The sequence below is a fragment of the Bactrocera dorsalis genome, chromosome 1 (assembly GCF_023373825.1).
Source record: "Bactrocera dorsalis isolate Fly_Bdor chromosome 1, ASM2337382v1, whole genome shotgun sequence".
Classification (NCBI taxonomy): domain Eukaryota; kingdom Metazoa; phylum Arthropoda; class Insecta; order Diptera; family Tephritidae; genus Bactrocera; species Bactrocera dorsalis.
Window position 1 is genome coordinate 5,618,508 of NC_064303.1, and position 61,025 is coordinate 5,679,532.

Here is a 61,025-nt window from a genome sequence, read left to right on the forward strand (position 1 = left end):
AAAAAAATTACAGTTGTTCAAAAATGAGTGAAAATATTGAAGAACTTCGTTATATTTTGAAATTTTTGTATAAAAAAGGAAGAATGAAGGAGATTGAAGCAAGGAATCGAAAAAAACGGCCAGAACTGTTCAACAGAAAGAGCTTCGCCTTCCATCAGGACAACGCTAGACCACACACATCTTTGATGACTCGGCAAAAACTGGGAAAGCTTGGCTGAGAAGTTTTGATGCATTCACCATATAGCCCTGAGCTTGCACCATCGGACTACCATTTGCTTCGGTCAATGCAGAACTCCTTAATGGAGTAACATTGGCTTCAAGAGAAGCCTGCGAAAATTACTTGTCACAGTTTTTCGCCGAGAAACCAAAAAAATTTTACACTGCTGAAATAATTTCTCTAGCGGAAAAATGGCTAAAAGTGGTGGACCAAAATGCTATACATTTGGTTCTTTAAAGTTCATTATAAATATAAAAGTAATAAGTTGAAGTTTGATTAAAAATACGAAAAGACTTTTTCGACTACCCAATATACATAATCGGTTACGTTCAAATCGAAATATTTGTAAAGGGTACTTTTACTGTCCTATTTAATTTACATATGCGGCGCTACAGTCTACGTAAGATTCAAATATTTTCTATTATTCATAGGTATTTAGAAAAATTTCTTGTATGATACACTTACTAATACTTCTCATTATGTCAAATTCCATAATTCTAAACTGTCAGTAGTAAGCCGCTTAAGCCGTCATTTACATTCAAAATTTTTTAACAAACACAAATTGCAATATGTCAAATTCACCGACACTAAACTGACAGTAATATGATTTCACTGGCATATGTGTGTGCTCACTGCATGGCGAAAAATCACTCAAGCCATCACTCATATACAAACAAGATTTATGAGCACAAATGTAGCACCTTTCATTAGCATAATCGTTAGTTATTACAAACATGAAATGACAAGCATTTTAATTGCTTTGAAATTTCTGTCATTGAATTTGACGTAGTGGAAACCACCCATTATCGAAGAAATGCAGCAGTATACAAAAGTCGTGTTTTCGAAGGCATTTTATTTAATATACTTTATTTGTATTATAAGTAGGCATATAATAAACAAAACAATTCACAATGAAATGCATATATATATAAACAAATATAAATTTATTATTATATACACTTAATACTATTTATATTTTTATTTACAAAATTAGCAGCAAATAATTAAAATATTTCCCTGAGTATTTTTTAATAGTTTATTAGTTCTTCTTTATGAATAAATCGAAGGGTATTGCGGCGAAAAATGAGTTCATAACTTTCAAAAACATTGGCTCCCAAGTGCTGCGCGTCTGTGGCAACATGATTTTATAGACTTGACGCCAATATTGATTAACAAAGTCTAAAATAACGGCGTCTGAAAGAAAAATGGTGGAAAATTAAATAAATAATATGTGTTTTTTAAAAAACTTTATAAGAAAAAAAAAATATATAAATATTTTTAAAAAAGAATTAAAAAAAATATATTTTTTTAAATATTATTTGAAAATATTTTTTATACAAGATATTCAATTTTTATTTATTTTACACTATTATATGTATACACTGAAGAGAGTGTATTAAATTTTCTACGAATTTTCTAACAGCCCTAAAAAATAAAAAATTATCAGGGTTACGAGCTGAGTTGTTTTAGCAATGCTCTCCTGTCTATCGGTCTGTAAAAACGCGGTTTAGTATCTCAGTTTTCGAAATATAAATCTGCAATTTTGCACAAGTCTTTTTCAACCCAAAAAGCGACTAATTTGTTGGAACCGCCGATATCGGATCATTTAGCTGCCAGACAAACTGGCCTATCAAAACCAGATCTTTGTATGGAAAACTTTTTTATTTAACAATATATCTTTAGAAAAGTTTGCACAGATTGTTGTCCAAGATAGCGTTACAATCTCCGAAAAAATGGTTTAGATCGGACCATTAAAGCATATAGCTGCCATACAACTGGTCGATCAAACTCAAGTCCTTGTATGGAAATGTTTTTCATTTGAAGAGATATCTTCACGAAATTTGGCACAGATTATTGCCCAAGGTAGCGTTACAATCTCCTAATAAATTGTTCGGATCGTACCATTATAGCATATAGCTGTGATACAAACTAACCGAACAAAAAGTTTTTTATTTTTGAAAATTATTAATGCCTCAAATTTCATATAATTTTTCTCCCTTAATATCATATATATATATATAAATCCTTTAATATATATACATATGTATATGTGTATGTACTCACTTAATGCCGGATCGGGCACCAGATTGCTCGCATAAATTTGCATATCACCGATTTCCGGTTCAAAGTTGAATTTCGTCAAACGCAAGTATGTGTGACCGTCGCGCTCATAAAGTTCACCCTCCGATTGCGAGCTCAAGACAAGATCGGCTAAAAACGAAAAAATTACCACACAATTAATTGTCAGCCATTTTTAATGCCTTCCGCAACTACACACTTCTCCCCTCACTCTCTCACTTACTCATCGTCACATTGAAGTAGCCCTTCGGTGTCATTTTCACCTCGTTTATCATCATGTCCGCCTTGTAGTTGCCTTCCAGGTAGAGACGCGGCACTTGTGTAACCAATCCCATGCTCACTTTATCGCCATCCATACGATGGTCTACCGACTGCACTACGCTATCGCTGATGCCGAATATACGTACGTTACGTACCTGCACGCGTCCTGTGGCGAAACCGCTGCGCACTTCAATGTTGTTGCGTTCAATAATGAACGGATCCATAGGTGGTATATTCAGCTCCTTGATGCCATCTTTAAGGCGTGGCGTGATCTTTTGGAAGGCGCGTTTGATGCACTCATTGATATTGATGTCACTCTGCTCGCATGTTGGTATATCAGCGGCTAGAAAGGTATAGAAGACGCATTAGCATAAGCGCATAGAATGGTGAATGAAATGTGCCACAAGGAATGAAAACTAAAGCACACATTTATAATTCTTATATATATATATTCAATAATAGCTTAGCGCCAACCAGCTGCTCCTCGCTCCACTAAACACTTAGCACTTGTTTCACAAAAGACTTAAGCGACGAACTTGTTTTGTAAATGGAAACTTTTTCACTATAAAATAATAGCTGTCGTTACTCAATTTTATTACATATTAATTTCATAAATTATAACAATAACAACAACTAACTGAACGACGATTTGAAACCTGGTCACTGCGGCTAGTGGCACTTGTCCTTGGCACACATGCGAGTTTAATAGTGGCAGTGAGGCCTTAGCGCCGCCACAGTATCTGTGTGTTTGTTGTTGTTATAGACACAGATGGCTCACTACAAGCAGCTGCGCAGCTAAGTACGCTTTGAAATGTGGCGTTAAGAATCTAATTGCTCAATGCATGGAATCATTAAAAATCTGAAATTCTAATTTAATTGTTCAAGTGACTTTTGTGTTTGCTTTTGTTGTAACGCAATTAATTTGTTTAATTGACAATACGCCATAAATTGTGTAAACTTATATCAATTAGTTGATTTATGCTACTTTGAGCTAGCTACTTTTTAGTATTTTCGAAATTTTGAAAAAAAATACTTTGTTTCATGCAATGTAAGGTCAAGCCAAACGCAAAACAAAAATGAATTATATTTTGGAAAAAAGTTTTCAAAATCCTGTATTCAGCATATAGTTCAAAATTTTTTTTCGAAAATATTTCAAAAAATTTTGAAATACATTTTTTTTTAACATTTAGAAATAAATAATTTTTTAAATCTTATAAAAATATATTTCAAAATAAATTTTTATTTTTTATCTTTTATTTTTAAAAACTTTTAAATATTTTAAAGTATTTTCGAAAAAATTTAAAAAAACAATTTTCAATAAATTTATTCATTAAAAAGTTTTCTAAACTTTTTTTAACTTTTAAATATTTTAAATAAAGTATATTTTAATAATTTCTTAAATATTTTCGGAAAAAGTTTTTAAATAAATTTATTTTTTAAAATTTTAAATATTTTTTTTTTTATTAAATTTTAAAGATAATCTCTTGAAATATTACTTTACATGCAAATATTATAAATTTTTGAACAAAACATATTTTTTATTATAAATATTCTTTAAACCTCATTAATTCATTCACTTATCGATAATATTAATTTGTGTCACACTACATTTTGCTCGCATGCGATATTTGCACGCTACCACTGAAACTATGCATTGACATCGCTCAACTGAAAAACTACACTCATATGTTCCAACTTATGTATAACATTGCTATAAGCAGTGTAACTGTGTAAAGATTCTTGCGGTTCATTAGCGTGCAAAAACCATAAAATTTTCATCGCTCAGATAAATACCGGAAACTATTTAATAGCTTCAATTTAGTTCTGAGATCCGTTTTTATAGTTTTTAGAGCCAATAATTAATTATGTTGCCTGTTAAAGTCCGCTGTGTATTTTTATAGCATTTTTAGTAGTTCATTTTTCTACGTTTTTTAAGCCAGTGCTAATTTTTGGAGCAACTTTTTTTCTGCTTTAAGTTACTTTGTAGTTTTTGAAGCAGAAGACTTTTTGTATCAACCTTTTACCTCCGAATATATATTTTTCGCTAATTTTATAGCAATTTTTTACTTGTGAAATGAAATCAGCTCTGAATTTGTTTTTTTAAGACAACATCTTGTTTTTATAGCAACTTTTTTCGAATTTAAGTTACTTTGTATTTTTTTATGGCATAAGGTTTTTTATATCAGCCTTTTTCTTCCGAATATATTTTTTTCGCTGTTTTTATAGCATGCGATTGTTTTTATAGCTATTTTTTGCTTATGAATTGAAATCAACTTTGAATTTTTATGACATCGTTTTTTTTTACAACAAGTGTTTATTTTTATAGTCAGTTTTAGATTTTGTTATAGAATTTTCCTAAAGAAACCGCTTTTGTTGCTGTGATTGTTTTTATAGCAGCTTTTTACGTATAATTTCAAATTTGTTTTAAACTTGTATAGCACTTTTCTTTAGATTTATCGGATTTTTTTAAGCCAGTAACTATTTATATAGCAAATTTGTGTGTATGAATTTAAAATTTCTCTAAATTTTTATAGCAATGCTTTACATATCTATTAGCTTACATAACAAGTATTTGTTTTATAGCAAGTTTTTCTTCGAATTTAGATTTATTCACTTTTTTTGGAGCCAGTGACTATTTTTATACCAACATTTTCTTATGAATAGCGTTTTTCACAATTAGCATGGCAAGCATTTATTTTATAGCAACTTTTTACTTATGAAATGAAATATGCTTAAAATTATCACAGCGGTGCTTTTTTTCTTAGATTTTGTAGCAAATTTTTCAACGGGCTTAAGATGTTTTATAGCTCTTGTAACGAAATTACTTTTTATAGCAACCTATACTTCCAAATATAGTTTTGTCGTTATTTTTATGGCATGCGCTTGTTTTATAGTCACTTTAAACTTATAACTTTCAAACCGTTTTATATTTTTATAGCAACGTTTTTTCTTAGTTTTTATAGCAAGTATAAATTTTTATTATTATTTTTTATAGTTTTTGTAGTATAACAACAAATTTTAAGAATATACTTTTTTTTGTTATTTTTATAGTGTATGACTGTTTTTATAGCAAATGCAAAATGCAGCAAATTTTTATAGCAACTTTTTCCTTTCCTCCCTTACATGCTTTTATAAATTTTGTAACTTAATGATTTTTTATAGCAACATTATTTTTAAATCGTACTATTGATTTATGTAATCTTGCTATTCATGATTTTATTACCTTTATGTTTTTAAAGCAACGTTTTTTAATTGTTCTACATTTTTCTTAGTTTTTATAGCAACCAAAATTTTTTAAATTATTTTTTATTACAGTTTTTATAGAAAGACTTTTTATAGCAACTTTTTTCAGAATATATAGTTGTTTTGTTATTTTTATAGCGTGTAGTTTTTTTTATAGTAAATATTTACCTATGATTTAAAATACGCTCTGTATTTGTATAGCAATTTTTAGTAACGGTTTATTTGTTTTTTAGTTTTTATAGCAGGTTCTTATTTTTATAGCAACTTTTTCTTTTATTCATTAAGTTCGTTCATAGTTTTTGTAACTAGAGACTTTTTATATCAAACCTTTGTTCCGAATACTATTTTGTCGTTGTTTTTATAGCATGGGATTGTTTTATAACAACTTTATAGTTATTACTTTCAATCGGCTCTGTATTTGTATAGCAATTTTTAGTACTAATTTATTTGTTTCTTGGATTTTATAGCAAGTGCTTATTTTTACAGCACATTTTTCCTCGATTTAAATTCTTGCACGATTATTTTTATACCAACTTGTTCCTCGTTGTTATTGTGTCTCCATTAACTATCTAACTCATCGATCTGATTTTTTGTATAACTATATTATATAGTTATTACAGTTAACTACAGTATAATTATTTTATAATTTATTTTAATACACTATCATTCTATATACTATTATTTTGAGCAGTTGCGTGTTTGGAAGAAATAATGTTAAAACTCAAACAATTCATAAATAATAGAATGTGTAATTTTTTTATAAGCTTTCTCTATTGCTTATATGAGAACTTTTTTTAACTTATAATAATTAATATAATATAGCGGTTTCATGGTAAAAACTTAATTTTTATTATATTGTAATTCACTAACCAATATCATAATGGCATATAATAATTTTCTATATTCCCTACAAACCCAACAAAGTCTAAGACATAAAATTTACAGCAATATTTTGGATAATATCACGTCTCTCAAAAACATAATCCGCTCCAGAAATTATTATTACCTCCATATCGATCCCATTTTTTTAGCTCCACCCATTTAGTTTTTACTCTTCTCTTTTATTTATTTTTTTATTTTATTCTAATTTTTTAAAACTTTGTGTATGAGACTTCGATTCAAGTAAAATATCCAACCACCCTACTTTGTATAATATGTTCAAAGTTACCTACACTACCATACTACCGCTAAATAGGTAGAGATGACCCGTCATAGTTGATTGCTCAGCGACAAGCACACCACATATAAAGGCAATTGCGTTCAGCAATTATATTGATTAACTCAGCTGATTTTCAACTCAACAACATTGCAAAATCAAATACTTACAGATAAGCCTTGCTTTTCACCGGCCTACCTTGTAGGATTCGAGCTTTTTTGCAACATTTTTCTTCTATTAGGTCGGGGTGCAAAATACAAGCTACATAGTCTGTGAGAATGTTCTAAGTATTGATATTTAGGCATGTGACTTAAGTTCTGATAAAAACTATTAAATAATAGATAATGGTGGACACCGTTGACAACTCACTGAATTTAAATACTTAACTCAATCTCAAAAAGTCTCAATCCCTTATACTAAAAATATATAGCAAAAAATAAGAGAAGATCATGGCAGTATTTACCAAGCAACTTGATTAAGCTAGATTAAAATCATTTCAGAATAATTAAGACTTTCTCAAACTGGATGAGAAGTTTCAAAACCACTTTCGATATAGCGATAATGAAAAGGGTCGCAGTTAATAAATTAATGATCAAGCCAGAATAGATGGTGAGGAAAATTTTGAGAGTGATGTCTTTGGTGAAATTGGCTTAGAACCATTTATTATAAGCAGCTGTCTAACGGCCAAATTTTTAATTCGAATGTATGTTGTCAACAATTGGACCGTCTGAAGGATGCAACCGCCCAGAAGCGGTCAGCTACGTAGGAGATCTCCCGAACTACTCGTTCCGCAATCATAGGAGTTCTTTCTGGACAATGTGCAATAACCATTCATGCTTTAAGGCGACTTTTAGCACCATTCGGACGCAAAATGTCAGAGTTGTATGGAAGAAGGTGAGGTAAACACATTCAAACACTTTCTCCTCCATTGTCCAGTTTTTGTAAGACTGAAGTCGGTACAAAATGGACATTAACCGCCTCACCAAGGGCTTTCTCGATTTATGACTTCGATTCATTTATGAGATACTTTATGATTAATCTTTATAAATAAAAATTGCCCGTCACATTGTTTGTCCGCGATGGACTCCTAAACTACTAAACTGATTTTTAGTAAAATTTGGCACACTGTGTTCAGTTCGACCCAACTTAGAAAATAGGATAACAAAAACAATCCATAAATAAGAAATACAGTGAAAACTCTATTAAATGGATGAGAATATCTCTATTAACGGGACAGAAAGGCTGGTCACCAGACATTAAGAAAGCAGCCTTAAATTTGTTATTTTTTCCAATGAAATTTATTTGTATGAACATATTCAAAATTAAACCTCAAGTAAAATTCCTTGGATTCTTATACCTACAAAAACGCCTTTATTCGTAAATAAAATTTTCACTGTATTGAATAGTTTGTTATGTGAATTATAGTAAAAATAATAATAGCAACGCGTGGCCGGATCCACCAGTTTTAAGTCATAAGTTCCAAGTACTAAGTATAAGAGACCTGCAATAAGTTCCATGTTCGGGTTGACCTTTTATCCTAACCTAGTCTAACAAAAAAACCTCAATTGAATACAAAAATAATAGATTTAATTTAACTAGACTTTAATAGTCCAATAAACAATTGACCATTCTAGTTAAATTATATTGATTATGTTACTTCATGACCAATTTATTAATAAGTTTCTAAAACTTCAACAACTCAATTGTCTTCATTTCTTCGTTTTACACATTTCAAAATCACTTTCACTCTTTTGCAATTCACTCAGCGTTAACAGGACACTCACGCAATTCAGTGACTGGCTTGAAGTCGGGCAGTTGTGGCAACTCAGCGCTCAGTTCAATTTGCGCCGCACACCAGCCATTCAGGCAAACCAATAAAATAAGCAACAGCGAAGCACGCAACATTTTCATAAAATCTGCTCAAAGTCACTTTCGAAACGAAATAAAATTCACTTTCTTTACGCAAAACGTCACGCCAAAGGATGCCCGTCAAGTGTCTACAACTATTTGCCTGCGAATCGCTACTTCGTGCTGCTTGACTGCCGCAAGTAATTTTTCGTTTGCGTGTTAAATTCTATGGGAATCCGCGATCACCTCGAGACACGCGCAACAACACTGTAAATCGCTTCGAAAGCATCTAAAATTCTAAACGGCAGGCACAGTGGTTTTTATTGCGAAAATAACGATACGCTATCTGCGCTACTATGTACTAAGCGCGCACACCCACTTCACCTCAGCGCCGGCTTGCCGCCGAACTCGTCGTAAATGAAGTAAAAATAAAATCGAAAAAATAAAAATGTTTAAATAAAAAATCAAATTGAAATGCTCGTACTCAGTTAGAATAATGAATAACTATATTAATATTGGCTGGTCAGAGCAATAATTGGGATTGTTGAATACATTTATCAAGCAAGTGAAATACATTTGTATAGGTATATGCATGTGCGTATGTGTGAAGCTCAGCTTTACCTACTGACTTTATTGATTTGATGTTTGACTGGTTTTTGCAAAAACAATACCTCAAATATATAGGTATTTATGAACATATGTATATAATATACTTATTTATTTATTTTTTGGCTCAGCTATCTTTGTAGCTCCTAAAACATTTGCCGGTTTGTTTGTTTATGCAAAATCCGTACGCAGTGAGAGTGATTTTTTGAATTTATCAAAAGTTTGGTTATATATAAATATACATATATTTAGATACGTACAGGTGATTTGGATAGTGACTAGTGCTGTAATAACCCCATAAACCTTGATATCTTTTGCCGTTTCTTCACTTTTTTTTTGAAAATAAAATTTTAGTTTTTAGGTTCATCCAAGTTGCGAACCCATAACTTTCGAACACGGCTTGGTACAATGATAATAATTAAAAATAAGCGGAAATAGATCTGCCTGCCAAGTCAACTGGTAAAAACAGTCTCTAGATTTTTTATAATCGAATTTTGGCTCTCAAACATCTTATAAAATTGACCTTGGAATCTTTTCACTTTTCTTCACGTTTCATGGAAAATTTTAGTTTTTAAGTTCACCCAAGTTGAGAAACCATAATTTCGAACAAATTAAAAGTGGGCAGAAATGAAGCTAGCTGCTAAATCAAATGGTAGAAGAGAAGATATCTCTTTCTTTATAATCGAATTCTGGCTCTGGAACATCTTGAAAAATAATTAAGAAGGATATTATATGGTGCCATAAAAAATATATTATTTTTTCATTAAAATTGGTTTGATCGAATGTAGTTAAAATTATTGGTTGCCATTTTGGATTTAACACCACTCTCATAAAAAACCTGTTTTTGATGTTGTTGTAGCGGCAATATTTTGCCCAATTGAAAGTTTTTACCAAGTAAGGAATCTGGGATAGTACTGGTTAGAGAACCGGTTACCCGACTGTCGTGGGACGGACGGGAGCTCATAGAAACCTTCTTGCTGGCAAAAAACTGGTACAATCGATATTCACAAGCATCTTTGATGAATAAATTTTCACCAAAATTATTTTACATAGACATTAACGGATGGTAATCACTTTTTTCGAGGTCCCGACTATAAGGTGGATACATAAGAGCCTACTAACCAAACTTACAATGATTCTGATGAGCCACCAAGAAATAAATGCAATGATTTTTTTCTTTGCTGTCAGAATAAATTGTCAAAGTTATGGCTTTTTAGGCAACTGTACTGGCCTAATCCCTTAAGCAAGTCAAATTAAGATAGGAAAGTTTGGCTGTAGACTTCGTAGGACTAAGGAAAACTCAAGTAGATCCATCCATCTGACATTTCAAGCTACTTATAATATTTATTCAAGAATATTAGATTCAATTAGTAAGACAAGCAATTCCATATCTTATCCCTGCTTCTCATTAATATGAGTAATATGATTAGATTTTCACTTAAATCCTTATATATTCCCACTAGGCTTCAAATTTTGAAGACTCTGGAATTCTGGACAGACCATTCTATATTTGATCCCAGCTCCTCGTTAATACGGGCAATTTAACTAGATTATCACTTAAATCAGTGTACATTCTTATAAGGCTTCAAATTCTGAAGACTCTTTCTTTCATTATAACTCTCATTGCACTTTTCTACTTCATATGCTTATGGGGTTATACCGGCAAATTTTATTTTAACATAAAGCACGCATAACTGACGGAAGTTCCACACTTACATACACACACACTTTTAAGTACATGCAAACATTTAGTCGCAACTTTTATTTGCATATATGACCATAGATCTACATGTAGCCTGTAGGAAAATAGGCAAATCTAGAACTGTTTTAGTTTTAGAATATTTTTTATAATTTTAAAATTTTTGAAATACTTTTAGAATTTTTTTTTTGTAATTTTTGAAATATTTTCAGAATATGTTTTATAACTTTTAAACTAATTTTAGAATACTTTTTACAATTTTTAAAATATTCTTAGAATATTTTTTTATAATTTTTAGAATAGTTTTTTAATTTTTTTTATAATGTTTTTTATATTTTTTGAAATATTTTTGGAATATTTTTTTGTAATGTTTAAAATATTTTTAGAATATTTTTTTCTAATTTTTAGAATAGTTTTTTTAATTTTTTTTAGAATGTTTTTTATAATTTTTGAAATATTTTTATACAGTTTTTGAAATATTTTTAGAATATTTATTGATAAATTTGAAAGTATTTTTAAAATATCTTTTTTTTTATAAATTTTAAATATTATACGAATATTTTCTTAAATTTTCGAAGTATTTTTATAATAATTTGTATAGTTTTTGAAATATTTTTAGAATATTAGTTTATAACTTTTGAAATATTATATATTTCTAATTTTTGAAATATTTTTATAATTTTTGAAATATTTTTTTTTACAATTTTTTTAACATTTTTATAAAATATTTTTTTATGCTCAACTTTGGTTGGTACGAATTGTAATAATCAATTTTGCCAGTACCGTATTCACATCTTTATAAAACCACTTCACGTTTTCGTACTGGGTAGCTATACCCACAAACTGCTTATATAAATTTATGTTTGTATTTGCATGCTTACAACGTTCTTCCATTTGTATTGTTTGTGCTTCTCAGTTGACTTACGTTAAACAATGGTTACTAATAAATTAATTAGATAGTTTCATTATGTTGTATTGCTTTTGTTTTTGCCTTTGCATCGGACAATCGATTTAGCAATAGTTTTGTTTTTGCTTTTGTGTCTTTTGTTTCTGTCATTTCGTCACAGTTTGGCGTTCACTGACTAATTTAATTGCAGGCTAATTATGATTGCTGCATTCATTCAATTGACATGATTTATTCTTTATAAAACCATTTTTTCTTAATTTGCGCAATAGTTCTAATGATAGTCATTGTGTCAAGTATTTTTGGTAAGCTACTAATTGGCTTATTACATAATGGCGGTTTCGCAAATTTCCGTAATTTTTTGATTATATTGTTGTTGGAGATCTTAGAGGAAGTGCTAAAGTATACACGAATATATATATAATATATATAAGGTTCTATTTTAGAAGTATAGAGTTTTCTGGTGGGTTAGCTGTCAAATAAGCTCTCAATATGGGTTTGACACCACTCAAGAAATCTGAAGGAAAAATATGGAACTGATGTACCAAGAGATCTTCGAATTTAAGTTCAAAAATTTTCAGGCACATACAGCAATTTTAGTCATTTTAGTAAATGATGATGTTTTGACCACTACACCCCTTGCCTACAACACAACAATCCTACAACCCAAAATTAGCAAAAAACAGTCTCTAATATCATATGCCGCTTTATTGGTTTCCTTATAAAAAATATTTCGTTACAAATGCAGTTGAAATAAAATTCAAAATCAAGATTAAAATATTAAATATATATCGTTTGACCACTTGCCTACAACACAACAATCCTACAACCCAAAATTAGCAAAAAACAGTCTCTAATATCACAGTCGCAAAATGACTATAAACAAGTCCAATCATCATATGCCGCTTTATTGGTTTCCTTATAAAAAATATTTCGTTACAAATGCAGTTGAAATAAAATTCAAAATTAAGATTAAAATGTTAACCAAACGCATGCGTGAATCCCCACATTATATTGTAATTTATGCAAAAAATGCAGCTACCGCAGATTCACTAACAAGCCATAAAAGTCAATTAACATCTAAGAGCTTCAAATACTTACAGTCTTAAATCAGAAGTTTGAATGCAATTACTTACATTAGCGATAGCATCGAAAGTCGAAAGTACAGTGGACAATTAAAGAATATTATATTTATACAAAAATACCCAGTGCTTCTTAGCAAATAGCACGAGTGGCTGCGAACATGATGAAAAAACAAAACAAATGCTTACAGCGGCGAGTGATGCAAGCGCTTGAGCAAACGATTACATTGGAAAGATAATCATACAAATTATTAAGGAAAACCGGTAAATGTTATAAGGGATGCTATAAATCAGTGTAAATATGCCTAAGTTAATATTCATAAATCTATTATACTCTAATATTATATATATACATATATAGTATATGAACTCGTTTAAGCACAAGTCAAAGTCAATGGAAAAATGTTAGGCTTAAACGCTAACTCATAGCTTGTCATATAATATCATTTAATTGTATGTATTAGAACATTGTTATATTATAATATTGTTAAGTAGACGAGATATTTATCGAAATTGTAGTACAAAGTTCTAGTGCTTACGCATGCCTCCCAATATGTCCTTGACCTGTAACATTAGTATGTGTTGAACTAAAACATTTTCGAATTTTTATAGATAATTTTTAGAATGAAGTGATATATGATAGTATTGCAACCTAGAAAGCAGGTCTTATAAATTCCTGCCTAATAGAGCAAAAATGCAGAAACTCGAAAAGTCTGCTGTCAGGCATTCATGGTTATAAAATGGTTATATATTGGTTATCAAGCACTCATAATGAAACAAAATTTGAGTTTGGTTATATATTGGTTATCATACAGGTACTCTCATATTGAAACAAAATTTGAGTTTTGGTTATAAAATAGTTATAAATTGGTTATCATACAGGTATACACATATTGAAACAAAATTCAAGTTTTTATTATAAAATGGTTATAAATTGGTAATCTCATAATGAAACAAAATTTGAGTTTTGGTTATAAAATGGTTATATATTGGTTATCATACAGGTACTCTCATATTGAAACAAAATTTGAGTTTTGGTTATAAATGGTTATATATTGGTTATCATACAGGTACTCTCATATTGAACCTAAATTTGACTTTTGGTTATAAATGGTTATATATTGGTTATCATACACTTACATTGAAACAAAATTCGAGTTTTGGTTGTAAATTGGTTATCATACAGGTATACACATATTGAAACAAAATTCAAGTTTTTATTATAAAATGGTTATAAATTGGTAATCTCATAATGAAACAAAATTTGAGTTTTGGTTATAAAATGGTTCTACATATATTGGTTACTCATATTGAACATAAATTTGAGTTTTGGTTATAAATTGGTTATCATACAGGTACTCTCATATTGAAACAAAATTTGAGTTTTGAGTATAAAATGGTTATATATTGGTTATCATACACTCATAATGAAACAAAATTTGAGTTTGGTTATAAATTGGTTATTAATTGGTTATCATACAGGTACACACATATTGAAACAAAATTCGAGTTTTGGTTGTAAATTGGTTATCATACAGGTACTCTCATAATGAAACAAAATTCGAGTTTTGGTTATAAAATGGTTATATATCGGTTATTATAACTGACAGCGATTTCCGTTTTTTTTTTTTTATGAATCATTTTATTTCATTTTAGGTGACGAAATGTATCACTTCTACAGAAAAGTGCCTTATTACATCAAAATATCACTATATACTCCAACAGTGATATTTTTTGAGATTTTTGTGTAAAATTAAGCAAAAACATGTAGTAAATTTGTCAATAAGTCAAATTTTAATGACTTTTAATTATATATCAAAGGTCTGACATATTGTATAAAAAATAAAAGTTCTATAGTACGTTTTCTTAAAAACTAGTTTTTGTAACCTGCTGACTATTTCAAGTTCTACCGTTGTTAATTATTTTAGCTAATGATTTTGTTTTCAAACAGGTTTCCTTGCTTACGTTTTCATGGAGCTGTTGAAATCTAATTTTTCCACACATCGCAATTGACAGCCTACAATTATGACTCAGCACGTTTACTTTGATAATATTTGTTATTTTCACTTGGCAAACATTAATGAAATAATATTTACAATAATTGCAATGTGAGTGCAACTGTTAAATAAACAGAGTGTATCGGGAAAAACCATTGAAATGAATATTACATGTGTTTATTTTTAAACTAATAAAACGATATATTATATTATATAGGGACGAGCTTTCAATTACTTACATATGCTGACAGTGCTTTTATAGTGATCATATGCAGATGTAATAACTCATTGCCTCTGATGTAAATATATGTACATGATTATCCTCGAGCACTATTGTAGTAAAAATGATAAAATTCGACGCCGGAAGATTTTATAAATTGCAGGAAATCCTCAACAAAATAATAAATACTTGTCATGAAAATTCTTTGGATATGTGACTATCCACTTGTGGAGCACTTAATTTCTAAGACAAGCTGCAGTTCCAAACATCAAAAAACTCTTGAAGAGTAGTTCCCCTAAAAAGTATTATTAATTATTAAAAAATATTAAAGGTTCACTACTATGCATACGCATATAATTGTATGTATGCGGCTGCAAAAACTTCATTTTCTACCATTTTACCATTTTTCAAGGTGAAACGTGACTCGCATATTGAAAGTATAGATTGCAAAGTTTAAGAAAAAGTCACGCGAATATTGGCAGAAGTGCATGACCGTAAAATTCACGAATGGCTGCATATGAACACAGTGTATATACACCTATGTACCACACATATACTATAAAATTATGTATATAATCACAGAGGAAATATTATACTATTAAATTGTGGTTACGGCTAGTCCAAAGAATAATTTTTATTTTATTCGATTTCCTTAAAATTAATATACAAATATTGTAATTACGGCGAATTTTCAGATTATCTTTAAATTATTATCTTTAAACAATTTGTGCACAATCTAATTTTAATGTCCATACACAAAAAATAAAAAACACAAAAATCGTTATCTGCCCTCATAAAAAGCTAGTAAAATGTATAAATGAAAGTTTACAAGCAAAAAGTGAGGCAATATGTATACAGAATACGTAAATGATTTTGCATGCTTGATTGCTAATTAAATTTGAAGTAATTTCCGAAGCAATCAACGTACACATACGCGGACATTAAGTGCGCCCAGACAATTGTAATTGACAGCTGTCTAAGAACACTTGTAGTTACAAATGAATAAATAAGTGTATATTATAAGTAAATTTATATATATGAAATTGTTTGGATAGGAAAGCGTGAACCGAAGCTATACTACCCTTCACAGGTGCATTTCTTACAGCATGAAAAGGTATAAAACGATTTTTTCTTGATTTTGAGGGTTAAATTTGTATGGCAGCTATATGCTATAGTAGTCCGATCTGCACAATTTCTTCGGATCTTGTAGCGGTACCTTGGTTAATAATTTATGCGAAATTTCGTGAGAATATATTGTCAAATAAAAAAGTTTTTCATACAAGTACGCGATTTTGGTCAGTCGGTTCGTATGGCAGCTATAAGCTATAGTCGGACGATCTGAGCAATTTCTTCAGCAATTATAGCACTACTTTTAGTAAAACTTTATGCAAAATTTCGTTTCAATAACTAGTCAAATAAAAGAGTTTTCTATACAAGAACTTAAACTTGTTCGGTCAGTTTGCATGGCACCCATATGCTATAGTGGTACGATCTGAACAGTTTTTTCGGAAATTATGGAATTACTTTTAGTAATACTTTTTGTAAAATTTCGTGATAATATTTTGTCAAATAAAAAAGTTTTTCATACAAGTACTTGATTTTGGTCAGTCGGTTTGCTTGGCAGCTATAAGCTATAGTTGGACGATCTAAACAATTTCTTCAGCAATTGTAGCATTGCCTTTAATAAAACCTTATGCAAAATTTCGTTACAATAGCTAGTCAAATAAAAGAGTTTTCTGTACAAGAAATTAAACTTTATCGGTCAGTTTATATGGCACCCATATGCTATAGTAGTACGATCTGAACAGTTTTTTTGATAATTGTAGAATTACCTTTAGTAATACTTTTTGTAAAATTTCGTGATAATATCTTGTCAAATAAAAAAGTTTTTCCTACACGTACTTGATTTTGGTCAGTCGGTTTGTATGGCAGCTATAAGCTATAGTTGACCGATCTGAACAATTTCTTCGGAAATTATAGCGGTGCATTGAATAATACTTTCTGCAAAATATTGTGGAAATTCCTAGTCACTTAGAAGAGTTTTCCATACAAGAACCGGATTTGGATCGGTCAGCTTGTATCGCAGGTATAAGCTATAGTAGTTCGATCTGTACAATTTATGTTCGAAATTATAGTGTTGCTTTTAGTAATACTTTATGCAAAATTTCATGACAATGTCTAGTCAAATGAAAGAATTTCCCATACAAAAACCGGTTTTGTATCGATCAGTTTGTATGACAGCTATATCCTATATCCATGGTTCTTGCAAATAAACAGCTTCTTGGGCAGAAAATGATGTGTGCCAAATTTTAGGTCAATATCTCACAAATTGACGCTCTAATTCACGTACATACAGAATAACAACGGGCTAATTCGAATCGGCTCATATGCTTTACACATATATATTATATATACATACATACATATTTTTAATCATATTATCTACTCCTAAGCATGCATTTTGAATGAGTAGAAGTTTGTAATACCCCCTCGTGACAATGTTTCGTGTTTGTACACACGTGACTTCGATGATTTTTCCAATCTCAACAAAAACGCTTATCGTTTGAATTTCTTTTTTATAAAAAATTAAAAAAGTGCTATTTCATTACAATATCAAAGTCATTAAATTTACAATCATTTCATACTCCTCATATTTTATTCATATTGCACACATACTCAACCAAACACGGCTACCAGTGGAAATATTAACAAAAGACTTAAGCGCCAAACTTGCTCTGTTTCTTCGTAATTTACACAGCAACCGCAAAATAGAACTCAAAAATTGCCGTCTTAGTAAAAATATTAATCAACAACAAAAACATCGTATGGCACAACAGACATAACTTCATTGAGCTGTTGCAGCAGCAATGGTCCCCAGTATTGGCGTGTTTCGGGCAAGAAAACTTGAAAGATTTGACGCCAATATTGATTCACAATATTTACAGCGAGCTCATCTGCAAAAAAAAAGATTATATTTAACGTCACATTCCTAATTTAATAAATAATTTCACTCACTTAATGTTGGATCGGGAAACACACCAGTAGCCGACAGCTTAAAGTCGCCAACTTTCGGTTCAGCGTCGAATCTGCGCATGCGCACAAAACGATGACCATCCGCCTCGTAGAAAGTACCCTCATGTGTTTGGTCAATATTCACATCCACTACAAATAACAACAACAAAAAATTATTGCATTAAATTCGCATTCCTCAAATATATGCAACTCACCCAGCGACACATTGAAGACACCCTTGGGCCGCAATTGTATATTGTTAAGTATTAATTCTGCCTTGTAATTGCCCACGATGTTTATCACTGGGACATATGAGAGCGATTTCATTGTGACTTTATCGCCATTTATTTTCAAGTCGAGCGATTTGATTTCCGTTTTCGAGAACCCATATGTGAGTCCATCACGCATAATTATGCGTCCGCGTATGGTGCCACTGGTATACTGAAATGTCGTGCGATTTAGCTTGTACGGATCGATTATCGGTATATTCAAATCGCGATCGCCGTTTTTAAGACGTTGCAATGACTTTTGTACGAGATTTTTCACGCAGTCGTTGAATTCAGGGCTGCTTTGCTTGCAAACGGGTAGATCGCCAACTGGAAAATAAATAAAAGGGGAGAGTAATTATTAAAGTTTATAAAAATCAAATTTTAAGTTCCTTGATGAATTCAGCGTTATGCACCTATTTCTTTTTGTAATCATTTTAAGGTTTTGATCTGCAAATGAAGAGAACACGAAATATCTTCAGTCGTCAAACATACAGTCGTCACACTCGCGACTTTTCTCCTTGACAGTCATAACTTTGTTGTCGTAGATAAATTCGCTTCTCTTGGAACCCACATAAACACCAACAGCAATATCAGCCTTAGAAGCCAACACAGAATTACTCTTGATAACAGCTGCTACTTCGACCTGAGGAGGCAATTGAAAAGTAAAGTCTCCCACGACGAGCGGTACTATCTGAGGAATATTTTTTTAGATTATATTAAACCTTGACTTTTAGAGAGCCGCCTGGCTTCCAGAGCACCGTGTGGTCGCCTCAAGACTTTTAATTCACATCACATCTAGGCTCGAAAGCCACCTAAGCCCTGACCAGTCAAGGTGCTGCTTTAGTTAAAATTATATAGAGCTAATGTTTCATAAAATATTAATTTTAAAGGATAATAATCAGTGATAAGCAAACGTAGACGAGTTAAAATTATAAAAAAATAAAAAAAAATATGAAAATGCAAGAACCTCATGATATAGAAAAACGGTAACTAAAAAATGCATTTTTATTGTAAGGAAATGGTTACAAAGGAATTATTCGAAGTATTTCCCATCGCTAGTCACAACTTTTTTCCAATTTCTTGGCAAAGCTCGAATAACATGACAGTGAAACTATCCATCTTGTGAAGCTATCCAACAATGAAGCCATTTTCAATGTTATTTTATAAGTGGAACTGCTTTTGAGGCAGAGCATGTGCCATCGAACAGAACAAATAATAATCGGACAGTGTAATATCTGGGGAATACAGCAGATGGGGTAGAGGACTTCCCATTTAAATGTTTTTAGTTAATTTTTAACAGGTTTGACCACGTGCGGGCTAGTGTCGCCGTGTAGCAGGATCACTTTTTTGTGCTTCTGCTTGTAGTGATGTCAAAGGAAGTACCCAAAATTCCTATTGGCACTCCATAGAACACGGCCGCAAGATGAGGCTGACAAAGTGATAAGATCAAGGAAACAGTGAATCATATGTTGTGCACTTGTCCCGCAATGGCAAGACTACACTCTAAGAATGTGGGGTCCCCACGTTATGATACCCTGGAGGAGAAATCGAAAGTGAAGCCGCAGAGTCTGTTGAAATTGCCGTCAAGCGCAGGCATCCTAAACGAATCTAACCTAATCTAACCTTGCACCTACCAGATTAACCTAACCTAACCTAACACAAAAATGCTTAGTACGAAAAATACCTTATCTTCACAGAAAACATTTCGAGCTTATTCACTTTCATTATTTCACATTTTATCTAACAACTGCAATATAATACAATGTATATGAGTCATAAATTTTGTCTAAACTTATCAGTGCTACTTAGGTAAATATACATACTTGTATATGTATATGAAAGCTCCAACAATGTTAAGCGCATTATTTCAGCGCAAATTTAGCACAATAATATACAAGCATAAAGAAACAAATATATATATATATATATTGTAATTGCAACAATGAACTAGTATTCGCATTATTAACTTGCGCAGAACGAAAAGGCCTACACAATTTGCTCTGCGTCAATATCATAAATTAATCTGTGTACGAAGTGATCTTAGAATGGATAATTGTAAATTAGTAAGCACGTAATCAGCGCATATCAAAGGTCACACAATTGTGCGCTTGAAATGCTGCCTTCGAAGCGGCTGACCTTCATTTAAATGGCTGCTGCGATTATGACGCGCTACAATTGTTAGTGCTGTTGTTGTTTTCGCGCGGCTTAGTGTGTACACAAGTAAATAAGTAACCAGCAATAGACACACGCAGTTGGCTGAGTAGAAATAAGTGGTGGTAAATGTTACAGCTGAGCATATATGTAATAAATATATACATACACATACATACTTGCACAGAGAACACTACAACGCGCATGAAATTAAGAACTTTTGCGTTAAAAGCTGAAATCAATTATCGCATTTGATTTTGAATTGTGTGGAGGTCGAATTATTGTTTCGCAATATGTAAATAAATTGAATCTGATTGTTTTTTTTATTAACAAAGCCGTCAATATTTTTTTAATATTTTTTTTTTTAATATTTTTCTTTTCAATATTTTTTTCTAATATTTTTTAAATATTTTTTGTAATATTTTTTTTTGTATTTTTTTTATTACAGTCTTGCTTTAGCCAAAATAATTTCAATATTTCATGCTCTGCAATAATCAAAGTCAGTAAACATAGCATTAAGCATCTGTTGTATTGAAGCAGGCCATGTAAAGTTAGCAGCAAGGAAGGTTACTTATACGACACGGTGTGCGGCGAATTACTAATTAGATAATTTAGTGCTTGTAACTAGTTTATAAGTAATTTTGTTAAGCATATATGGTCGAATCTAGTCTAAGCCCGTCTTGCTATATTATAAGTGATGATAGTGGTTATTTGTAGGGTTATACATATATACTTATATGGCAATCGCACTGTTTGTCTATTAAACCGTGGATTTGAATTTAGAAAAGTCTACTAAATTGCAGATTTGAATTAAAAAGGAAATTAAAAACGTCAACTTCGGCTTCACCAATTCTATAATACCCTACACAGGTGCATTTATTATAGACTAAAACAAAAGATCTTTCTTTCGATTTTGGTCGGTCAATGTGTATGACAGGTATATGCTATAGTAGTCCGATCCTAACAATACTTTCAGATTTTATAGCCTTACTTTGAACAATAATCTATGTCAAATTTAGTTAACATATCTTATCAAATAAAAAAGTTTTCCATACAAAGTCTTGATTTTAATTGGTCAGTTTCTATGACAGCTATTTGCTACATTATGCCAATCAGATCAATATATTCAGAGATTATAGCTGTGATTTGGACAATAATCTATGTAAAATTTTGTGAAGATATTTTATCAAATAAACAACTTTTCTATACAAGAGCCTGATTTTGATCGGTCAGTTTGTATGGGAGCTATATGCTATAGTGCACCGATCTGAACGAATTGTTCAGAAATTATAGCATTGCTTTAAACAGTAATGTATGCTAAATTTCGTCAATATATCTTGTCAAACAAAGAAGTGTTCCATACAAGTAGTTGATTTTTATCGGTCAGTTTATATGACAGCTATATGCTATAGTGATCACATATCGGTGACTCCGACAAAAAAGTAGCTTCTTAGGGAGAGAAGCAAGTATGCAAAATTTTGTATTGATATCTTGAAAACTGAAGGACTAGATCACATTTATACAGGCAGGCACATTAACAGGCGGTCTCCGACGTTTCCTTCCAGGTGTTACACACTTCGCGCCAAACTATTAAGTTTATTGTTTACGATACATTGTTTAGGGTATAAAAAACAATTTTTAATTCAAAGTGTAGTAAATTTTTAATATTGAGGATTAGGTTAGGTTAATCTGGTAGACCATCAAGCCACGCATAGACCAATTTGGTTCTTTGTGAGACCAGATGGAGTACACTTGGTAAGTCCAAAAGGAGTAGTCAGCGTTTACGATGCCTGCACTTGACGCGAATTTCAACAGACTAAGTTTGAGAATTAACTATCACCCTTTTTTATGAATATATTATTTTTGATGCCGCCTATTTGAAATGCGTTTAGTCATTTTAAATTTATTATTTTCTGCTAGACAATATACTTTTCAAACTTTTTCTCCAATTTCATAAAATAATTTTAATCCCTTTATATGCTAATAATAATCAACGTTTTTTTTTTTCTTACCTGTGAAATATTTCTTCGGCTCCGAAGTGCTCGCTGCTGCATTAGCACTCGTAGCACTGTCGACTGCTTTACTCTCATCACTCGTTTTAACAGAAATTGTTGTTGGAGGGGTGTTTATAGGCACAGAGCTGGCGGTGCTTGATATTTCAGCAGTGCTAGCGCCCTCTAATGTTGTGCTTGTTGTTGCTGGTGATGTTTCCAACGCAACAGTTGTGGTTTTTGCCGCTGTTGCTGCAGATGATGTCATATCTTGTGCGCATACGGCCCAGCAGAAGAACACGAAGACACACGCGTGACACAAAACTTGTCTCAAATGCATTTTTGTACTTTTTTTAACACTAAATTTCTGTTCTTTGATTATTTATTATTTGGATTATTTATTCTTTTTCCCACGATTTATTGGCGCGCATGCGCTGTGCGAATCTTAACTGCAGTTCAAACTCTTTAGTATGCTTTTAACGCTTAAGAAATGCACCACAAAACACTTGGTGGACGCGTCCACAACTGACCGGCTTCTGAATGCCAGTGCATTGCTGCAGCTGGTTTTATGGCACCTTCCAATAAAAATAAAATTGATTTGATTATAATGTCTTGCGATTTTACTTGCAAACATACAAAACTAACCGGCTGACTATTAGATCTTTGTATATACTCATATAAATCGGTATACATATCATATTTAGTATGTGGTAAGGTTGTGTGTGCATAAATATGTCATAGCGCAATCTAAAATATCTGCATTTATAAGCACGATCCGATGCTCAATTATTAGCCATGTGTCCAGCTTGCAGCTTTTGTGCGTGTATGTGAGTTACATAATTGTGGAACCAATTTATATATTATTTAATACACGGCACTTACGCTCACTTACACAAATGCATTTGTTTTAAGATAAAAAGTGGTTTATTTGGAATAATTAAATAAGGTAACAATGAAATACTTCTATTATTTTAAATTGTTTGTTTCTCTATAAAATATTTAATAGTTAATAATAATGGGGCTTTTAAGTCCCCAATTAATGGAAAACAAGTAGGCATAGTGTGATAAGTAAAAAGTGTTTTTAAATCTATATAAGTTAGGTTGGGTTAGTATGGTAGACAAATGAGCCACGCATGGACCAGTTTGGTCCTTTATGACACCAGTTGGAGTACAGTTACTAGATCCATGAGGAGTAGTCATCCTTTATGATCACTGTAAATTTTAACATACTCTTTGGCCTCGCTATCTATACCTCCTCTAGTGTATTATTCTGTGAAGACCCCAGATGCTTACAGCGTAGTCTTGCCAATGCGGGATAAGTGCACAAGACTTGCTCCATTGTTTCCCTGGTGCTGTGCTCTAGACATTTCCCGGAGTCTTCTCGATCTGTCAGCCCCATAGTGCAATACGGTAGGATTAAATATCAATCCGTCAAAAAAAATGGTCAACCCTTTTTCAAAGCAAAGATCTCTTCCCTAAAACTTGGTGCCAAGATGTTGAAGATGTCTAAAGAGGTCAAATACCTATGCCTTACATTAGACTCAACTTTAGGGTAAAAGGCGAAATGAGTTAACACAGTTCAGAACCGCCAAGACACTCACGATACACAAACGCCTAGCCACAGATCCCGGGGCTGCAATCCAGGTATCATCAGGTGGCTGTATACCATAATCGTAAGGATTATTGTCACTTATGGAGCGGTTACTTGGAGATCGAAGGCACGCATTCTTCAGTAGGTCTTCAACTATCAAAGCTGCAAAGACACGCCTGCGTCTGCGCTTCAGGGGTAATGTGCTTTTTCTTAACCGCAGCACTGGAAGTCATGCTGGAGCTCACACTGCTGTATCAAAGAAGTCATTCACGCCAAGTGAAGATTATACAGCGGATAACTTATCAAATCAATATATTAAGTGCTCAAAAATGCAGTTGCTTTGCTGATTATTTGAATGACAACTACCATCGTCACCTATCACCATATCATCGATAGTTTCAAGGTACAGTCTTTATTGATATATTTTTTTTAATTGCTTGCAATATCAGTTTGCGCACAGCATCAATAAGTAGTTTTCGGCGCAACAACTGATTTTCGACGACTTTCACGAAATCGGTCTTGGAGTCATCTACGACCTCGATTGAATTCACCTAAACACCGATAAACTCTGGTCTTTAATAAAGCTTCATTGCAAAAAATTTCATTAAGTTCATCGTTGCAGTGTTGCTGAGTTAATTCACGTCGAAAGTTGTAAAAAATAATCACGCGAAAATGTTCGCGATTTAATACCATTTTTGCTGAGTTGGATATTTTAAGTTACTGTAAACAACACAAATAACGTTGAAAATAAAAGTATATAACATCAAACATGTCAAACTTTAAGATAAAGTTGTAAGTTGCCAGATTGCAACACTAGGTTTGCCAAATCCCGTAATAAAAAAGGCAACCTACGTATTTGCTCTATAGACTTCGAGTTTTTAGAGAATTTTCATAATTATATATACATTCAATATATATACAAACCAAAAAATCGGATAACACTTTAAGTACGAGTATCATCTGGCAGCTTAAATAAAATTCATTTATTATTGCAGAACTCCTTTATTAACAACGTTTACATTCATTTCGATTAAATACATATAGAATATTTATAAAAGCATTATATACCAATATGTGCTTTAGTAAGGTACTCTCTTAAGGCGCATCAATGAACAAGTCAAATGGCACAGCGGTCAAATATGCATTAGCTACGAACAAAACAATGGGTTCCCAAGTTGTGCGCGTTTCTTTTACCAGTAATTTATAGAATGTAGGCCAATGTGAATTTATAACAGCCAAAATAACTGTATCTAAAAATAAATAAGAAAATTTTTTTTATAAGTTTTATGTATATATTTAATTGAGTTGAAAAAGTTATGCCGAGAGCGAGATGCAATACAAGAAATTAATACAAGAAATTGCAAAAAAAATATATATATACTGTTATTTGTATAAAAAAAAAATACTTTAAAATATAAAATAGATAAAATTGTATACGTATCGATGAACATTTGAAAGGAAAAGAGATCAGATTTTATATCGTTTAAATTAAGGAGAATGAATAAACGAAATGTATCGATAATTTATTGATAAAATTAGTAGTTAATTTCGGAACTATCTTAAAATTAAAATTTTCAACCATTAACAAAGCAGGCCTTCGATAAGAAAATTACATAATAATATTGATTTTAATAATAATATTAAAAGTATATCGGATTATGTATCGATAAACCTCAAAAGAAATTAATATAGAAAATTTTTAATTTTGATAAATAGATCTTTCGATAAGAAAATTTTCAAATAGCACCGAAAAATGTATATTTATGGATAAAAATAATTTTGAAAATATATCGAATTATGTATCGATAAACTTAAAAAAAAATTAATATAGAATATACCTTAAAATCAAAGTATGCGTCTAAATATTTAAAAAATATGTATCAATAAAAATAATTTTTAACATATATCGGATTGTATATCGGTAAATATTAAAGGAAATTAATATAGAAAATACAATCCAAGCCCGCTAAAATTAAAAAAAAACAGATAATTTTATATTTTTCGATAAATATTTTAAAGCAAATAGCTCAGACGTTTAATCATTGAAATTGAAATTAATAAATAAGCGATATTTATCGATACATTTTTTTCATTTAGTAATACCTTACAATCAATATTTTTAATTTTGATAAATAAAGCTTTCGATAAAAAAATTTTCAAATAAGACCGATAAATTCATATTTATCGATAAAAATATTTTTTTTAAATTTATCGAATTATATATCGATGAATATTAAATGAAATTTATATAAAAAATATCACAAAAGTAAGATATCTGTATAAAAATTTAAAAAAAATATCGATAAAAATAATTTTTAAAAATATATATAATTCGATAAACATTAAAGGAAATTAATATACAAAATACTTTAAAAGCAAGGTAAATATTAAAAAGTATATAATTATATAATTATCGATATGAGATATACATATGTATATCGATAAAAAAATTTCATTTCAGGAATTACCTTAAAATCAACATTTTTAATTTTGATAAATAGATCTTTCGATAAGAAAATTTTCAAATAGCACCGAAAAATTTATATTTATCGAAAAAAGTATTTTTGAAAAAATATCAGATTATATATGGATAAATCCTAAAAGAAATTAATATAGAAAATAGCATAAAAGCAGGGTATTTGTAAAAAAATTTAAAAATGAAGTTATGTATAAAAATTAGAAATACTAAAATATAATTCGTCTTTATAAATGGTTGGGCGAATTTTAGTATAATTTTATATAAATATTGCGTATTCGAAAATATCTGTTTTTTAATAAAACTTAAATTTTTTTCACACTTACTTAAGCCTTTATCTGGTACTATATTGTCGGCATTGAATTCCAAATCACCGATTTGCGGTATAACATTGAATGACTTCAACTGCAAGTATTTATGACCTTCACGCTCTGTGAGATCACCTTCTGCCTCGATGTCCAGCTGCAAATCAGCTAATAATAAACAACATGAAAATCATGTAAATATGCACACTTAATTTCTCTCTTCTCTTTCACTTACTCAATTTGCTAGTGAATTGCCCCTCAGGTTTCAGATTCAAACCTTCTGCCGTCAATTCGCCTTGGAAAGCGCCTTGTTTCTCAATGCTTGGTGTTTTCGTAGTCACTTGCAACTTCACGTGATCGCCTTGCATTTCAAGATTTAGCGTATCCACGGTGCTCTCACTTATGCCCTTTATGATCAGATTGTGTACGTTCAAGTAGCCTTTTGCGAAATCGTCAGTCATTTCCACCTTGTGGCTTCCTAAGACCAAGGGATCCAGGGGTGGTATACTTAATTCAGGAATGCCACTCTTAAGACGTGGTTTTATCTCTTTCAGTCCATTCTTAATGCATGCATTGAGATCTGAATTAGTGCCAACGCAAGTAGGTATACCAGGCGCTAAAATAAATGAAAATAATGTAAACAATAATATCTTGCTATCAATTAAATAACTTAAATGGTGACATTAATACTTTTTAAGAGCAACAACAAAAACTTGGAATTGCTAATTCTAATTGTCGTGGTCATTGCGGTTAGTGACACAGGTCCTTGGCACACATGCGTTCATACGCGCACGTGTTTACTCGTTCTCGTATCGGCGAAGTCACATCGCCAACATAATTGCCTTGGCATTGCTCTCAGCATGTTTCAAACGTTATTACGTATGTGTGTCATTCAGAAGCTAATGCTTTTAAGCTTACTCATAAAAATTCCGAAATTCTCAAATAATTGTTTAGATTTTTTTCTGATTTTGCTTTCGTTGACATCAATTTAATTAGGTTGAGACATAATTAACGACTTTAGTATGTTTTAGTATTGAGAGATACTTTATTAGTTTTAGTTGCAACGATAGTGAATTTAAACTCAAAATTTCAGTTTTGTTACTTTGAAATTGTCGTTACGCCTATTTAGTACACTGTATGGCCTCACTTTATACAAAGCGCACAAAACAAGGGAAAAGCAAAAAAACATATATTTCTCTGTATATTGATTTCTCTCAAAAAAGTAACTTCTCCAAAAAAGAAAGAGTACCAAGTTCTCCAAGTATAAGTAGCTTCAAGCTATTTCAATAATTTAATTTAAAAATTACGTTTCTCCGGTGACGATATAATCTATACTCGTATAGTGGTATTGAAACTGTTGTAACATTTTTTTAACATTATTCTTCAAATTCGTTCTCAACTAAATTGGTCAGGAGAAAACTTAACATAAATTTGGAGCTTGGACCTTCTCCTAATAGTTTTTAAGGAGCAAAAAGACTGAGGAAGGTAGAAAGAAGAGATGCAAGCTTCACTTGTCATTTGATCAAATTTGACCCGGATTGGTCTATATAATACAGTTTCTCAATGGCGTTCATCTCCTACATTTTTTCATTTCGAAATAAAAATGTGTCTTCCGAGGTTATTTTATTTCTACAACTGGTTTTTCTGAGTTCTACAGCGAAGTTTAGGACGGTTAGTTCTCTAAACCATTGCTCTTATAGCATAGTTCTCCAGTATAGTTCTCTATTAGAACAATGGTTTACCCTTGGCATAAAATCTTTCAGCAGTTCTGTAACATTTTAGACTAGGAATTGAAGCTTGGACCTTCTTTTTATAATTTTTAAGAAGCAAAAAGGCAGAAAAAGGTAGAAAAAAGAGGTGCATGCTCCACTTGTCATTTAATCAAATTTGACCCGGACTGTTCCATATAGTATAGCGTCTCATTCGAAATAGTATACTACTAAGTACACTAAAAAACTGAGGGAATAAATGTCTCTTCCGAGATAATTTTATTGCTAAGTACAACTTTTTTTTCAATGGTGTTCATCTCGTATATTTTTCTTTCCGAAATAAAAATGTATCTTCCGAGGTAATTTTATTTCTATATACAACTTGTTCTTCTGAGTTCTACAGCGATGTTTACGTGACTAATTCTATTGTTTATATATCAGTTTCTGCCAATGTCAAATCAACTTTTACATTTATCTCACATCACATTAAGTTTATCGCATGATATTTGTCCCATAACATTTTTGTCGCATGCGATTTGTGTGCACACTGCCAGCTTGCAAATGCTATTTTCGTGTTAATTTTATATCAATTCAAACTGGTTGTAAATACCGGAAACGATTCAATTAGACCACTAATAATTGCTATTTTTATTGAAATCGTTTAAATTCGCATTAGTTACAGTTACACGATTCGTAAATTATTTTATGCACGTGCGTGACAAATTTCATATAAACAAAAAGTGGAGCAAATTTAATTCCAAAAAAAAAATATTTTCAAAAAAGTCACATGATAACCAATAGCTCAAATAATTCTAACAATTTTTCTGATAACATCACTGATATTTTTGAAAAAAAATATTTACTGTCATCAACTTTTCGTCTTTATTCGTAGAATTTAATTTTAAAAAAGTAATATTGGGTAGTCGAAAAAGTCTTTTCGTATTTCCTATCAAACTTCTATTTATTTATTTTTTCTATTATAAAGAACCTTAATGAACCAAATATGTACCATTTTGGTCGACCACTTTTTGCCATTTCTCCACTAGAGACATTATTCCATCAGTGTAAAACTTTCACCAGTGTAAATCGAAATTTCGAAATTTTCAGAACGAAAGCAAGCGAACCAATTGTGCTACAGCAAAGTCTCCGTAAACTTCACAAATTTCATTGGTGGCTTGCGTGGCATTCTTCCCTTTTTTATACAAAAATTTCAAAATATAGCGAATTCCCTCATTATTTTCACTTATTTTTGAACAGTTGTAACTTTTTTCAACTTCCCCGAATTTAATTCTTTTGGTTAAATGAAGCTCCAAGTCTCACCTTACCAACACTATATGATATGACACAATGTGATTGGTAGCACTGGAGATATACGACTGCAACATCTATTTACAAAATACGAAGAGACTTTTTCGACCACCCAATATTTTTTCCAGCTTGAAAGCTCTTAAATATACAAATCTTTGATATAAGAAAAAGTCTGGATAAGTACAGTTTTTTAGAAATTGGTTCTACAAGAATCCGTATTTCAAAAAATATAACCTAACTGGTTCAAAAGTTAGGAATTTTTAATGAAAACAGATTGTTTTACGTGTTTTTTGTATGAGATATTTTAAAGGCTCTGCGAATCCTTTTACATTTTAGCTAAACATTTTTCTTTGCAGGGAAGATTTTTTCACGGAATACGAGTATAGGTTCGTTTTAACTCTGCTAGGTTATCGTTAAAGAACAATAAAGATGTCTGCGAAAAAACCCCACTTCCATGATAAAAAGTAGTACACAGTTGTTCGAGCTTTCAGTTGAAATTTTTGACAATCGAAATAAGAGACTATCGTTGAACATTTCTTTGATGTTTAATTTGACTAATACTTATAAGAACAAAAATTATCGAGAAAGCATATCTTGGACTTCCCACTAGTTTTTATCCCATTTTCCTTATATTTTTCTAAATCTAGTTATATATACCGTAATAAGTCCTTTATATTTTGAAACTCAGCACACTTACGTAGAGCAGTCAATGGCGTGATATTAGGCAACTTTGGCATATCGACTTTCAGTTGAAAACTTGCAGCGCACCAGCCATTTAAGCAGGCCAGTATAACGAGTACGTACGAAATGCGCGACATTTTCCTGATTTCTAACAAAATAAAATTGTTCTAAAAAATTACACTTAAGGATGCGCGATATGTCACTTAGAATTGCCTAGGTGACTTGTTTGAATTATAGAAAAGAACGCGAGTGCTTCGAAATAAACGCGACAACACTTCGAATATTTTTGAAATAATCCGGAATATATCAGGGTAGATATAGTGTTTTTCATTACAAACACATCGAAGGGCTTTGCAACACACACGCAGCTAATCAATATTTTCCGATATATACTTGAAGTATATAAGAATTTTTTCAATCAAATCGATTTTCCATGGTGTAGCATTTCAACTCATATTGTAATGGCATAATTATTATTATTATTTTTTAATAAATCGGCACCTTCGCGGTTATTGTAAATATTTGAAATATTAAAAAACTGAATAGATTTTATAAAGTTTTGACCAAAGTGATATTGAAGTCCGATTATATGAGATTATATGCAAATGCGTCAACTATAAAAAAATTAAATAAGATCACTTTAAAGTATTAAAGTCAAAAACTAAAGGATTCATGTGAATATATCGATAAATTTAAACAAAGAATCCCCTGAATCAACTGCCGACAAAAGCTTTTCATTTATATTCACATTTATGTTTTCATTATTTGTTTTTTATAAATATTTGAAACTAACAAAGTATACTTTTGCTAACAAATTTTAGCTTTTTATTAACGTTAAATATTTTAAGACAACCAGGCTTAGCATATTCTCAAAAACACAACATTTTTTTAAATACAGTACATTTAGATTAAACTTTAAGAAAATTCAATAAATAATTTTACAAACATAAATACTATTTAGTAATACAAACATAATCTTAGCTATGTCTCTAAATCTTATCTTAACCTTAAAAATTTTTCCAATTGATTTCTCGAATCAAAACTTTAACTGTAACATCTGGTACAAGAAGTTATATAATATATATGTATATACACAAATATCTTTGTAATTAAATAAAACTATTTTAATGCTTATAGCTAAGTTACTTATACTTCAAAGGAAAGACTTGTATTCACGCATTTATTGGGCTCAGATTGCCCAATAAGCCTGCGATCGAAAAAGGATGTGGCTTTATCCTGCTGGCAGGTCCCATAACAGGTGGCGGCAGCATAGGCACACCAACAGGCTTGTTGTGCAGCTTCGACGCGCTTGCCGTAGCCGGAGTGTCACATCGCTCATTGCTAATATTAACGACATCGATTTCGGATTCGTCATCGTCAGAAATTTGTGTTTGTGCCATTAACAGCTCCAATTGGTCCAGATAAGCTGTAGCACGCAATATCTCTTCTGTCATTGCTTCATGTTGCTGTTCTAGCTCTTTACATTCTTCTTCGACAGCGATCTGTTCCAGCTTTTTGATACGACGACTCATACGGCAAGCGATTGTGTTTTTATTGCGACGCTCCTGATCCTTGGGCGAACGCTCCTTCTTCGGAAACTGGCGCACCATGTTCGTGTGAAAAGTGCAAATGCTGCGCAGCTTATCCTCGCTAATGCGTGACAGCACCGCGCTGGCGTCCAATTGAGGGTCGCTGCTGTTGACGAGAGAATCAGCGCTTTTAGGCAACTCCAAGGTACCGACTTCTGTGGGCTTAAGCACCGCTTTAATGCTGTTGGCACTCACCGGGCTAACACTTTTGTTCGACAAATTTGTTTTGTTGCCCTTGATGGCCAAGGTGCTAATGGCGCTTGTGTTGGCGGACACATTAATGACACTGCTGCCGGTGATAGGACTGATGGCGCTGTTGTCACCAGAGCTGCTGTTGTTACCCGGCTTTTTGGGTGTTGTGTAATTATGTTTCGTTTCGCCGACTTGCACAGTCTTCTGTTTCTTCTTCGACGGTTGTGCGAGCAACGATGGCTTTAGCTGGCGTTTGCGTTGTTGACCAAGTTGGGACACGCTGGCTGCTACCCCTTTCTTTGGTGTTAATGTGACGACGCCGCTATCCTCGCTGCTTGGATTGGATGTGCCACATGCACCACTGGACATTAGGCGTGGCCGCTTGCTGCTTGGCGTGCTGGTGGCATTGAAGCGCGTCACAAAGCCCATATACTCAGAAGAGCAATTTGAGTCGGTGGAGAATGGTGTTGTAGCGCGCTCAACACCGTAAAAGTGTGGATTGAGCAATATAGCGTTCGGTGGCGAGCGTCGGTCGCGATTGAGTTGATCCAGCTCTTGTAGTACATCTTCTTCACGTGGACGCTTGCCATGATCGAACTTCTTGTGGTGATAGAGCTGGTTCTCGGCATTATCATGCATAGATAGATCCATTTTCTTGAGCTGTTTGTTGCACGGATTTCTTTGAAATAATTTAACACTTTTAACGAATTTGTGTAGAATTTCTACGAAGTGATTTGGTTTTTCTTCTGAATTTTCTTCACGGCACAATCAATGTGTTGTCACAATGCTTAAATTCTTAGTAATGATCTAGCTAGCCCTCGGCCGCACCAATTTATATGCCACAAAATGTTGCGATATCAGCACACTTGAAAAGTGCCACACATTCTTAGCTGATAACGCTCGGAGGACAAACAAAGACTTGTTTACGTTTCCGTTTTTATTTTTCAGGGATTCTCCTTTAAATCTTGTTTTTGCAAAACAACATGCCAAACAAAACATTTGTTTACATTTTCATTTTTATTCTTCAGGATTCCTCTTCTAAACATGTTTTTGCAAAACAACATCCAATCCATTTACTAATTTTGACACAAACAAGTATTGTTCTGCACTTGTTTACGTTTTCGTGCGCACCTTTAAGCTATCCTCGCGGCAGCGGCTCGTTAACGCCTTGCATTCTAAGCGAGCAGAGCCTTCGTAGCGATCCTCGCTGATATGCTAATGTTGTTTTCGTTATGGTTGTTGTTGTTGTTGTTTTCCTTATAGTTGTTGTTTTGTTTTGCGGTTTGTTTACATTTTGCTTGACTTTCTGCTCGTAAGTACAGCTTATACTTTTAAATTTCAATATTTGCTGGTAGTTAGTCAGATCGAAGTCAGATAAAGTACAAATAAAAAATTTTATAAAAATGTTTACATAATTGAAAGTATTAGTTAATCTATAAAAATATGTATTAATAATTAAAAAAAATTTAAAAACTCATTTTAACTCACTTTTGTTGGTCTATATACATATTGGTTCATATATGTATGTATGTCCGTATAAACTTAAGCAATAGTTTGTTTTGACAAATATTATTTACAAACAAATAACATATAAAATATAATAAAATCTTCATAATTAAAAACTACATAATTTTAGTTTAATTAAAATAAAATTTAGTTAATATCAACACCTTCTTTTAACTCATATCCAACCGGCGTGATAAGCTAAATGTTATTAATTGTGTAAGCAAGTAACGGTTGTGATACCTCCAATATAAAAACATATTACTATAATAGCTTAGTTAACATAAGTAAAAGAGATAGCAGTAGTATAACCATTAGTATAATAAATTAAAGTAAAAGGTACGATAAATTAACCCTTACTTAATATTAAATTTTTAATGCTTGTGAAATAAAAAAAAAATAATCTAAAAAATTGTTAATGCTTGTTAATTACTTAATACTTAAAGAACCTAATGTAAAATTGTGAAAACATTTTTTTTTTAATTTTCGGTAGTCTATAAGTTGTATATAGTACCTAAAATGCAAAATAACGTAACATCATTTTTCATAAGTTTACACATGAAAGAAAAACGATATAATAGCAACCACTCATATTGAAACAAAATTTGAGTTTTGGTTATAAAATGGTTATATATAGGTTATGTATTGGTTATCATACACGCATACAAAAAAATTTAATTTTGGTTATAAAATAGTTATACATATATTGTTTATCATACACTCATATTGAAAATTTGAGTTTTGGTTATGAACTGGTTATATATAGGTTATATATTGGTTATATCTGGCAGCGAAAGCTGAAATTAAAGCAATATTTTTTTTTTTTTGATAATACGTCGCTTTGCATTTTAGGTGACCATATATAAATTAATAAATTTTGAAATGACAATTTTTTTGATGAAAAGCCTCAAAAGTGTAACCACTCAGTTTAAGCAGCTTCATTGGTTTATTTTTAAACGCATTTTCTTCTAAGCTGAATTACGAGTATTACCCAAAGTCAGTTTTTGGCGGACCAACTACAACAGCATCTTTGGGTAAAATTCAAATTCAAAAAAAAAACAATAAAAATGTTTTTTTTGAAAATTGCTTATTATTGTAACGATGCTCCAATAAATTTGAAACAAAAATATCAATATCACCCAGACGTTACACAATCAAGAAATTTCTTCAGGTGGCAGTACACTCACACTTTCCAATACCAAAGTACCGCTTTTCGAACTTAAACCTCGTATTGATATCAATTTTTGCGTTCAAATCGTAGAGCAAGCTCACGTTCAAACGGCTTATAGAGCAGAACAAATAAAGTTAAAGTCGAAACAAGTAAGAAAGGTAATAAGAAACAAGTAAGTAAGGTCTCGCAAATTGCCAGAAGCAAAATCAGGTAAATATCTTAAGGTGCAAAACGTCAAGCAGAGATTCGGAATCCAAGCAATTTTATTTATACAGTGAAAGGGAAACATTAGCCAATAATTTCATAAGAAGACCAATCAAAACTAATGCGTCCAGTTATGCACACCAACGTAAGTACACAGTAGCTATTACACATTTTAAAGAACTTTTCTGTTTAAAACACTATTTATTCCTTTTGGCAAACCTTCCAATTTTTCGATCGTGTTACGAGGAATATATGTCCAGACAGACTATTTTGACACGCTCCCAAAGCTCATTCAAATTTTTTTGGGTGATAATTGCGCTGGCACAGAGTTCGGTTCACAATAGCCCACAAATTCTCAATTGGATTACTATTGTTGATTTTCAAGCCACTTCTTCACTATTTTAGCCGTATTCTTCAGATCTCCATCATGTTAAAATACGATATCCTGTATTGGATATGCGCACTCGTCAACAAACAAATGCAAATATGTTTGTAAAATATTAAGATAATCTTCCTTTCTTATTATTACGTCTATTTTATGTATTCGACCGACTTTCCACCAAGTGAAAAACACCATTATACGACCGCCGCCTTGTTTCATGGTTTCTTTAACTTGGTGTTGTTGGAGCAGCTCCCTGGTCCGATGCCAGTAATACAACTTACCATCAGAAAGGTAACGATTGATTTTTGTTTCACCAGACCATATAACTCAATCTTTCCAATCTTCAACTGACCAATTTTTATGGCTGTCCATTCACTGATTGGCTTGTTAATTACTTAAGTGGCTTTCTTAGGTGTTAATTTGGAGTTTTTACGAATTAACCGCTTCATATGATGAGCATCACTTAATATCCTTGGTCGACCACCAGAGTTGTCAGCCGTCAACTTATTCCTTTTTTTGCGCTGAAATGACTATTGTTTTACTAACACCGGTTGTTTTTGCAATTTCTTTGGTTGTTTAGGAAAACTACCAGTAACTCAAAATTGGCGTGCATAGGGTAGACGCATTAGTTTTTTGTGGTTTGCATATGAAAGAATTGAAAAAAGAAAAGTATTTAAAGGAAACAAAAAATTTCAGGCAAATCGAATTATTATTTACCAATTCAAAAATTTGACAAACCTCCGAACGGTATTGCTCGTCACTGTACAGGTATGTATGTATACTCGTATAACTCATACCATATTTGGCATAAGATTATTAAAAGCAATGCAAATAATTATATGTAGTACTACATGGGAATTTGGGTGATTCGTAGACCATTTTCACACATTTTTGTCATTAAACTATAGTAAAACCAATATAATACGTTAAATTTAACAAAAGTTTGAAGATGTTAAGTAGGTATATAACGGGTGATTTTTTTGAGGTTAGGATTTTCATGCATTAGTATTTGACAGATCACGTGGGATTTCAGACATGGTGTCAAAGAGAAAGATGCTCAGTATGCTTTGACATTTCATCATGAATAGACTTACTAACGAGCAACGCTTGCAAATCATTGAATTTTATTACCAAAATCAGTGTTCGGTTCGAAATGTGTTTCGCGCTTTACGTCCGACAAATTTTGTTCAGCGATGAGGCTCATTTCTGGTTGAATGGCTACGTAAATAAGCAAAATTGCCGCATTTGGGGTGAAGAGCAACCAGAAGCCGTTCAAGAACTGCCCATGCATCCCGAAAAATGCACTGTTTGGTGTGGTTTGTACGCTAGTGGAATCATTGGACCGTATTTTTTCAAAGATGCTGTTGGACGCAACGTTACGGTGAATGGCGATCGCTATCGTTCGATGCTAACAAACTTTTTGTTGCCAAAAATGGAAGAACTGAACTTGGTTGACATGTGGTTTCAACAAGATGGCGCTACATGCCACACAGCTCGCGATTCTATGGCCATTTTGAGGGAAAACTTCGGACAACAATTCATCTCAAGAAATGGACCCGTAAGTTGGCCACCAAGATCATGCGATTTAACGCCTTTAGACTATTTTTTGTGGGGCTACGTCAAGTCTAAAGTCTACAGAAATAAGCCAGCAACTATTCCAGCTTTGGAAGACAACATTTCCGAAGAAATTCGGGCTATTCCGGCCGAAATGCTCGAAAAAGTTGCCCAAAATTGGACTTTCCGAATGGACCACCTAAGACGCAGCCGCGGTCAACATTTAAATGAAATTATCTTCAAAAAGTAAATGTCATGAACCAATCTAACGTTTCAAATAAAGAACCGATGAGATTTTGCAAATTTTATGCGTTTTTTTTTTAAAAAGTTATCAAGCTCTTAAAAAATCACCCTTTACATAGGAGATAGTATTGACACGATAATTAAAAAGCCACTGCCTAATAAAATGTTCCCAAGGTTTCATCAATGTTCCTCACATACAATCACTAATCATATGGAGTAAAATGTTCTAAAATCATAATATTAGTTATATGGGAGCTAGGTCTTCGCTCAATTTTATCCATTTTAGGCGCAAAGATACACTGTTATGAGTAAAACACGCTGAGATATATATATATATATGTCTCATTTTCATTGAGATATACATATATATATATATATATTTTCCCGTAGTTCCTAGGGGGAACATAGGGCCGATCTCGATATATATATCGATATACTATAGCAATACGAAGTCACCAGAAACTTCGAAAATCTTTGTACTATATGAGAGCTAAGGAAAGTATTGACCCGATTCAATCCATTTTTGACGTAGAGACATACCATTGAAAGGAAAGGATTATCCCTAAATTTCAATTGTATATCTCACATATTTTACCATATTTTATATTGATTGCTTCTTGATTTGTTTACTGAAAAATTAAAGAGTCGAAAGGAAATTGTGTTATATGGAAAGTAAAATTGGTTGTAGGTGTTGTGGCATAGGAATTTTAAAAAATGTTATGTACCAAATTTGGTTGAAATCGGACGGTCAGGTCATCGAGATATGTGTTTTCAACTAAAATAGGGCGTTACCACGCCCATTGTTCAATTTTGACTCTGGTCCTTATAAAGCTGTCTAATACAATCTTGATGGTTTAATGCCTCTGCAGTTTTTGCTTATTTATTTATAGCGCTTTTAGTAATTTTTAATAGTAAGATCCGATTTCATTAATTTTCACACTGTCATTAAGGATACTTATAGCATATATCTTGAGCGAATTTGGTTATTTTAGCGCACAAATGAACCTTGCTTAAATGTTAAATTACAGTTCTATATCTTAATTTAATGCTTAGTTATGACATTCGATTTTAATGGTGTTTTGTGGGCATGGCAGTGGTCCGATTACGCACATCTATGAACTCGACCCTACTTTTTTGCCCAGGAACATACAATCCAATTTCGATATATAAATTTTTTCTCAAGTTACAGCTTTTACGGACGGACAGACAAACTTCGATTTCGCGAAATTATCTTGTCAAATAAGTAATACTGAAAAAAAAAAGTATAAACTTCTTGAGGGAAAAAGGACGTATATAAAATTTCTGATCGACGTCTTAAAACCTGAGGGATTAGTTTGTGTATTAATGACAAACAGACCGATATGGCCGATTTATAAAAATTATTTAAATCATTAATTTATATTCTTTAACTAATTATGGAACGACTTGGCGCATTTTACATCGAGATTTTAAATTGAAAGCATAGAAAATAAAGCTTGTGCAAGAGCTGAAGCCGCTCGATCTTCCCAAGCGACATTGATTCGCTCTATGAGCTGTTAAAAAGCTTCAACAAAGAATTGACGTTTTCTGGCTCAATGGGTATATAAACAAGCGAAATTTCCACTTTTGAGACGAAGCATAACCTGAAGAGATTCAAGAGCTGCCATTTTATCCAGAAAAGACAACGATTTGATGTGGTTTGTAGGCCTGTGGAATCATCGTTTCATATTTCTTCAAAAAATGATGGCGGCGAGAGCTTTACCGTCAATGACGAACGCTATCGCGCTGTGATAACCAACTATTTAATGCCTGAAATTGAAGCTCGTGATTTCGGCAGCATTTGGTTTCAACAAGACGGCGCCACTTTTTTTAAGATAACACTTCTGTGAGCAGATAATTTCACGTTTTAGGCCGGTCAATTTTCCTCCAAGATCGTGTGATATGACACCGTTAGACTTTTCCCTGTTGAAATACCCCGCTTCGATTCAGGCCTTGGAGCAATCAAAATGCTCGAACGAGTCATCCAAAATTAGACTTAACGGATGGACCATCTGAGACATACCCCCAGCTAACATTTGAAAGAGATAATCTTCAAAAAAATAAATGCCAAGGAACGTTATTTCGATTGATAATAAACATTTCCCATTAAATTTTAAGTGAAATTTTAAGTGAATAAAAAAAGTAGGGAACTCGAAAGGAATCACGCTTTATATTATTGGGTAGTTGAAAAAGTCTTTTCGTATTTCTAATCAAACTTCAACTTATTTTTTTATATTTATATATATTTTTTTTTAAATTAACAAATATATACCATTTTGGTCGACCACTTTTTGTAATTTTTCCGTTAGAGACATTATTCCATCAGCGTAAAACTTTCATCAGTGTAAATCGAAATTTCGAAATTTCCAGTATGGAAGCGAGCGAACCATTGTTGTGATACACGAATGGTATGACACAAAGTGATTGGTAGCACTGGAGATATACGACTGCAACGCCATCTATTGATAAAATACGAAAATACTTTTTCGACTACCCAATATTTGTTGCAATTAACTGTTTTTTTTATAAAATTTTTAAGCATAAACAAATTTCCGATAATTACGATCAAACAAAACCACAAATTTTCTCTTCTAGAATTACACAAAAAAATTAAATTATTAAAAAATAAAAAAATGTACAAAAATCAAAACAAATGATATAAAATCAAAATAATTACAATAGTGGAATAGAATGATTAATTTATTAATGATTAATTTATCGTAACAATTAAAATAAGTAAATAAGTGATAAAATTCAATGTCATAACATTGACCATCTATCGTATGACATAAGAATACAGTTTTCGGAGGCACTCAAGCTGGCATAACCCTTTACGGGTTTTTTCTGTGCTATTACCTGGTTTGGCCTTCAGATGGTCGGATTTATGGGTGGATCACTCAATTGAAATTTCCCGACCTTGATGTCTTTATGTGCCACACAAAGCAAATTCTATTGGTGACAGATTAAGCTTGTACCAAAACAAATACCTGCTAACGAACGGTTGCTGTCACCTGGAGGCAACAATGGACCAGCTACATAATATTTAGAAGTGGCTGTACCAAAGTTACCTTACCTTTTATTGATGGCTTAACGCAACGCACGAGTTGTTTATCACACATTGCTCTTCAAGGTTCAAGGTCACAAACGTCATTTTCGATTTCTTAATTCTTGCCTTAGCGCTAACTGTACTACTTTTAACACCTTCAACATTCCCACACAAACATTGTTATTTCACGTACGCTTAACACTACCACTTACACGCTTCTGATGCGCTACTGCTCGATCGTCAGCAGCGCAGCACAGCTCAGCAGGTGGTTATTTATTGACACACGCATTTTCTTTCGGCGCGATCATATTTTGCCACAAATTGATTCACAAACATGCATTGAAATTGTATGTAAGGTGTGGCATGCCACACTAAGCGCTCACTTGCTTATTCATCATGCTCACACTTGCACAGCAAGAGCGTCTTATCACTTTGTTTCTATACATATGCCTGTTCAAGTATGGTGTATCCTGCCGTGCGTTGTGGCATCAAACGGCTTAGCTGCAGTTTTTACTTTTTAGTCTCAAATCTCTCATTCTATTTGCTTTTATGCTTATGTTTGTTCATTCAATGCCACATAATTGTTCAATTAGTGATGGTCTTGCAGCTCGCTCGAAATTCCTTCTTATGTAAACGCGTGTATGCGTGCGAATTAAATAGCGAAAGAATTCGTTTAGAAGATTGTCTTCATAATTAATCTTTATTTACTCGAAACCTACTGTGTGGCTGATAAGACATTCGAGCTCATCTTATTTCGTAGTTTATTTGTTTTTTGCAGAATTGAAGGCCTTTGGCGTCATTCAATATAATAAATAACTACTTTCTAATCATTTCCGCGAATTCGGTATTGACAAAAAATATTATATTTATTTAAACATTGTCGATTGTATGTATAGTATATATTTTTGTCTGAACGAAGATCGCTCAAATTTATATTTGGAAAACTCAAGTTATGACTGCGCTGTGTAGGAAAGTGATGTACGCAAACTCATTCGTAGGCTATGATTGTTCAAAGCAAATGCAGTTATTGGACGATTTCAGATTGATAAAGTTTGGAGAGTTGCGAGGTTTCCAAATAACTTAATATATTAAGTTCAAAATTAATAGTTAATATTAGGAACAAGAGAGTCGCTTAAAGGCACACTCGCTACGAAATTAAAAAAAAATCAAAAAAATATATATTTTTTCAAATTTCAATAATTTATGCCTTTAAAAATCCTATACTAAAGTTATAAATTAGAATTTCAAATATTTTACAGTTACAGTCTTCTAAAATTAGCCGCTCAAGCAGTTTATCTATAAATGCCTTTACTTCAAATTCACGTTTAATGTCTTCAATTGACTCAAATCCATTTCCCCGATGCGGTCATTTGAGTTTGCTGAATAGCCAGAAGTCACACGGAGCTAAATCAGGCGAAAACGATGGTTTTGGCACGATATTTGTTAAAAATTTGGCGAAAAACTCATGAAGAATCATGCGGTATGCCATAATGTATTATGATGGTGCAAACACCAAAGCTGTCGGCTCATAATTCCGGCCTATTTTTACAAATTTTTTCACACAAACAGGCCTATAAAATATTAGCCTGTATTTTATTTATTTTTTATCAAATCGCTTAGAGCTCCGAAACAATGCACTTTTATGACCTGAACGTAAAAGGCCTTTTTTGTCTGAAATTTAATTTCATACAACTTTTTCTTAGGAAATTTTTGAATGAAACCAGCTGGTCACTAATTAAAAAAAAAAACGTGAAACCTCGAAAATGAAGTAAGTAAAGTCAAAGTTAAAGGCTTGAGCCTTCATAGATTTTTTTTGTCAAAATAAAACCCAAAATTTGCATGTGTCCCCCAAGAAATAAAAAAATGTTAAATGAAACACCCTCTCAAAAATTACAAAAAAACAAGAAAAAACGTTAACTTCGGCTGCACCGAAGCTAATATACCCTTGACAGGTGTATTTCTTTTAGTAACTATAATACGTGTTCAGTTTGTATTGAAGCTATATGTCTATAGTAATCCGATCTGAACAATTTTTTCAGAGATTACATTGTTGCCTTAGAAAATAATATATACCAAATTTCGTGAATATATCTGGACAAATGTGAAAGTTTTCTCTACAAGAACTTAATTCCGATCGTTCAGTTTGTATGGCAGCTATATGTTATAGTGGTCCGATATCGGCAGTTCCGACAAATGACCAGCTACTTGAAAAGAAAATGACGTTTGCAAAATTTCAAAACGATATCTTAACAAGTAAGGAAGCGATAAGTTCGGGTGTCACCGAACATTTTATACTCTCGCATGATAAAGTGATAATCGAGATTTCATTATCCGTCATTTACATATTTTTTATTTTGCTGTAAAATTAATTAGAATTAAATTCTGAGAGATTTACCGATATTTTCGATGAAAAATTAGGTTAGGTTAGGTTAGCCACTGAGTTCTTCTTCGTGTTCGATATTAGGGACCTTGAAAAGTTATAGTCCGATCACGACAATTTTTCCACAAGGGATACCTCAGCTCAAATACCGTATTTGTGTAAAGTTTTATTCCGTTATCATCATTGGTTCCTAATGTATATATTATACAGAGAAGGCATCAGATGGAATTCAAAATAGCGTTATATTGGAAGAAGGCGTGGTTGTGAACCGATTTCACCCATATTTCGTACATGTCATCAGGGTGTGAAGAAAATATTATATACCGAATTTCATTGAAATCGGTCGAGTAGTTCCTGAGATATGGTTTTTGGTCCATAAGTGGGCGACGCCACGCCCATTTTCAATTTTTAAAAAAAGCCTGGGTGCAGCTTCCTTCTGCCATTTCTTCCGTAAAATTTTGTGTTTCTGACGTTTTTTGTTAGTCGGTTGACGCACTTTTAGTGATTTTCAACATAACCTTTGTATGGGAGGTGGGCGTGGTTATTATCCGATTTCTTCCATTTTTGAACTGTATATGGAAATGCCTGAAGGAAACAATTCTGTAGAGTTTGGTTGAATTAGCAAAAGTAGTTTCAGAGATATGTACAAAAAGCTTTTTAGGGGGCGGGGCCACGCCCACTTTTCCAAAAAAATTACGTCCAAATATGCCCCTCCCTAATGCAATCCTTTGTGCCAAATTTCACTTTAATATCTTTATTTATGGCTTAGTTATGACACTTTATATGTTTTCGGTTTCCGCCATTTTGTGGGCGTGGCAGTGGGCCGATTTTGCCCATCTTCGAACTTAACCTTCTTATGGAGCCAAGAAATACGTGTACCAAGTTTCATCATGATATCTCAATTTTTACTCAAGTTACAGCTTGCACGGACGGACGGACAGACAGACATCCGGATTTCAACTCTACTCGTCACAGTGATCACTTTGGTATATATAACCCTATATCTGACTCTTTTAGTTTTAGGACTTACAAACAACCGTTCTGTGAACAAAACTATAATACTCTCCTTAGCAACTTTGTTGTGAGAGTATAAAAACTGAGGGACTAGTTCGTATATATACAGACAGACAAACGGACGGTCGGACAGACAGACGGACATGGCTAAATCGACTCAGCTCAACATTCTGATCATTTATATATATACTTTATAGGGTCTCCGACGCTTCCTTCTGGGTGTTACAAACTTCGTGACAAACTTAATATACCCTGTTCAGGGTATAAAAATATATACACATATATAATCTTGTTGACCTAAATCAACCTAATACGTGTAATACATATACTACTTTTCGAATCAAAGGCCTTTGTTTATATGAATTTACTACAAAACAAGAGTAGGCTTTCATATTTTACATAAAGTTAGTTAAAATCTGTGCATAAGTTCTTAAAGATCAGTTTATCTAAAACCTGAATTGAGTAGAAAATAGAGCGGGTTTTACCTAGTACTGTGGAAATTTTGGTAAAAATCTTTGGAAAAGCCCAAGCAGAACAAAGTTTCCGATAAATTAGTTCGTTATTTCAGCCCGATGTTAAAAATAACATTGCCATTGAGCTTAAACTTCACAAATCCCTTACTAACACGTTTGTTTAGCTCACTGCTCTGCTCTCTAAAAATAATGTTTTCATTATGCTATTAGATACAGCGGAAGGAGAAGATACTATATTTACGTTATAAAAACTTACTTTTATGTTGACTTGTGTAACTGACACTTGTTCGGATTTCCAAAATTTGTGTAACATGTTATGCAGTAACTACTACTCAAAATCAACCAAAATATCAAACTTGTACAGTACTTGTACTTGTACTTGTTAAAATTTTAGAAATTTCTGTCATTATCATTGATTTATCAGCTACGTACCATAGTTGTGTTTTTATAAATTTCAATGTCATAGAAATAGCGAAATAGCCCTTAGATGCGCGATTAAAACACGACTCTAATCTAACAAGCTGTCGAAAGTCCAAAATTATCATGCATTTATACAAATAAAACTACTTAAAGTGTGTGCTCACCCACTATCTACGTATAAATGAGTAAACTTTTCAAGTCTGTTAGTCTTTCAAAAGCTAAATAAACGATGTCGTTTCCGGCGATAAGCGCAATTCAAACCATCTCGAATGTGAAAACTCAGCAGAGCACAAATAATGTCAGTTGAAGTACATATACATTGTACAATCTCTATTTAATTATTTACAAACACTGACTAAACTTATTAAAAATAAACTCCTAAAATTTGTCGCTGTGATCATTCCGAAAAAATCATAATTTTATTTTGTTTTCTGGAGTAACCATAAAGCTGAAACGAATATTTTAGAGTACAATTTTCTGTGTTGCGATGTCTTTATATTCATCTAATGATCCATTTCGAGGTTCCCTACGTTAAAAAAAAAACACAGAAACTTCAAATTTAAAGAGATAAGCTAATTATCATTCGAAAGAACATTCTTTGTCATTTATTTTTTTGAAAATTATCTCTTTCAATTATTGGCCGCGGCTACGTCTGAGATGGTTCATTCTTTGAGTCCAATTTTCGATAACTCGTTCGAGCACTTCTGGCGAAGCGGAATTGTTCGCATAGATTTTAGATTTTACAGATCCCTACAGGAAAAAGTAATATGGACCGATGATTCTATTGACCCACAAATTACACCAAACCGTTGTTGTCTTGGAACTCTTTAGGTTGCTCTTCGTCCCAATTGCGGCAATTTTACTTTTTTACACACCCATTGAACCAGAAGCAGGCTGAACGAAATTTGGCTTGAAAACGTCGGATCTTGTTGGAACTTTTCATAGAGCGAGGCGATGTGGCTTGGAAGCGCCTTCAATTATTGCACATGCTGAATTTTGGACGCTTTCAATTTAAGATCTCAACGAATCTTCGTGCACACTCTCAGCTTATATTTTCTACACTGCGTGCTGAATGTGGCCTTTTCGGTCGAATACTATCCAATAATGAATACTGGGTCTCAAGATGCGTGAAGGTGTTGTGAACAGTGCGAAATTGAGCTAAAACACGCCTACTTTCCTTATAACAGAGCATTAAATTCCATATAATTCTTTCACTTTTCCCTTTACAAGTCGAGTACCTAAGAATATATCGGAATAAAACTTTGCTCAAACAGTACTTTTAATGTATGCCATCTGAAGCCACAAGGTACCGAATATATGGACCCCAGTGCGTATGACCGATTTTTTCCGAAAATATCGGGGTCACCGGACATCCATAAAGTGTCCATGGAAAATTAATTGAAAATATAACACAAAATATATTATAGATTAATTCCGAAATTGTAAGAAATTGCTCCATATTTTTCCCAGCCTTCATATAGTATTACCGGTCAATATGGGAGATATTTCATTGAAATGAGTATATAGCTGTTACTCAAACTGATCGAGATTCAATAATTCAATGCTTTGACTTTCCTCGTCTACCAGACGTCCACAAACTGCGAGTCGTCGCTAGAGAAGTCTCCACGTATGAACCAGCTCTTTAAAATATATTTGAAACCTGAGTATAATTCCAAGGAGAGAAAGAGAGCGATTACGCTCACATTTTTAGATCTCCAAATCTTATTTCTACTTTCCTGCTCATAAACATTAAGGTGAAGCGTCAATATAATTTGTTTATATCTCTCTTATATCTCCAATCTCCACGTATGAATTACATGTAGAGATCTCCAATATCTTGTTTCTATTTTCCGGCTCATAAACATTAAGGAGCATCAGCATAATTTTTCGAAATGCGAGTTGTGTTAAGAAAAGTCTCCAAATAAGTCGCTATTTTTGAACCAGCTCTTAAAAATATGATAGAAAGCTCAGCATAATTCCATGCAAAGAAAAAGAGCGATTAAGCTCTCATTTTTAGATTTCCAATATCTTGTTTTTACATTCCTACTCATAAACATTAAGATGAAGTGTCAGTATATAAAGTCTCCACTTATAAACCAGTTCTTAAAAATAGGATTAAAAGCTCATAAACATTAAGGTTGAGCGTCAGTATAATTTTTTTGAAATGTGACTCGGGACAACAAAAGTCTCCACTTATAAACCAGTTTTTAAAAATAGGATTAAAAGCTCATAAACATTAAGGTGGAGCGTCAGTATAATTTTTTGAAATGTGAGTCGTGACAACAAATGTCTCCACTTATAAACCAGTTTTTAAAAATAGGATTAAAAGCTCATAAACATTAAGGTGGAGCGTCAATATAATTTTGCAAAAATTGTTTTTTATGAAGTGGTGATTATTTTTTTTTCATCGAATTTTGCAAATATACATGATTATATATAAAAGTTTTTATTATTTATTGAATTATTGTATTGAAATTGATTTTTTATATTTTATATTTAAAAATAAATATTTTCCTCCAAGATTCCTAGCCATTAAGAAATTCCAAAAAAATCATTGAGTGAAAGTTTTACGATACTATAGTAATGTAGGTCAAAATCTTAAGCCTATAACCATTACAAAAACTGCCATAAGCCTAATTACAAAACACACAATTAGCGTTAATCTTTACAGTTCTGGAGTTAATTGGGTTTTTATAATACTACGTTACCTTGTATCTATTGGATACCCTTTTTGGGAATATTCTCGACAGACGTGGACTTTTCAGAATTCTTTATAGCCCATCATTAAGCTATATTCATTATTCCTTGTGCAATTTTTGAAGATTAACAAGCGTCTACCTACTTCGGTTGTCTACCTGTCAGCATAGGTTTTGTGAGAATGCTTTTTCAATGTCACACCTTAAGCTGACCGCAGTAAATGTGCAATAAAAAATGTCAATAAAGTATTTGACCGTTACAAACTTATTTTTAAGGATTTAGCAACATCCTATAATATCTATTATAATCAATTTCTATTACCAATATCTTACCAAAATTTAAATTTAAATGAAAGTGAAAAGTAATCACATATAGCCATGGCTGTAGAGAGAAAATCAATGGAGATATTGAATAAGAATAGCTCAAGTACTTTTATGATAACTTGATAATGATCGGTTAAAGTATACAAAAGTAACATTATTGCAAATTTAATAAAATTTTATTTTGAAATTGATGTTGACCGTTGAACAAGGCCAAAATTGTAATGAAAATTTTCCGAGCACGTTGACAACTCGGGGGCGTTAAAATTTGTCTCGCCTACCTGCAAAATAACAAAGGTGAAGGTGAAGTTTTCACGAAAGGTCTTTGTTTTCTGCGCAATAAACAATTATATTTTTAAAGAAGGCTTCTGAAAATTCATAGGCTTGTTATTGTTATTTCAATTAAAGTTAAATTTGGTTGCTCAAATCACCTTAGACCGCAATTATGAAGCAAGTACGTTAATTATGTTTACTGCCTTCGTTCTAGGCGACTTCAGAGCAGCCCGTCTGTTCAGCTATAAAAGCACTGTACGCGTCGCCGTTCAGTGTCATTCCTTAAAACTAATTCAGCAGGAATAAGTCGCAAAATCACAACCACAAGAACTGAAAATGAAGCAATTTTTTAATACCAATTCATTTGTTGCCAACGGAAGCTCTTCAATAGGCAAGACCATCCATGAGCAATCTTCTACAAAGGTAAAGGAGTCGAAATCTTCCAAATTTTTTCGTCCGTGGGTCAACGAGAAAACCGAAGCTAATTCTTATCAATCGCAGGTAGAACAGATAAGGGACACGCTACAGAACCAACATTTGGGACCACCAGCACAGAAGGTGGTCAACTTGAACGATCCACCGACGAACTCTAATAAAGTGAAACGTGTACCTGCAACAACGACCATTCCGCCATCAAGTATGGCAGCCATACAACAAACAATGGTTTATGCAAATGCTATTCCTATCCCGCCACCATCACTCACACCACCGCACTCACCATTTGACGCACGCTATGGAGCCTATACCACGAACAGGAGACAGCTCTATGCTCAGCCACCATATGTGAACACTACAGGGAATATGCCTGCATATTCAGCAAATTACCGACCCCCTAACCAATATACAATGCCAATGATGAATATGTTACACCCACAACGACAGGTGCTTCTACCAGCACAGCCTGGAATTGCCCAACCGGGTTTCACACATAATGTGTTTAATACGCTACCTTACACCGCACTACCAACGCATTCAACAGCAGGTCAATACTACCATACAAACGTCGCACAGCCTTGGCCAAACGTAGCCTACACGAATTATCCAATTGCAATGCAACAAGAGCGAGCGACATCAGCACCCCCATCACCGACAAGAGAACATCAGCCCAAAGGGTGTGCAGGGATGCCAAAATCCAGGAGTTTCCCGGATAGCACCGCATTGCACGCACTGATAACCCAAGCAAATATGGATAATAAAACATTCTACCCACCTCAATACTACAGTGAACCCAAAAATGAGGCCAAGACTTCTGCACCAGCACCTACCGCGACAAAACCATTGTTGCCGGAGGCGACGCCGACCCCCTGCAAATCTACTAAGCGCAAACCTATTGAATATCTAGCCGGCAAGTTAACAGCATCTGGAAAGCAATTTAAAATGATGTCTTCCGCAATTCAGTTAGAAAAGATATTAAAGTATCGGCCGAATATGGCACGCCATCGCCCGAAAAAGGAAGAAACGGCGGAGCAGCAACTTGCCCGTGAAAAAAACACTATCGCTTGTCGAAAATATAGACGCATGCGAAGAATTGCTAAAATTTTGGAACAGGAAATGGTTGAAGCAGAATCAGCAAGTCATATCGCGGACATTTTATGAAGACATACAACAATTTTTAAAATCGTAATAAATACCTATATATTTATAAAGTTGACCTTTATATGTATGATATTATATGTAAATTTTTTATTGTTATATATTTTTAAGTGACGCGAAAATAATGAAAGCCATTATTTGTTTAAGAGAAATTTATTCTTGTCTTTTTACTCTTCATAATCGGGTGAGTTGTGCAGTTCCATATCAAGATTAATTAGGTTAGCGAAGGTCTGAACAGCTTCCCGGGATGACTCGGGAACCGATTTCACACATTTTCGCCATTAAACTATATACTATATCCATTATTATTAGATCCATTTATTTTTTCTACGATATTTGGGGTAGTCGGGAAGTTTTTTCGTATTTTGCCAATAGATGTAGTTGTAGTGGTATATTTCGAGTGCTACTAATAACATGGTGTTTCTAGCGGGAAAATGGTAAAAATTGGTCGACTAAAATTCGATTTATTTTGAGTATAAATATAAAAAAATATAATAAGTTGAAGTTTGATTAGAAATACGAAAATACTTTTTCGACTACTCAATGTGTAAGATATGAACGCCGGTATAAAGTCGACCGGAAATTTGAAGTTATATAGAGCAAGGAATAGTATTGACTCGATTTTAACAATTTTAGGGTCAAAGCATATTATTATCAGAAAAACAGGCTCACAGAATTTTGTAATCAAGTGGAATATTCGCAAACTCCCTTATATCGAATTCAACTGGCTAACATTGTCGTTGCTTTTGCATATAAATTTTTTGACAAAAAAGTAGCACACAAAGATAGCGAGGAGAAAACTTTCAAATCGTAGATATCTATCTATAGAGATCTATTCAATTTTTTGAAAAGAAGACGCTGCGTATACGCAACGTGGAATGAAATGGGTTATATGTATGAATCAGTCCACTATTCAAATTTACAAATACTTTAGATATCTAGTCATGACTTTTAATTTTTTCCCATTTATATCACAGTGTTTTTTCAAATACGAGAATATTTAAAATATTTTCAAAACACCGAGTTTTCCAATAAGGATGATATGACCTCTAACTCTCGTTTCGACCATTTTTAATACGTCATCATCTGTAAATTTTTTTCATTGTATTAAATAATGTTGACAATTTCATTATGGAAAGATACATATATGCAATAACAATATTCACTCATTTTTCAATTTTTTTATCAAAATAATTGGCTTCCAATTACAATTTTGTCATTTTATGGTCGTAATAATCGCTCACCTGTGCCCGTGATCGCCGAATTTTTGAAAAGTTCGGGCGGACATTTTCTTTACATTATGTTGAAGTGCCAATAAGAAAAAGAATCGCTCGAAGTAATGATATAGTAATATAGCTGTAGTTCAAGCAAATGTTCCTGAAGACCGCAATTTGTCGATTCTCAAGGTTGGGACTGTCTCAAACCACAACCTGACTGATTTTGAGAAAGAATTTGGGCTTGCATCTATATAAAAATGTTCTAACTCAAGAGCTGAAGCTATTGGACCACCGGAAACGTCGTAAATTTGCTGATTTTGCCTTAGAAAAACTTGAAAACGTTAACGATTTTTTTTAAGAAAATCATCTCCGATCAGTCAAAACTGTCGATTTTGGTGCGAAGAAAATCCACAAACTATTTATGAGTAACATTCACCTAAATTGACAGTTTAGGTTAGTTTTTAGCCATCGATCCGTACTTTATTCGAAATAAATCTGGTGACAGCGCTACTATCAATGGAGAGCATATACATACATATACCGATGATAACCAACTTTTTATGTCCCCAATTGGAAGAAGTTGATCTGTACAATATCTGTACAATATCTGCAATATCTGAACGGAGGGGATGTTCAAGTCTCAATCACTGCGGCAGTATAGCAAGGCATCATATTCGATGCAAAAATGTTGTAATATAAGTATTAGCTGAATATCTGCAGAAAAGCAACACTGTCGCAATATTGCTGCAGTTATTTGCTTGCTCGAACATTCCCGGAGCTACGTGCCACACAGCACGTACAACAACCAAATTATCGCGAAAAAACTTAGAAGAGTCGATTATTTCAAGAATTTGTTACATTGCACAGTGGCCTCCTAAAAATTTTGATTAAACACCACTACTACTTCTTGTCGAGTTATTTGAAGTCATTGGTCTTTAGAAATAAACCGGTCAATACTTAACATACCATTCGTGACATACGTTGATTTTTAGCCTTGACAGACGAGCAATATTAATGCGCATTAAAATTTTATGGTGACAGATGACAGAATTATGCATTTAGACAGCTGATTGTTATTTATGTTAATTTATTAAAAAAAGTAAAATAAAAATATACACGAGGAAATTATTAATGGCGATTTTGGTATTTTTGGAAAATCGGTATAAATTTAATGAAAATCGTTTATTATAAAATACGTTAAAAGATAATAAAGTGCATAATTTAATTAGCAACATAAAAACTATTTACCTCTAATGCTGTAAACACAAAGGCGACGACTTCAAGCGACATCTGTCAAACAATAGCAAAAATCGGCCATCTATGGACAGTGTTGCCTACTGAAATTTGTAGTTCAGCTAATGCATTAACATGGATGAAATGCGCAAGTTAATGCAAATTAAGCCCGTTAATGCAAATTAGGGCTGTCATCTGTCAAGGCTATAATAGTGATTAATTAGTGGAAAAAGGACTCGTAAATTGGGTTCTTCGAATTCGTTCCTGCCAAAGAATATATTCAGAACTTAATTGTATCGATTATCCTTCACTACCGAATAAGAGGACCCCTGTGCCATAGTTGACTCTTTGTCCTAGACTTCATATAACTAACAAGCCTTATCTATCTGAAGATAGTGCCATCTCGGCATTCTTACTTTCGACGAACTGAAAGAAAGCGCCAAAATTGATATTAGTGATGCACGGCGTATTCCGACAAACTTCCGTTACTATCCAAGGTAAACGTATTCAAGGAAAGGCAGTTTCATGATTTCTCCATGTCATAGCTCAATTACTTAATAGCGGTAAGATTTTTAGTTAATATTATATTCCAGCTTGTTCGACAAAAGTTTCTTCCAGCGTCTTTTGAAGCCACGTTCTTTTTAATTTCTTCCATTGATGTTTTCCGATACTGTTTCAGTTGATTCTTACTGTTTACAACCATATGAGCTTAAAGGGGTTACAAAATTTTTGTCAAAGTTATCCGACAACTCGTGGATCCTTCAGTACAAACTCCATAAGTATCTTGGAAACTCAAATTTTAAATAGACAGCTTCTTTTCACAATCAACTTTCCACGTCTGTATTCCAACGGAGCCTCGCTGTTCCGCAAACTCTACAATATTCTGTCATCTTTAAGTGCATTTGAGAATGGCTTTGACATCCCAAATCAACGGTTAACAATCATCAGCAAAAGAGATAGTTTCACTTATCGTCTAGGGTTTTATTCTTCTGTATCTTCAGAATAAGTCTCCAGCTGTCATGTGACCCTATTCGATATGACCAGCTTCCTTACAACTCATAATTGTTGCTTGGTTTTTGATGCGACCAATTGGATACGAGAAAGAATCAACTCTAATTTCAGATTGTAATCTTTTAAAACACTATGCCTTCAAAAGAAGTACTATAAGCGATGTTATCCAGAGTGTACCAACAAAGAGACGACCTGCATTACACTTCAAAAATGCTGTGATATATCTTGGAAATTTATAAATAAACTATATTCTCTAGTTACTCTAAGCCTTTTGAACTTTGGCTGGGATTAAGTAAAAGGCCGAAAGTAATCGCAGACTCTGTTTCTTAAAGTCGGTTCTCTGCTACCTGCAACTTTTTTTAAGTAAAAAAGCCGGAGAACTTCATTCTCTATACCTATAAAACAAGACTCTAGCAAAACTTGCAGCAAAAGGCCGAAAATAATCAAAGAATGGGTTTCCCTAGCTAATTGCAGCTTTTTGAACGAATGTAGTTTAAAGTAAAAACAATAAATTTTCACAAATATCCCTACTGATATTACTATTTCAAAGCGTAGTACTTAAAGGCTTTAGCCGCCAATTCCTCCAGCAAGCGATCGTATATGGTAGGTAACGGGTAGTTAGAGATAATAATTTCTCTTTTGTTTTTCAATAAAAGCATTAACCAATTTAAATTGCGGTTAAACGCCCTCCGCATGTAGATACAGATACTCTATGGATTAAGGAATTGAATTATGTAGTACTAAACCACGCTCGATGTCCTTTTTGCAAAGGATGGGTACGAGTACGAGCCTTGCATTGACTCGCAAAAAGATAAACTAAAATGTTAATCGCTACATAAAATATATTGACTTTCTCTATAGCACAAAAAAGGGATGATCGACCCTTCGGACCAATCTCGCCCTTTTATATTTTCTAGAAAATTGGGTGGATACGTATTAGGTAGCCATATTAATTTCTCTTTTGCTCTTCAATAAAAGCACTAACCGAAATGTGGTTTAACGCCTCCCGCAGATAGACAAACATGTACACATACCTTTCGTTCTGTCTAGCCTTACATTAACAATAAAAAATAACCTTGCCCTAATAATTTTGCAAATTTTTATTTATGTTATTTATATTTAAATCATTAAAAAAATTCTTTCCGCCCTCGATCATGTTGAAAAGTTTTGGTACTAAATACCGCATATACTATATATTCTGAAACGCGATGCTTGTCTACATTTTCCTTATCTTCGAAAAGATAAAGAAGTCAACTCAAATTAATATCAGGTATAAAGAATGAGGTTTGCGGTACAAACAGTTAAGAAATCTTATTTCAAAAACCTTAACGCAACAAAAGTGACCTGTTCTGAAACAACGGATTTTCCCATGTTTTAATACAAATCTTTATACAAACAATGCCAGCGCTTAATTCAATTTTTCGGACACTCGTTATAAGTCCGGCCTTCAGCGTATGACTTTTAATGGACTCCAGGAAGTAGATTTTTCAATTTCGAATACAGGAAAAAGTCTCAAGAAGCCAAACGTGGCGAACACGGTGACTGGGCTAATGACTTTTGAACAAAAAAAACGCAAACTTGTTAGTAAAAAGGCCAAGTAAAAAGCAATACATTGTTGGCCTTTAGTCATGTGGATTGAAATCATATTGAAGGACAACATCAAAGAAACCCCAGCATCACCATGATTATTAACTGACTTTGGCGAGACTATTTCGCCAACGCCGTTTAAAGTTTGGATTTCACTTCCACGCACGTCTTTTCAAATTCTAGTGGAACTTCGAAAATATTCCCCGGAACGATATGAAATATAATATATACTACTGTGATCAAATTGAAAGGTGAATTTTTAATTTACTATATACATACTTCGCGTGTTTTTCGAATCGATAGTTTTTTTTCTGTAAGTTGGTAGTACCGTTAGTGTCATCTATGCTGAATTTCATGTTGAAATATTCGTTAGTATTTGAGATACGCGTCGTTCTTTTAGGCTCTAAAAGTGTATTATTGAAAAAGAAGTGCAATAATGCACCATCTCACACTGCATTGGTTATTCGTGATCATTTCGCCACATTTTCAACTAATATCGTGGCGCAACCACCGTATTCGCCTGATTTACCGTCGTGTAGCTTCTGGTTATTCAGCAAATTTACTTAACCACTACGAGGACACCGTTTTGAGTCAAAATGATGTTCAAGTCAGCGTGGGATTTAATCAGAATAAAGACATTTCGGCTTAAACGTATTCCGATGTAGCTTGTGGTTGGAGTTTTATGAATTCTCCATGTTATAGCTCAAGTACTTAATAGAGCTAAGGTTTGTAGTAAGTATTACATTCCCACTGAATATCAACCAGTTCAGTAAAAGTTCCTTTCCAATGTCCTTTGAAGTGGAGTACTTGCCTACTTAGTTTTTCTTTAAGTACTTCCTGATTCTGATCAATCTTTGGAAAGCCATGTTTTATACGATCAAAAATTGGTTCAAGGACTCAATCATTTCCCCCGTTTCCGTTTTTCAACGGAGCTTCGCAGTTCCGCAAACTCAACTCTGATGTCTGATCCTGATATCTTCAATAGCGTTTGAAGGTCTTTGATGTCGAGATTTCTTTATGAAAACGGAAATGCCAGAATTTTGATATGGCCGATGTTCAATTTTTAAACCTGATTTCATACATAACGGAATTCCCCACCGAGGCGCCGCCTATAGGTTCGAAGGACAATAATCCAAACTGAAAAATTTCGAAAAGTTTTACCCTTATGCCCAAAGAGGAAAGGTGTTCGCAAATGATAGACTATTAAATATATTGCCATCCCGGCACCCCCTTACCCTTCATCACCAGTATAGATAGTTTCACTTCCCGTCTCTTATTTTATTCTCTGCATTTTTAGAAGCCTTCAATTATGACCTAACCCTATTTGATATGATCAGCTTCCTTACTGATGATCAGTGTTGCATGGTTTTTAATAATACCATTTGGTGACGAGAAAGAATTATGCCTAAATTCAGATCAATCAAAAGAAGAAAACGATGTTATCCCATTTGCCGTGAAGGCGCAGGCCATTTGGCATTACCCAGAGTGCACCAACGGGGAGGCGACCTGCATTACACTCCAAAAATCTTCCGATGTGTCTGTCTCAAAATATATAAATTACTTAATAAGCTAAACCTTCTTCTCTAAACCTATAAAAAACAACAACAAAATAGATTCTCTAGTTACTTGCAGCCTTCTGAACTTTTACTCGGGCGAAGTAAAAATCCAAAAGTAACCGAAGCAACGGATTCTTAAAGTCTAGCCACTTGCAGGCCTTTGAACTTATGAATGATTTGAAGTACAAAGCTGCAGAAGCTGGAGAACTTCCTTCTCGATTCCTGTAGAGAAATTAAATAAACAATTAAATACGCAAATAATACATAAACAAATAGAATTAAGCAAAAGGAAAGCCGAAGAATCGGATTTTCAAAGTCGGCTCTCTAGTTGCTTGCAGCTTTTTGAACTTGGGGATAGAGTTAAGTAAAAAGCCGGAAATAACCGGAGAACTTCCTTTCCGATACCTGCAAAACAAAGTAGACAAAATAAACTTAACCTTACTAGCATAGCTGACCTAGAAACAAATATTCTTACAATAAATATTTACAAATATCCCTATTGATTTTTACTATTTAAAAATCTTAGTATTTAAACGCTTTAGCCGGCGGCTCTTCCGGCAAGCGATCGTATTACGATCGCGTCGTAACTGTTCCTCAACTGTGCGATCTTTTGTAGGAAACTTACGAGCCTTTTGTGGTTGGTAAGGTAAAATCTCTTCCAACTCGGAAAGAGTTACGTTATTTCGCAAACTTGAAAAATGTCGAGATCGTCTTAAAGATTGCTCCCTTTGATGGTGCACATTAACGTTTTTGATGTTTGGCTGAATTCGAGCTGTTGCCCCACCCAAGTAATTGGTTCTTGTATTTTCTCCTACAAGAGGTGCCGAATATGCTGGGAAATTCGGCAGAAATTGCGTTTGTTGTCTTCGGACGAAGTCTCTATATACAACTTGATCTGCTGGAGGAACCAAATAAGGTTGAATGTATGGCAGAACACCTATTTGTTGCATTCGGAGAGAATTTCCACCACTTTCTAAAGTTTGTCCTTCTGAAGGAAGGGAATGTGGAAGAACATGTGGAAACGTCGGAAACTGTGTCTGCAATGGATGCACGAAATTAAATCTATAATGTGGTGACATGGCTAAGTTTGGATAATTACCAAAAAATTCTCCAAGAGGAGGGGTCCGATATGGAAAAGGAGGAGCTATCGGCGGAAATGCTGGTGGCATTCCAATTATTTCTGGTTGAGTAAAATTGTTTTCCCATGGTCTAAAGGGTTTAAACTCGCCTTGCACAGCTTGAACCATTGTAAATTTTTTCAACAACTTTGATATTTTTTAAGATAATTTGCAGCTCTGGATGTACACTCTCGGATGACTGTCAAAGGAATGAGTATAACTGGGCACTTTCGTCCATTTATAGGGACCTGAAATGTATAGGTAGGTAACAGGTAGCCAACTATATTAATTTCTCTTTTGTTTACTAACCAGAGTTGGGACTAGACGCTAACCGCAGGTAGACATAATACTTACACATACCTTTTGTTCTGCAATAACGACATTAATGTAAACTAAAATGACCTTGGTTTAATAATTTGTGAAAAATAATTGAATCTATCTATTCAGAAAATGTACAAGTACGAACATTGCATAAATTGTAAAACTGAATACATTCATAAAAGATATTGACTCCCTTACCTTCTCTCAAGACCACTGTTGCCTTAACTTTTTTGTTGTTATCGTAATTAATACAGGTCGTGGCGGACGACTAACAAGTTTTCAATGGCTTGACGACAACACTGAATGCTTTGTGGCAATCAAACACTGGTTTTCATGAAAACCAAACCAAAAAACACTTCAACAAAAGTTTATGGCATACTAACTGTATTGCTGTACGTTATGCCTGTGGAGACTCCATACTGCTTATTGAATACAATATATGATTATTGACCATTTAATCCTGTGGAATAAATACACGTTGAACCACAACAACAAAGGAACCTCAGCATCACCATGAATATGATATGGCTTGAACTCACGAGATTATCAGCAGTTTCGACGTCATATTCACGTTATTTTGCAAAATGTTCAGAGCCTTTGCTACGAGTCTAGCTTCATACCCAAAATATTAACCAAAATGTGTTGAGTTAATCTGTAAGAGATGTTGAGATCCTCTGCTACCTCTCTGATACCTACTCGAAGAGTGCCATGACACTGTTTCTTTAACATTTTCAATGTTATCGTCATTAATAGAAGTGGATGGACGACAGGCATGAGGATTCACGATCTTTACTGAATTTTTTGCCAATAAAATACTTTCTTCTGTGATAAAGTTGTCTTCCCAAAACACTTTTTCAAATTTTTCAACAATTCCATAGCCATGATGTCACTGGAAACTTGTAGTTCAATTTTTTTGCATGAAAAATTTACAGAAACATAAAAAAATTTCCAGTGTAGGAAAAATTCGATCAAATTCTATTGGTCCCTTATTTTTTTTAATTATCTATCAAACAATAAGGCCCTACTTAATATTTCTATTACCGAATATCCAGCAACGAAACCCTTAATCAATATAGATTTTAAGGGGTTTTATACAGTTAGAATGCTGAAAAAAAGCTAATATTGCAGAACTTTTTCTGAGAAAACTTTAAAATTTATTGATCCAAAAATTTGTACACATATTTTGGTATCTTTTAACTGTATTTAAGACTTAGTATTAGTAAAAATATTTATTTGGAAAGGAACTACAGCTGATCTCCGAGAGCTCCCTTCAAAAAAGACGACCACTATACCTCTGAACTGGATCCTCTGAAACTAAAAAAAAATGGAGATTTCGTCAAAGTAATGTTAACTCTATTAATTAATCGATGGAATAAGCAAAATAAAGTTGTTTCATAAAATGGCGGTTCTTAAAAAAATTGTTTTTTGACGGGCCTTAAATTGGTTATATAAAAATATTTATCGGCTCGTCCACGGTATGTCCTACGTGGGAAGGAGAACTGGTGAGCGGTTCAAGGACGAATGTGTTCAAAAACTGTTAAGCAGGGGGGCGGCCGAATGGTCTAGGGTTGTTTTTCCTACTATGGCCTTGGGCAACTAGCCCCAATGAGAATAAGTATCAGGAGATACTTGAGACAAATTTAATACTTTCAATGGAAAACCACTTTTCAAGAGCAGATGTCATTATTTATCAGAATGACTCTGCGCCCTGTCATCGTGCCAAAATAGTAAGCATCCGTTTTTAATAACAAATTTTATACTTATCCTTTTTCTTTCTTTAAGGTGAAGAATTATTTATCAAAAATCGGCGTCTCGGCTTTGGAGTGGCCAGGTAACAGTCCATTGCATTGAAAGCTCAGGTAGCACAGAAGAGACCAAAGAATTTAGCAGAGCTGAATAGAATTCTCGAAGTAGTGTGGTATAACGGTATTGGAGCAGTAACAATCATAAATTCAATGCTCGAGCGGATGAAGCCGTTTTAAAAAGCAAAGGAGGTTTGTCAAAATACTAAAAAGAGTGTTTTTGTATAGATTAATATTTCCTTTAACTAAAACTATAAAATCATTTCTCTAATGTATGTAAATAAAAAAAAAATTATCACTGTTTGTTATATCACTGTTAATGATACAATACCTAAACAGAATAAAAAAATTATCAGTGTAGTGGGACTGTTTTTACATTTAATACTAACGTATTAAATATATATTATAGTTTAAAAATAAAAAATGTAAACATTTCGCTAAAATAATAAGGAAAAACTATGATTTTTTAGTTGTCCGGATTTTATTGTCCGCTGCTGTATATACTATACATATACCATCGCGGAGTTTTCTGTAGACCTTTTCAATGCGTACAATACTTAGTACATTATTTTGATAAATCGCATCAAAGTCCGTTGCGTAGTTTTAAAAATTTAGGCATACAAAGAGACATAGCGACGAAAAAATGGACTTTATTTAATACTGTGTATATTGATTATTAAGAAAATAAAAAAAATATATGTATTGTTTTTGAAAATTCTAACTGTATTTAACCATTTAAAATAAAGTAGACATGTTTCAAGACACCGCTATCGTATTTCTTTAACATTTCAGTGGAATCTAACGTGAACAGCTTTTTTACAATCAAATGTTCATGCCATTTTGAATATATGTTGGTCCAACTAACGTCTATTATTGCCTCAATCTCACAACAGTTCACGTGGCGTTTTTGCAATATCAGTTTACGCAGAGCAATAGTTTTTGGAACAACAACTGCTTTTGGACGATCTTCTCAAAGTTCGTCTTGGAGTGATCAAAGACTTGAATGAATTCATCACACCATCGATAAACACTGATCCTCGTTAGAGCTTGATCACCAAAAATTGAGTACACTGTTGCCGAGTCGTTGAATAATAGTAATAAAATTAATATTTTAATTTACTGTAATCCACACAAATAGATTCTTAGAAAACAACAGTTAACCAGTAGAAATATCGTTTGGAAAACATAAACAAAGAACGAATAGTTTTCTCAGCATTTCAGAAACCTCATTCATACAATAAAACCGTGCACAAAGCGATTCCTCTTATCACCGATATCTATTGTATATATAACCATATTCCAG

General features: G+C 33.0%; 5 protein-coding genes across 8 annotated transcripts; 1 reads left to right on the plus strand and 4 right to left on the minus strand.

Annotated features, from left to right (window-relative positions):
• Nucleotides 1–1,050: 1,050 nt before the first annotated feature.
• LOC105232427 (uncharacterized) lies at nucleotides 1,051–9,104 on the minus strand. The gene is made up of 4 exons (XM_011214101.3): nucleotides 8,741–9,104; nucleotides 2,520–2,900; nucleotides 2,282–2,428; nucleotides 1,051–1,411 (listed from the first exon to the last, which is right to left on the minus strand). Exons 1-4 carry the CDS (start codon nucleotides 8,865–8,867, stop codon nucleotides 1,257–1,259), a joined length of 810 nt encoding a protein of 269 aa, XP_011212403.2. The 5' UTR covers nucleotides 8,868–9,104; the 3' UTR covers nucleotides 1,051–1,256.
• An 8,835-nt stretch (nucleotides 9,105–17,939) lies between these two features.
• Nucleotides 17,940–23,291, minus strand: LOC105232428 (uncharacterized). The gene is made up of 4 exons (XM_049459031.1): nucleotides 22,757–23,291; nucleotides 18,540–18,920; nucleotides 18,328–18,474; nucleotides 17,940–18,266 (listed from the first exon to the last, which is right to left on the minus strand). Exons 1-4 carry the CDS (start codon nucleotides 23,073–23,075, stop codon nucleotides 18,115–18,117), a joined length of 999 nt encoding a protein of 332 aa, XP_049314988.1. The 5' UTR covers nucleotides 23,076–23,291; the 3' UTR covers nucleotides 17,940–18,114.
• Nucleotides 23,292–25,308: 2,017 nt separating this feature from the next.
• On the minus strand, nucleotides 25,309–31,090 carry LOC105232432 (circadian clock-controlled protein daywake). Its single transcript, XM_011214109.4, has 4 exons — nucleotides 30,822–31,090; nucleotides 27,343–27,723; nucleotides 27,129–27,275; nucleotides 25,309–25,576 (listed from the first exon to the last, which is right to left on the minus strand). Exons 1-4 carry the CDS (start codon nucleotides 30,940–30,942, stop codon nucleotides 25,422–25,424), a joined length of 804 nt encoding a protein of 267 aa, XP_011212411.2. The 5' UTR covers nucleotides 30,943–31,090; the 3' UTR covers nucleotides 25,309–25,421.
• Nucleotides 31,091–31,602: 512 nt separating this feature from the next.
• LOC105232431 (uncharacterized) lies at nucleotides 31,603–34,302 on the minus strand. Of its 3 annotated transcripts, none has more exons than XM_049459018.1 (2): nucleotides 34,075–34,302; nucleotides 31,603–33,934 (listed from the first exon to the last, which is right to left on the minus strand). In XM_049459018.1, exon 2 carries the CDS (start codon nucleotides 33,235–33,237, stop codon nucleotides 31,978–31,980), a length of 1,260 nt encoding a protein of 419 aa, XP_049314975.1. In that variant the 5' UTR covers nucleotides 33,238–33,934; nucleotides 34,075–34,302; the 3' UTR covers nucleotides 31,603–31,977. The 3 variants fall into 3 exon arrangements, with proteins under 3 accessions (XP_049314975.1, XP_049314980.1, XP_049314971.1); XM_049459023.1 differs by having other exon boundaries at nucleotides 31,603–33,914; nucleotides 34,075–34,295; XM_049459014.1 differs by having other exon boundaries at nucleotides 31,603–34,019; nucleotides 34,075–34,295.
• Nucleotides 34,303–35,347: 1,045 nt separating this feature from the next.
• Nucleotides 35,348–50,051, plus strand: LOC105232429 (bromodomain-containing protein 4A). 2 transcript variants are annotated; one of them, XM_049459005.1, is made up of 4 exons: nucleotides 35,350–35,432; nucleotides 36,543–36,614; nucleotides 48,499–48,707; nucleotides 48,786–50,050. In XM_049459005.1, the coding sequence occupies exons 3-4, from the start codon at nucleotides 48,621–48,623 to the stop codon at nucleotides 49,878–49,880; spliced, it is 1,182 nt and encodes a 393-aa protein (XP_049314962.1). In that variant the 5' UTR covers nucleotides 35,350–35,432; nucleotides 36,543–36,614; nucleotides 48,499–48,620; the 3' UTR covers nucleotides 49,881–50,050. The 2 variants fall into 2 exon arrangements, with proteins under 2 accessions (XP_049314961.1, XP_049314962.1); XM_049459004.1 differs by having other exon boundaries at nucleotides 35,348–35,432; nucleotides 48,499–50,051.
• The last annotated feature ends 10,974 nt before the right edge of the window (nucleotides 50,052–61,025 follow it).

Coding starts and splice junctions, on each gene's coding strand:
- LOC105232427 (XM_011214101.3), bottom strand. CDS start 8,867: ATGAAAATGTTGCGTGCTTCGCTGTTGCTTATTTTATTGGTTTGCCTG. Junction 2,429..2,519: donor CTACTTCAATGTGACGATGA/GTAAGTGAGAGA, acceptor TTTCGTTTTTAG/CCGATCTTGTCTTGAGCTCG. Junction 1,412..2,281: donor GGTGCCCGATCCGGCATTAA/GTGAGTACATAC, acceptor TTTTTCTTTCAG/ACGCCGTTATTTTAGACTTT.
- LOC105232428 (XM_049459031.1), bottom strand. CDS start 23,075: ATGCATTTGAGACAAGTTTTGTGTCACGCGTGTGTCTTCGTGTTCTTC. Junction 18,921..22,756: donor GCCGAAGAAATATTTCACAG/GTAAGAAAAAAA, acceptor TTTATTTTCCAG/TTGGCGATCTACCCGTTTGC. Junction 18,475..18,539: donor TGTCTTCAATGTGTCGCTGG/GTGAGTTGCATA, acceptor TGTTATTTGTAG/TGGATGTGAATATTGACCAA.
- LOC105232432 (XM_011214109.4), bottom strand. CDS start 30,942: ATGTCGCGCATTTCGTACGTACTCGTTATACTGGCCTGCTTAAATGGC. Junction 27,724..30,821: donor CACGCCATTGACTGCTCTAC/GTAAGTGTGCTG, acceptor CATTTATTTTAG/CGCCTGGTATACCTACTTGC. Junction 27,276..27,342: donor GCAATTCACTAGCAAATTGA/GTAAGTGAAAGA, acceptor GTTTATTATTAG/CTGATTTGCAGCTGGACATC.
- LOC105232431 (XM_049459018.1), bottom strand. CDS start 33,237: ATGGATCTATCTATGCATGATAATGCCGAGAACCAGCTCTATCACCAC.
- LOC105232429 (XM_049459004.1), top strand. CDS start 48,621: ATGAAGCAATTTTTTAATACCAATTCATTTGTTGCCAACGGAAGCTCT.